Raw genomic sequence first — 72,089 nt, 5'->3', positions numbered from 1 at the left:
CCAATTGAAAAGCCTTGACAAGAACATCAGGATTAATGGGAGGATTTGATCCAAACACTGCATTGGCTATTGTAATGACACCCGGATTCTGGCTGCTCAAACCAGCCAAGGCTACAGCATTGGTTTTCCCAATATTGAACTGAAAGTGAATGAGACCAATGGGAAAAACAAAAACATCTCCAGGGTATAGAACCTTTGTAATGAGACGATTTTCGGGGTTGGATGTCACGAAGCCAACGGATAGTGTGCCCTCCACAACGAGTAGGATTTCAGTGGCACGAGGGTGAGTGTGAGGGGGGTTGAGGCCTCCATTTGGTGCATAGTCAATTCGAACCAATGAGATGCCAAGAGTGTTGAGACCCGGTATTTGGGCAACATTGACTGGAGTCACAGTCGATCCCACTGGATTTGATGTGTTTCTGGCAATGTTGAGGCCTGAATAGTAGAAGTCTTCTGCTTTGGCAAGCTTGGGGTCCTTGCAGAACTTGCCATTAACAAACACTGCATAAATGAAGAGATGAAAAGAAGATTATTATTTCCATATATGCCATGAAAATATTTGAGATGTATTTGAAGCACAAGAAGGGAAACATACCTCCATCCTTGGGGTCATTGATGGCTACGCAGAAGTCCTGGAGAGGGCTAGGATCAGAGGCATAGGCAAATGGGGAAGCCAGAGACAAGAGAGATAATGCTAGGATGAAATGAGCACTTTTCATTTTTATTAATGTAATTTTGATTGCTTTGGGGGGATGAGGAACTCTGCAGGAGAACACGAGTATTTATACAGTACAGTGTTTGAACTAGTCTGTCTTGTGCATTATTTTATATTATTTTTGATGAATTGTTCATCGACTGCTACCCCGGTCTCTTCATCGAAATCTCACTTGCTGTGTATGCTTCTTACATCAGTATCTTTGTCATGGAAGTAGTCAATATTGTCATTAAATTATGTCTTTTCTGGTACTTGATCCATTCCAATGCTGACTTTTGCAGATGTCCAAGGTTGCTAAGGCCATATAATATTAACAATAGGCCTTGTTGACAACATTTTTTCATTTGAAGCGCTTAAACACAAAACTGTACCTGCTGGGCAGAATCTCTTTGTTGCTAAGGCCATATAATAATAACAATAGGCATATTTGATCTGTGGGTTGAGAATAACTACTGAAAAGCTTTTATAAAAGCTTTTTTCCTTCATTATGCTTCTACTTTTATTAGTATTGATCTCTATTATTTGTAAAGACAAATTATTTTCCAGGGAAGCTTATTAACCACGTTGGAGTTGTATTAATTAATTTAGAGAAAACATAATGATTTAGTAATTACAAGTATTTGTTTTGAAATATTCAATGCTTGTCTCTCCGGAACAGTTCAATCTTAGATATAAACGTGCATGAGTGAGTTAAATGTCATTTGCAAACTGAAGCTAAATTATTATATTAAATGTTGTGAAATCTTCAGCATTCTCTAGATATATAGGAACACTGCAACTTTGAAATGGTGAAAGAGCCAAATCAATTGGATGATATTTTATTTGTTTTTAAAAGTCAATAGAGTAGTTAAACAAGACATTTGCTGCGACCAGTTCCATTGCAAAATATGCATGCATGGGAAGATAGGATCAGGTTAAAGAATGATTCCATCAGTTTTTATTTTTAAACAAAATAATTTATTCAAGAAATCTCTCATTTGTTTTCATTTTCCTTTTTAACATGGAATTATTAAAGAAAGAAAATGATAATGGACCTGTTCAGTGCCTGCTATTCATAAATAGACATGCTTTCAAACGAGATTTCTCACCCCTCAGAAAGCAACAAATCCTGGAAGAATTTATTCAAGTTCAAGACTGCTACTTACAACAATGAAAGGTGTTGGATTCCTTGTAGCATTAGTCCTGTGGACTTTGGCTTCCAAACTTGCCTCAGTTTCGGAACCCAGCCCCCTTTCAGGATTTCTGTGTAACAATTAATGATACTAAATATGGTGGTATGTTCTTTGAAACTTCATCATTGCAGTATTTTCATTGAGAAGCAGCCAAGTGGTAATATATATTCTTTCCATTAATGCAGTTTTTGTCAATGGAAAGTTGTGCTAGGACCCAAAGCTTGCAGTCCCAGAAGATTTTTTTCTTCCAGGCCTCAACATTCCAGGAAATACTTCAAACTAAGTAGGATCAATGGTGACGTGACTCAAGCAAATGTTAAACAAATTCCAGGACTTAAGACTCTTGGCATTTCTCTTGTTCGAATTGACTATTCACCTTACGGTGGCCTAAACCCTCCTCACACTCACCCTCGTGCCGCTGAAATTCTAGTTGTTGTGCAAGGCACCCTTTAGGTAGGCTTTGTTGCATCCAATCCTGAGAACCGTCTCTTCACCATAGTCCTGTAACCCGGAGATGTGTTCGTCTTCCCTGTTGGTCTCATTTACTTCCAGTTCAACATTGGGCAAACTAATGCAGTTGCCTTTGCTGCTCTCAGTAGCCAAAACCCAGGTGTTATCACCATTGCAAACGCAGTGTTCGGCTCACACCCATCAATCAATCCCGATCTTCTTTCCAAAGCCTTCCAGCTGGATAACAATGTTGTTAAGCAACTTCAGTCCCGTTTCTTGTGGGATAACAACTAGACCAATATTTCTAAATTCCATCAAACCTTATGGATAAGTAGCTAATTGTTTTCTTTATAATGTTTGACTTGTATCTCTCCTTCCTTGACTTTAGTGTACCATTAGTTGAAATAAATGAAGAGGTTTGCATATCTAAACCTCTCTAACTGTTATTTTGTTCATATTCATCTTGCAATGACAATTTGTTTTTAGTTTGGGTCTTGCAGTTTAGAGGTTAGACCAACAGCTTCTTAATTGTCTTATAAGGCCCATGTTTTAAATATAAATACCATATTCCCATTTTTGATGACTTAGGTTATTCGAACCTTATTATACGAAGAGAATCATAATATCGAGTAATTATACTATCAAATCCCACATAACTCATCTATTGTCACTAAGGGGTAGACCTGGTAAACTTGACCCAAACCCGATTACTTGAACCGATTTACTCGACTCGATATTTGATATAAACCCAAATTTCATAATCAAATTTGATTCGATACCCAACCCATACTCGATCTAAAATTTAGCGAAACTGAAAGCAACCCGAACCGAAATTAACTCGAACCAAAAGCAAAACAAATCGAAATTAACTCGAACTGAAAGCAACCTGAACTGAATTTTAACCCGATCTGAAAACAACCTGAACTGAATTTAATCTGACCCGAAAGCAACCTAAACAGAAATTAACCCAAACCGAAAGCAAACCGACTTTAATTTACCCATTTTGATTTGAATCGAACATTTTTTACTTGATAAATGATTAAAAATAGACGAGTGATTTATTGTTCTTATATATATTTTAACAATGTGGTGGATAGTAAAATATTATATGATTTATTCTCTTTTTTAGCCACCAACTTTGGTAATAGTTTAATGAATATCAGTATCACCTATGATAATAGTTTAATGATTTAATATTAATTTTTAGTTTAAAAATTATATTCATATTTGATTAGATAATTTTTTAAGACAATTTAAAAATTATTTGAATGAAGAATTATAAAATAAAGTTACTATCTAGACCTTGCTTGTTGACTCATGTTGGTGATGCGATGGTCAAGTAAGAGGACGACCAATTCACCTCAAAAACAAATATCACCTCTCAAGCGATTAACGTCAAAGAAAAAAAAAGGACCACCCGTCCTACAAAGAGCGAGTATACTCAATACTGTATATTTTAATTAACTTTAAAAGAAAAAATATACCTTTTTATAAATACAAATTAACATGAAACAAAAATCTCAAATAAAGAATTCTCATTCAAAGAATCAAAAGTGATATGTAGCTACTACTCTTGCACATCAAACTCAATTACATTGAGTTTCTCAATAAAACTTTCTTAATAAAACTTAAAAGATCAATAAAATAGTTTGGAAGAATCAAATTCAACCCTCTTAAATCTTAAAATATCAGTAGACATAAATATTATATTCATCAATTGTTGAATTAAATCTAATCCACATCAGAACCGACAAACTCATCTTCCTCTGTAGCTACATAAATTAAAAGAAGAAGTTATTAATTTGTTTACCAAAATAAAAAAATGAAATAGATTAATAATAATAATGATAAAATATGGTGTGGTAAACAAACTTTACTATAACAAATTGAAAGAAATCTATAAGGAAATAAAAACTTACATTCATAACTGAATAACAAACTACGAGACGTTATCAAATCTTTCACTTTTTTAAGGATATAAGAACTTCTCCACTTATTCAAAATTCGACCTCATATACTGATGAGTGTTCTAAATCGATAATATTTGCTTGTTAATTCTTCGATATTCTGGATTTATTACTTCTCATTTGGTTGTATTATGTTTATTTTTGTGCATGATCTTACTTTCTAAATTAGCAGTAAAGAGAGCACATTCTGCATTTTTTATTATTTGGTTACAGCTAGAGACATGGGCACGACTCTGGGCATGATACGGTCTGACGTGGCAGTTTATAGAAGGTCCAGTCAGCAACAATTTTCTAGAAGATCTAGTCAGCACCTTCTGGAAATTGGACGGGCAGAGATATTTTAGGAGATTTATTTTTAATTTTAAAGTTTGAATTTAGAAACATTTGTAATTATCTTTAGGATTATTTTTCTTTGAATTTATATGTTTATCTCTAGGATTTTAGAGGCTATAAATAACCTCTTGGGATAAGCCTAAACTCACAACTCAGATTTCATTCTTCTTCTTATTTATGGTTTTATAAAGTTCTTTCTTTTCTTTTCTTTTCAAGTTTTCATTTTTATTTCATTTTAATTTTTATTTTTAAACATGCTAAGTGTGACTTTTGTCATGCTTAGCTAATTTTCTCATAAGCCGAGGGCCAAAGCGATGACTCAATTCCAACTTGAGAATTGAAAAGCACTTGAATAACCTCATAATATATCTCTCAATCTTTGCGCTTATTTTCAAAATCAAAATAGTTTTCAAAATCAGAGATTAACTTTGGTCAGGATGTTATTGCAATTAAATGTGTGGGATGAAGGATCAACTTATTGAAAGCACATTCGACTTACTGGGAACACACTTGGCAAGATTGCCTCTCTCAGAGGGGATTGAGATCGGAATTAGTAGTTATTGAATCAACAATCCTAGTCGGCCTTCACGAACTTAAATGATTATTGATCTACAAAAATTGATGTTTATCAAATCAATTTTCGAAGCCAGATTCAAAGATTGCCTTGGGTATTTGGTATACAAAGTACAGTCACGAGGATTGCCCTTCTAGACAAAGTAACCGCGTGAATCCCGAAGGGAAAAATATAATTCGATGATCTGAAGGAAATTGAGTCAAAGCAAGGCTTGAGGCTATTTTAACCATGTATATTTTCAACTTTAAATTCTCCATTTTCTTTATTTTTACTTTAAATTGCATTTTCTTATTTAACATTTTTTTATTATCAAAAGCCCTTTTTTATCTACTGCATATCGCATGGTGAAGGCAATTCAAACCGAAATTTGGGAATTTTCTAAGTCCATGTGGATCGACCCATTATTTTTTACTACGTATTTCCTTTGTTTAATAATTGAGAAGAAGGAATTTATTTTGACATCAAAATGATAGATGTCAAATTGGCGCTGATTTGGGGAATGTTGTGGTGCGCCTATATGGGGGTGGGTTATGCTAACTTGCACCGCCTCCTGTCTCAATATTAGAAACACTTCTCCTTGATAATATATTCGAATAGAATTCGAATATGTTCAGAGGAAAATAGAATAAAATTAATCATCTGATACGAAAAAAATAAATGGAATGAAATAAAGTTTGCTAAAAATAAAACAAATTTAAAACAAAAATATAACAAAATGGGTTGCCTCCCATCAAGCGCCTTTGTTTAACGTCGTTAACTTGACGACCTAATTTTTTTTAGACTACAGGTTCCTCTAAATTGATTTCTTCGATTATACCAACCAGAACATTTTCATAATACAGCTTCAGTCCTTGACCATTAACTTTAAATCGAACTCTTGAGTTATTTTCAACTTCAACAGCACTGTGAAGAAATAATTGATTCACTGTAAATGGTTCGAGCCATTTTGAATTGAGTTTTCCTGCAAAAAGTTTAAATTTAGAGTTAAATAACATTTCCTTTTTGACCGACAGAAAATGTTTTAAAATAAATTCGATTATCATGAAATTCTTTTTTTTTCTTTAAATATCCGTGCACTTTGATAGGCATTTTTTTTTCCAGATTTCCACAAATTCTTGAATATGTAATTTTCGAGCCCCACCAATCGCAACCATGTCCATGTTACACTGTTTAATAGCCCAATAAGCCTGATGTTCTAACTCAACCAATAAATGGCATGGTTTACTGAAAACAAGCTGGTATGGTGACATCTTAACGGGACCTTTATAAGCGGTTCGATATGCCCAAAGTGCATCAGTTAATTTTAAACTCTAATCCTTTCTGTCCGGTTTAACATTTTTTTTCAAGAATTGTTTTAATTTCACGATTCGATACTTCTGTCTGTCCATTCGTTTGTGAATGGTAAGTTATATCAATTCCTTGAGTTAGTCCAAATTTCTTCATTAGCGACTCGATTACTTGGTTAATGAAGCGAGTTCCTCTATCACTTATTATAGCACGTGGCATGCCAAACGTGGAAAAATAGAATTTAAAAAAAATAATTTGTAGTTTTACGATCATTATTTCGGGTAGCCTTAGCTTCCACCCATTTAGAAACATAATCTACAGCTAAAATAATATAAGTATTTCCAAATGACGAAATAAAAGGACCCATTTAATCGATTCCCCAAACATAAAAAACTTCACAAACTTGCACCAGATTTAGTGGCATCTCTTTCTTACGGCTTAAATTATCTGTACGTTGACATCTCTCACAAGTTTTACAGAACAAATAAGAATCCCAAAAGATGTGAGGCAAAAAGAAACCACAATCAAGACTTTTATGAGTTGTACATTTTGGCCCAAAGTGATCGTCACAAGAGTAAGTGACAAAATTGTAAAATTGAATTAACCTCATTTTCGGCAATACATCGCCGAATTACCTGATCCGAGCAGTTCTTCCATAAATAAGGATTATCCCAAATATATAATATCGGGATTCTCGCTTAATTCGATTGATTTCAGCTCTCGGCAAATCTAATGGTAACTTACTTGTGGCTATATAATTAACCATATCCGCAAACCATGGAGTTATGCTTTGCGCCACCATAAGATTTTCTTCAGGAAATTCTTCTCTAAGTGGTGGGTTAGATCTGGAAAGGGGAATTCGGCTCAAGTGATCAGCTACCAAGTTTTCACACCCCTTTTTCTCTTTGGTTTCCAAGTTAAACTCTTGTAAAAGTAGGATCCATCAGATAAACCTCGATTTTTCTTCCTTTTTGCTCATCAAATACCTTAAAGTTGCATGATCAGTAAAAACAGTAATTTTAGTGCCAAGCAAATAAGATCTAAATTTTTCTAAGGAAAAAAATATAGCAAAAAATTTATTTTTCCGAAGTTGAATAATTTTTCTAAGCCGAGTCCAAAGTTCGGGACGCATAGGCTATAACATGTGACTATTTGCCTATTTTTTGGCCGAGAACGACTCCAACGCTAGTATCCGATGCATCATACATAAGTTCAAAGTGGTAATTCCAATTTGGTGGCTAAACTATTGGGGCTATAATAAGCTTTTCCTTTAATGAATCGAAAGACGCCTTGCATTTTGAATCAAAATCAAAGTCTTGATCCGTTTGGAGAAGATTGCATAAAGGTTGTGTTATCTTCGAAAAGTCTTTAATAAACCTGCTGTAAAATCCTACATGGCCAAGAAAATAATGAATTTCCTTCACAATTGTGGGGGTAAGGAAGTGAGTGTATAATATATGTTTTAGCTTTATTAACCGCAATCCCTTTTAAGGAATCAATATGACCTAAAATTAACCCTTTATCAACCATAAAATGGCATTTTTCATAGTTTAAAACATGGTTATATTCTAATCGTCTTTTAAGCACATTAGTTAAATTATTAAGACATTCACTAAAAGAATTATACCTCAGGTGTTCTTCAAGTGTTCCAATAACTGCTTTAATTTTACCTCAGGTGCCTGCAAAACAGAAGGCAAAATTTTAGTTTTAGAGGAAGGTAAAAATAAATTAGAATTTATTGGATAAATATTTCAAACTCTTTTTTCCTCTGTGTGGCAAAGTTCAAGATCCCTTGAAAGATTATAAGAAAAATTAGATTCAATATATTCATCGATTAAAGGATCTAGAATATCTACATAATTAATTCTTTCAACTCTATCTAGGTATTTCATTACTTTGTAAACATCAAATTCAACGATCTCACCATCAAATTCCATTATTAGTATACCACTTCTAACATCGATCTTTGTATGTGCGGTGCTTAGGAAGGGTAGGCCTAAGAGTACTTCGGAATAAGTATCCGACCTATCATGTTAATGTCAATGACAAAGTAATCTGTAGGAGAAAATAATACATCGACCTTCACTAAGACATTTTCCATCATTTCCACTAGATAGAGCACAGATTGATCATCCAGCTGTATGGTTACTCCCGTTTCCTTCAATGGCTCGTTAGTAATTATTTTATAAATAGAAAATGACATAACGTTAATTGAAGCTCCTAAGTCACACATTACATGTTTAATTTTAAAATTGCCAATTTTACAAGGTATGGAGAACATACCTTGAACATTCATTTTTTGTGGGAGTTTTCATTGAATTGCGGAAACATGTTCTCCTAAATTTACATTTTCGTTCCCTATTAATTTCCTCTTTGTACTGAAAAGCTCTTTTAAAAATTGAGCATACCTCGGTACTTGTCGAATTACTTCAAGAATAGGTATGTTAACTTGAACTTTTCGAACACCTCTAAGATCTCCCTTTCTTTAGCTATTTTATCACGCTTTATTAATCTTAATAGGAAGGGTGGTGCGATTTCATGAGAAGAAGAAAAAGGATGTGCGTCAGATGTACCTTGTATTTCTGGAGGCACCATTTCTTCTTGTTCTTCCTAATGTGCTGCTTTTTCTTCTGGAACATCAGGTGAGATGACTGTTCCACTTCGAAGTGTGATGGCACTAACATTCTCTCTCGGATTTACCTCTATTTGAGAAGGTAGTCTTCCTTGTGATTCCAATTTCCCCACATTTTGAGCCATTCGGCTCACTTGTTTATCCAACTCTTGAAAATGTGTTTCGGTTCGGCTTTGTAATTTTTCCTGGGATGCAACCATCTTTTCTTATGAAATTTCTAACTTTTCTATGATTTCCTCCAATGATGCCTTTTTCATTTGTTATTGAGGAGGAGGTCTTGGTTGATAAGCTGACCTCTGATTCGGCGTATAACTAAAATTTGGGTGGTCTAAGTATTGTTAAATGGGTTATACAGTCATTATGGAGGACCTGGAAAGTTTCCTACAACATTGATTTTTGCATTGCCTCCTTCTTATATCATCGGGCAGTAGCCCGTCGGATGGTCTAACTTCGTGCATCTCCCACATGCCCTTTTTACTCCAAATTTTCCTACAACAAGTGAATTAACTATTTCAGTTAATTTATCTAATTTATTTTTAATGGAAAAGGTACTTACCTCGTGAACCCATCGGCTGGGTTCACTTGAAAATTGTTGACAGTTGGCGGCCATGGTTAAAATCAACTCTCTCGCTGTTTTTTAGGGTCATGTTCACTAATGCTCCTCTACTAGTGACATCTACCATTTTCATATCCATAGGTAAAAGACCTTCATAAAAATATTGAAGTAATGATTGCTTACTTAATCTGTGTCGCGGACAACTTGCGCAAAGCTTTTTAAATCGTTCTCAATAGTCATAAAGACTTTCTTTGGTCTTTTGCCGAATGGAGATAATGGTTCTTCGTAACTCGCTTGCTTTAGCCGCTGGGAAGAACCCCTCAAGAAAAATTTGACTCATGTCATCCCATGAATTAACTAAATTTGGAGGTAAATAAAATAACCAATCTTTAGCCAAGCCGACTAAAGAGAAAATGAAAGCTCTCAATTTAATTTAACCTTCGGTAACTCTATGTGGTTTCATGCTACTACAAACTATGTGGAATTCCAATAAGTGTTTGTGCGGATTTTCGTGGGGAAGGTCGTGGAAAGTGGGAAGAAGATGAATAAGTCCGTCTTTAATTGAAATGGAGTCCCGCCATTAGGAAAAATGGTGTATAATAGAGTCTGAGTGACAAGAGTTGTGGCTAGCTCTTGGATTGTTTGTTCTTCTTCTACCATCAAGTTTTGATTTTTTTTATATGCATCTGCTTCATAGATTTTCTTCGGATTTGATTCCGTTTCTGAACTATGCTCTTCTTGTCTTTTCCTTTTTTCTCGAAGCGTTTGTGCATGGATTCTTTATGCTTGTGCTTCGATATCCGGGTTAAGATCTACTAATTCTCCTGGGTTTTTTCTGGTCATAAATCAAATACAAAGAAAAATAAATCAGTATTTGCCATTAGTCCCGACAACGACGCCAATTTGACAAGCGTCATTTTCGCATCAAAATAATTCCTTAATCCCAAATGAAATATAAAGAAAATATAGCAAGTAGAAAGTAAGGGTCGATCCCACAAAGACTATGCAGTTTCTGATTTAATTATCTTTTTGTTTTTGAACAGTAGAGTTTTGATAGGGATGAAATTCAAGATTAAAAATAAATAAAATATTAAAATAAAGAATAGATAAGAATAAGATAAAATCAACAACAATAAATCCACAAGTTTAAAGAAATAACGAGCAAATATTAACGATTCTGAACACTCATCAGGATGAGTCTAGGAACGCTGTTAAACTTACATGATGTACTATCCTTATGAGTCATGAACCACGAATCAAGTACGTTAGGATTTCTTGATATCGTTGAAACGTGGAAATGAAATAAAGACCATTGGAAGATTTATTCCGTGATGATTAGGAAGATGATCTATGGATAAGAATTTTAGTATTAAAGAGTGAATACCCTTGAAGGGCAATCAATTGACCACTCGACAAGCATCAGTTCTATAAGTTGTTCAACTCAAGTTGTTCGATAATCCGATCAATTAACATAGATTGTAAATGTTTTGAATCTTCCTCTCTTCCTTATCAACTCAAATCACATTCTAAATAACTAATGATTTTGTCAGTTAATGAACTCTTCCAATAGTGATTCTAACTTCCGATATTCAATCGGTATACTGAAGATCTATGTTTCTCTGCCCGATAAGATTATCCAGTATCTATGAATAATATATGGAAACACTAGTGTGTTCCCTAATCACATGAATGCTTTATCTGATTTCTGATTTGAATTATGTTCTGATACCTGATCTGAATTCTTATCTTATATCTGACCTAAATTATGTTTTGATTTCTGATATCTCCGTTTACTGACGAAAAAATGTTTTATTTTGGGGGGGTAATATTGGAGGAAGTATATTTTCAGGCTCCTCAGCTTTGTTCTCAGGGCCATACTGGCTGTGCGATTGGGTGTATGGTTATAGGGAACCTACACATTCTTATGTGAATGGTTAGAAGGGCTACTATGGTTTTTGAATTTTAAAAAAAAATATGTTTTAAAAAGATCTGTATCTTTTCACTTGTTTTACGGGAACACTAGATAACCTATTTTGATCTCCTAAACTCAGTCATCCGAAATATTTCTCAGAACTAAAATCTTACTGTCCGTTACTACCTGAGATATCAGTAGGACCTTAGCTTAGCCTAAAAACCTGTAGATTTTTGAACCAATAAGTAAATATATGTCTATTTATATCTGCATGTTCTTCAACATCATCTGGTAGTATTGTATTACTGAGCTTCCCAAAGCTCACTCTGTTACTCACCTTTTAAGGTTACAAGAATCGTATTAGTGCATCTATCGACATCAGTAAGGGAATTCTTCCGGTGTTGCTTGCAGAGTATGATACATGTGATTAAGTAGCATGTATGTTGTATTTTGTTTTATATACGAGTCTGAAAATCTGTTTTATTTCTAAATTTTATTTTGTATTCATAAATCATTTTATGAGTTTACATGTTTTAATAAAAGTTATAAATTTTCTGATATTTTTACGGTGGGTCGCTCCGGTGGCCCTATTGTGACACCCCATATCGGATCGAGTCACCTGCATCGGTCTGAAGTGGTTACAATAAAAGATATTGATGTTACCACTTTGATTACGAAAAACTCTTGCACTTAATTTTTTAATAATAATTATAGTAGAAAATAATATTAATTTTTAGAATAATAATAACGATCGTAACAGATTTTAGTAATGAATTAATAGTGATAATTGTAATTAATAATGGAAATAATAAAGTGATATGATATTAAAATATCTAACTAAAGAAATTAAATTAAAGTGAATCTTGAAAAAAAAGTGAAATATGATGTATTTGCAAAAGGGAAGTTATCGGTTACTGCAGCAAGCAATACTAGGGTAATGTGCTAACATAAAAAGGTAGGAGGAGTTAGGCATTGGGTGGACAGGCGCCAGTGTGTGAGAGTTAAAGCAGAAATGGAGACGGCTATGTACGACAGTTGGAGCTGATAGGATTGAGCGACGATTGAAAATAACAAGACTGAACGATGACAAAGGAAATTCTTGAATTTTGAATTTCTTGAGTTAAAGAAGAACAACATACTTATATATATAGTATTTGTAAATAATATATAAAATAATTTCCATATAAATAAAATTATACTTTAACCTAAATAATGAGGTCTTTTTTTTATTTTGAATATATATAAGGAAGTTTACTTTAATTTAAACAATAAAAGTTATTTTGAATAATAAATTAATTTAAATAAAATTGGTAATTTATTACAAGTATTAGATTTATAATAAAAAATAGAAAATTTAAGAATAATATAAAAGTAAGAATCTAATTGTAAGATTGAAAACGGGTAATAAATAAAGTTTACTTATCTTACTTGTAATAAAATTATTAGATTTATAATAAAATAATAGAAAACGACTAAAAGAAAAGAGATAATATTAGATTCATAATAAAAATAATATAAAATTTACTTATGGTATGACTAAAACTTAACAAATAAAGTTATTTTTTTTTAAATTTAATAAAAATATTAGATTTATATTTGGTAATAACATTTTTAATAAAAAATTATTTCATTATCAAATAGTTATCATTATAAACTTTTCATACGAGATTAATATAAAAATTTGATAACAAATTCTAACACATAAAATTTTGATAACAAATTCTAACACGTATTATAGGATCGTATTTGTATCAAATTATCGATTTATCATCTCTAAATGATGGTTTAATTCAAAATATTGAACGATAAGAATTGAAATTAGGCCTAAATGATAAGATTAACAAACAAGAAGACATATTTTTACTAGAGTACATCAATAATTCAATATATACTTGATTTTTTATTAGACTCATAACCAATTCAACCCGAATTGACCTGATCTAAAAGTTGACCTAAACTGAAAATAAACCAATCCGATATTGACCTAATGTAACAACCCAAATATTTACAAAATAATATTTAATTGAAATTGGAGGTTAATTATGAAAATTGGTAAATTGTTGGTGACTAAATCAAAATTTATGAGAGTTTATAGGCCATTTTAGAAGTAAAGGAAATCCAATGACCAAGCCTTGAATTTACCCTAAACCTGTCGGCAGCTTTGGGTGATTATATGCGTGCATTTGGTTCTGATTTTCAGAACCAAAATGCTCCCAATTTTCCTTTCCCATACGCCGTTTCCAACTCCGATTCCGACGTCGTCCAAATTCTGATCGTCGTTTTAAAACCACCGTTGTGTTCATCATCGAGCGTGGAACAAATCCTTCAATTTAATTGAAGCGAAATGCTGCCAAACGTCAGGAATTTACAGTCAAAGTCTCAACGTTTTTGTTAGCTCTATCGCCGGGAAAATCTTAAATTCACTGCCGATCGTTGCTTCGTTTACGACACCTCCTGCACCATCGTGTTCTTTGTGTCGTTTCGAGTCCGCCGGTGTCAACCTTGTTCGCCGTCGACGGCGGCGCGTGAGTAGGTGGAGCAGTCAAAGATTCGGCCGAGTTGAAATCGAGCTCTCCGCCGTTCAAAAATTTGAACCGATCTTTGTAAGTATCTCGAAATCGCTTAAAATAATTTTTAGAAATTTTTCCAGAATTTTTAGACCCCTGAAAGAGGCCTCACGCGCCGCCGCAGGGAGAGTGGAGGGCTGGAAACCGGTTTGACCGGTTCGAACTAGTTTGACCGGTCTGACCCGACCCGACTGACCCGACCCGACCGTTGACCGTTGACTTCCTTTGACCAAAACTTAAAATGGCTTTGACCGACCCTTAAACGACCGTAAATCTTTTCTGAGTATACATATTCTGATAGTTTTCGACGTCCCAAATCTGTTTCCGAAGTCCGTTTTGTCAAATTCGAACCCGAAGGTCTCCAAATTGACGGTCAAAGTGGTTGACTTTGACTTTGACCAAGAATCTGAATTTTTGAAAATTCATACTTTATGTTTTTGGACGTCCTGATTCCGATTCCGCAATCCATTTGGCCAAATTCAGACTCGAAATACCCCAAAATCATAGTCAAGCCCGAAAAATGCGTATATACTTAAGAATTTTAGCTTTAAACAATTAAGTAAGATTTGGGGCTGATTAATTATTATTGTTTGAAGGTACAAGAGACTCTCCGGATCGTTCGACAGCTCGACCCAGCTCTTCTAGATCAGTTAAACCATGTATACCAGTATTCACCCGTTCAAAAACTGTAGCAGAGCGTGGTGAAACCTGCAATCAGTAGATCTACTATCTGAATCCATTATCGAGGTGTGTTCCTGTTTACTACATAATGGTTTTATATGTTTTGAAATATGGTACATTGAAATCTATGGATTATTATTGTTGGTACACCGATTTATTGTTGATGATTTATGGACTTTGATGACTGGTATATGGATATTGATTTTTGGATGGATTGAACTACAATTGTATAGCTCTGATCAAGCTAATAAACGGGCCTAATGTGACTCTTGAGGGCCCCAAGATATTTCATTAGGTCGGCTTTCCTTTGCTGTGTGCTTAGGGTAAGCTATATGGACTTATTGACTTGGGCTTAAGGATACAAGCTTCATAGCCTATCCTTAAGTCGGCTTTCTTTTTGCTATGTGCATAAAGTAAGCTATATGGAAAATAATTTTGGGAACTACTGATGGTGTACCAGAAAAGGGTTTAAACTATGATTTTCAAAAGTTAAACTCTTTTACGAATTTGTGAGATTTACTGGACTGTGATTTGTTTAATGTACCTATTGTGATTTTATGGAAATGTTGGGACACACTGAGCCTAGCTCACCTTTCGAAAATGTTTTTCCCCTTTCAGATACTGTTGGTTAGATACCTCAGTTCGAGCACTTGGAGGATCAACATATCTCTTGAAGTATATCTGATTGTAATATTTTAAACTTGCAAGTTTACTTTATTCTGGTGACATGGACCTATTTTAAAGTATTGGATTTTATAATGATGATACTTTTGCTATTACTATTCAGTTTATCGTGGTTTTGATTTTTAAGATATGTTTTAAATTAATTTATTACTGATTGGTTTTATATTTAAGAGTTGAGTTTTAATAGTATAATTTATTATAATTTCATGTCATGAATAATGTAGTTTTACATTAATTGGATAAAGGTTTTGGAAAATGTCTTTGTGGTCCACTAGACTTAGTCAAAACGCATAGGCCGGGTCTAGGGGGTTACATATATTGGTATCAGAGCTTTTGGTTTTTAAAACTCAGACTGTGTATGAGTCCACATTGAAAATACGATTTTGAAACATTTTACAAAACAAGTTACTAAAGCCATGTCACAAAGTTATTAAGATTTTAACTGTGTTCGAGACTCCAAGTGCTTATCTAACCCTAAGTTTTATCTTCTGTAGTAAACTTGAGATCCATCAAAATGAGTGCTAGACGTAGTCGTCGAACTAGCCGTGGACGAGGTCGAGTGGCTAGATTTGTAGATCCGATTGATGAGATATGGGTAGATCCCCCACCTACGATAGGTGATCCTGCTCCTACGACCCCAACGAATCTGCCTCATGCCGCTGGTATTGGCATGACTACACCGATCATAGGAGCGACCAATATTGAGACAGAGTCTACCGGAGTTGCTTTGGATGAGAATTTTGGTAGACAATTTCTGCAGTTGATACAGGGAGCAATCAGAGCTACTGGTGTTGTATCAGAGGTTCCTATTTCGCAGACTTTGATTGCCAATGGAGTTAGAACTTTTGGGGGACAAATTGGTGGAGCTCATACTAAAGCTGAGGATTGGCTCCATGATACAGAGAGACGCATGGATCAGTTGGGTTTAGACTCAACTAAGAGATATCAGGGTGCTGTGGCGATGTTAGATGGCAATGCCTACACTTGGTGGGAGTCAGTGACCAGTAGTGTTCCTACCGATCGTTTGACCTGGAATTTCTTTATGGATCGCTTTCAAAGTCATTTTATGGGAGAGCGCTACTTAGCTCAGAGACGTCAGCAGTTTCAAGACCTGGTTCAGGGAGACATGACTGTTTCTGAGTATGAGATCGAGTTCTTGAAGTTGCTGAAGTATGGATTCAGTATGGTACCTACTAAGAGATATTGATGTCGTAAATTTTCCCTTGGACTCAGATACAAGCTGCGTAGGCAAGTTGTAACCCATCAGGATGAGATATTTGATGTGCTGGTGGGCAGAGCCAAAGTTGCTGAAGTGGTGGAGGTTTTAGCTTCTGGTAGAGAGTGTGCTGAACAGGAACGATCCAAGAAAATTTCAGGCCCGATAGAGACATCAGCACAGTCCGGGAAAAGGACTCGTACTTCAGTCCCTCAGAGAAGCAATACACGTTTCAGGCCTACAGCATCCTCACCGTTAGTTGGCAGTCGAGGCGGTTCCTCGTCGTATTATCATGGGTTCCTTTGTGAGTTTTGTGGTAAACAACACATAGGAGAATGTCGTAAGAAGATGGGTCTTTGCTATCAGTGTGGATCTAGTGGTCATTTTCGGAGGGATTGTCATCAGCTAGCTTCGTTTGAGCAGACTGCTACTCAGACTCCTATGCGTTCTCAGACTACAGTACATACTCCAATTAGAGATCGTAGCCAAGTAAAGGCTCGTGGTTCAGCGTCCAAGACTGACAGTAGAGCCCGACCTCAGCAAAATAGAGGGCCAACAGTTTCTGAGCTAGACAACCAGCTTTGGTTTATGCCACTAGACGTCGGGATGACAGAGATGAGCATGAGGTTATTGCAGGTACATTTACTATTTATTCTATCTCATACTTTGCATTACTGGACAATGGCTCCACTCACTTCTATGTATCAAGCTCGGTATCTCGAAACCTTCAGATTCTGATCGAGAACACTGAAAATACTATTACAGTTACGAGTCCAGTAGGACAAACGGTATTAGTGAATAAAGTATTTCGGCATTGTCCTCTCGAGGTTCAGGGAGAAATTTTTCTCGCTGATCTTATGGAACTTCCTTTAGAGGAGTTCGATCTAATTCTTGGGATGGATTGGTTGAATAAACACAAGGTAAATCTGGATTGCGAATACAAGCGGGCTACTCTAAAGGCTTCAGATGGTCGGACCATTGTGTTAATTGGTGAACGGCGTGGCTATCTCTCCAATATAGTTTCAGTGATGGAAATTGATCGTATGATACGGAAGGGGTATGAGACTTTCATTGCTTGTATTTTGAACACTAAAGGTTCATTGTCCACGATCGAAGAGATCCGTACAGTTAGCGAGTTTCCTGATGTCTTTCCAGAGGAGTTGCCTGATTTACCTCCTGATAGAGTGGTAAAGTTCGAGATAGAGACTTATCCGGGATCTGCACCTATTTCTATGGCACCTTATCGCATGGCTTCAAAAGAACTTAAGGGGTTGAAGGTCCAATTGCAAGAATTATTCGATCGAGGATTTATTCGGCATAGTACTTCACCATGGGGAGCTCCAGTTCTGTTCGTGAAAAAGAAGGATGGGTCGTTAAGATTATGTATTGATTATCGGAAGTTGAATCAGATGACGGTCAAGAATAAATATCCACTACCCAGGATTGATGACTTATTTGATCAGTTGCGAGGAGCTACTGTATTCTCTAAGATTGATCTTCGTTCGGGGTATTATCAATTGAAAGTTAAAGGATCTGATGTTGCAAAGACGGCCATTCGCACTAGATATGGTCATTATGAATTCTTAGTGATGCCTTTTCGTTTGATGAATGCTCTTGCAGCTTTCATGGATTTGATGAATCGGGTGTTCCGACCATATTTGGATCAATTTGTGGTGGTCTTTATTGATGATATTCTGATCTATTCTCGCACTGAGGTAGAGCATGACGAGTATTTGAAGATCGTTCTGCGGACTTTGAGAGAGCATCGCCTATATGCCAAACTAAGCAAGTGTGAATTTTGGCTTCAAGAAGTGTCGTTTCTGGGGCATATTATTTCTGTGCGAGGTATTCAGGTCGATCCAAGCAAGATCGAGGCTATTGTGAATTGGAAACGACCCAAGAATATCTCTGAAATCCACAGTTTCTTTGGCTTGGCTGGTTATTATCTATGTTTTGTTGAGGGCTTCTCGATCATTGCTTCTCCTTTGACAAAGTTGTTAAGGAAGAATGCGCCGTTTGACTGGGGTGAGGCACAACAGGAGAGCTTTGAGAAATTAAAGGCGGCATTGACTCAAGCACCAGTGTTGATTCAACTAGAGTCCGGGAAGGATTTTACAGTGTATAGTGATGCGTGACACTCATGACTCGGCTGTGTTCTAATGCAGGAAGGTAAGGTAGTGGCTTATGCATCCCATCAGCTGCGATCGCATGAGGGTAATTATCCTACTCATGATTTGGAGTTAGCAACAGTGATTTTTGCCTTGATGATTTGGAGACACTATCTTTATTGAGAGAAGTGTTACATTTTCACGGATCATAAGAGTTTAAAGTATCTTCTGACCCAGAAGGAGCTTAATTTGAGACAGCGACGCTGGCTAGAGATTCTAAAGGATTATGATTACGTGATTGATTATCACCCTGGAAAAGCTAATATTGTAGCGGATGCTTTCAGTCAAAAGACGGTAACAGAGTTGAGATCTTTAATGGACAGGATGAATTTATATGACGATGGCACTCTGTTAGCATAATTACAAGTTAAGCCGAACTTGGTTGATGAGATTAAAGCTAAGTAGCCCCTTGATAGCTCCTTGTTTTCCATATTTGAGCAAGTAGAGCAAGGGACAAGCTCAGATTACGCCCTTGATCAGGATGAAGTTTTATGCTTCAAAGGTCGGTATTGTGTGCCGGATGATGCTGAGTTGAGGCAGACTATCCTTACGGAGGCTCATAGTAGTCCATATGCTATGCACCCCGGTGGAGATAAGATGTATCAGAATTTGAGAGAAAGGTATCATTGGGTCGACATGAAGAAAGACATCTCGAATTTTGTGGCGAGGTGTTTGACTTGTCAGCAAGTTAAGGCGGAACATCAACATCCATCAGGTTTGTTACAACCTATCAAGATTCCTGAATGGAAATGAGAGCGTATTACTATGGATTTTGTTACTGGTTTACCTATGACTCCTTCGAAAAAGGACTCAATTCAGGTGATTATTGACAGACTTACAAAGTCAGCTCACTTCATTCTTGTACGGGTAAATTATACGTTGGACAAGTTGGCGAGGTTGTATATTTCAGAGATTGTTAGATTGCATGGTGTTCCGTTATCTATCATTTCAGATCGAGATCCGAGATTTACTTCGAGATTTTGGAAGGCGCTACATACAGCTTTGGGTACGAGATTGGATTATAGTACCTCCTTCCACCCATAAACTGATGGTCAATCTGAGAGAGTAATTCAGATTCTGGAGGATATGTTACGGGGTTGTGTAATTGATTTTGATGGTAGCTGGGAGAACTTTTTGCCTTTGGCTGAATTCGCTTATAATAACAGTTACCAGACCAGCATTCGTATGGCACCCTATGAAGCACCCTATGGGCGTAGGTGTCGCACCCCGATTTGTTGGACTGAGTTGCGTGATAGGAAGACTTTGGGACCTGAGTTAGTGCGGGAGACAGAGGACACAGTCAGATTGATCTGTGACCGTTTAAAAGAGGCATTTGATAGGCAGAAATCTTATGCAGATCAAAGGAGGAAGGATATACAGTTTGACGTTCAAGATCAGGTTTTTCTCAAGGTATCTCCATGGAAGAAAGTATTGAGATTTGGACGTAAGGGTAAACTGAGTCCGCGATTTATTTGGCCGTATCGTATTCTGATGAAAGTTGGACCTGTTGCTTATTAGCTTGAGTTACCTTCCCATCTTAGTCGTATTCATGATGATTTTCATGTGTCTATGTTAAGGCGATACCGTCCATATCCAGATCACATCATTCAAGTTGATGAGGTAGAGCTGAGACCTGATTTGTCATATGAGGAGGAGCCCATCCAGATCTTAGAAAGAGATGAGCGAGTTCTTCGGAATAGGCGTATTCCAATGGTCAAAGTTCAATGGAGTAACCGAGGCCTCTCAGAAGCTACTTGGGAGACATTGGAGTCAATGGAGGCTCAGTTTCCTCAACTGTTCTCATAAGGTAAATTTCGAGGACGAAATTTCTTGTAGAGGGGGAGAATTGTAACAACTCGAATATTTACAAAATAATATTTAATTGAACATGGAGGTTAATTGTGAAAATTGGTAAATTGTTGGTGACTAAATCAAAATTTATGAGAGTTTATAGGCCATTTTAGAAGTAAAGGAAATACAGGGACCAAGCCTTGAATTTACCCTAAAACTGTCGGCAGCTTTGGGTGATTATATGCGTGCATTTGGTTCTGATTTTCAGAACCAAAATGCTCCCAATTTTCCTTTCCCATACGCCGTTTCCAACTCCGATTCCGACGTCGTCCAAATTTCGATCGTCGTTTTAAAACCACCGTTGTGTTCATCATCGAGCGTGGAACAAACCCTTCAATTTAATTAAAGCGAAACGCTGCCAAATGTTGGGAATTTACAGTCAAAGTCTCGACGTTTTTGTTAGCTCTATTGCCGGAAAAATCTTAAATTCACCGTCGATCGTTGCTCTGTTTACGACACCTCCTACACCATCGTGTTCCTTGTGTCGTTTCGATTCCGCCGGTGTCAACCTTGTTCGCCGTCAACGGCGGCTCGTGAGGAGATGGAGCAGTCAAAGATTCGGCCGAGTTGAAATCGAGCTCTCCGCCGTTCAAAAATTTGAACCGATCTTTGTAAGTATCTCGAAATTGCTTAAAATAATTTTTAGAAATTTTTCCAGAATTTTTAGACCCCCGGAGGAGGCCTTACGCGCCTCCGTAGGGAGAGTGGAGGGATGGAAACCGGTTTGACCAGTCTGAACCGGTTTGACCGGTCTGACCCGACCCGACTGACCCGACCCGATCGTTGACCATTGACCGTGACCGTTGACCGTTGACTTCTTTTGACCAAAACTTAAAACGGCTTTGACCGACCCTTAAACGACCGTAAATCTTTTCCGAGTATACCTATTCTGATAGTTTTCGACGTCTCAAATCCGTTTTCGAAGTCCGTTTCGTCAAATTCGAACCTGAAGGCCTCCAAATTGACGGTCAAAGTGGTTGACTTTGACTTTAACCAAGAATCTGAATTTTCAAAAATTCATACTTTATGTTTTTCGACGTCCTGATTCCGATTCCGTAATCCGTTTGGCCAAATTCAGACTCGAAATACCCCAAAATGATAGTCAAACCCGAAAAATGCTTATATTCTTAAGAATTTTAGCTTTGAACAATTAAGTAAGATTTGGGGCTGATTAATTATTATTATTTGAAGGTACAAGAGACTCTCCGGATCGTTCGACAGCTCGACCCAGCTCTTCTAGATCAGTTAAACCATGTATACCAGTATTCACCCATTCGAAAACTGTAGCAGAGCGTGGTGAAACCTACAATCAGTAGATATACTATCTGAACCCATTATCGAGGTGTGTTATTGTTTACTACATAATGGTTTTATATGTTTTGAAATATGGTACATTGAAATCTATGGATTATTATTGTTGATGATTTATGGACTTTGATGACTGGTATATGGATATTGATTTTTGGATGGATTGAACTACAATTGTATAGCTCTGATCAAGCTAATAAACGGGCCTAATGTGACTCTTGAGGGCCCCAAGATGTTTCATTAGGTCGACTTTCCTTTGCTGTGTGCTTAGGGTAAGCTATATGGACTTATTGACTTGGGCTTAAGGATACAAGCTTCATAGCCTATCCTTAAGTCGGCTTTCTTTTTGCTATGTGCATAAAGTAAGCTATATGGAAAATAATTTTGGGAACTACTGATGGTGTACCAGAAAAGGGTTTAAACTATGATTTTCAAAAGTTAAACTCTTTTACGAATTTGTGAGATTTACTGGACTATGATTTGTTTAATGTACCTATTGTGATTTTATGGAAATGTTGGGACACACTGAGCCTAGCTCACCTTTATAAGAAAGCTTTCGTTTCCTAGATGAAATAAACCCTAAATTCACCTTTATTTTGTGGTTAAAACTCTAAATTGAGCATGGATTTGTCAATCCCAAGCCATTATCTATCATTTGTTGTCATTTGATTCATCATCCAAGCAGTGTAAATAAAACTATAAACCCTAAACTCATTTAGGGATTCATGAAACATAGAGTTTATGTCAAATATCAATTTAGATGATTAATATGCTTTGAATTCATATTTGGTTTTTGTTAGAAAAAAAGAGTTTCATGGAAGCCTCTGAAGCTAAAGGAAAAGCTATTGTCTTCGATTAATTTGTTGATTTGAGGTATTCCAAAAGCTTGGATTATGTGAGTGTAATCATAATTCAATCTTTGTGATTGTGTATGTGTGTTTCGGTTTTGATTAAATAGGTTGAAAAGTGTTTGTGTTTACGATAAATCATATGCTTTGGCTCAAATAGATAAATTGGATGGCAACTAAATCATTTGAGTAAGTTTCGATAAGTCATTTTTGATAATTTGAGTATTGTAGGTTTCACTTAGATAGTTCAAGACCGGTCCTGACTATTTATGGGCTCGGGACGAAAATATAAAAAATGGGCCCCTAAAATAAAAAAATTAAGAAATATATAATATAAAAACTTTATTAGATTTTTCAATTAAATTAAAAAATAGTAACTCATTACAATATAGAACATGTCAAAAAATATATTTAAGAATATAAATACTTATTAAAAATATTAAATTTGATCCTTTTTATGCAAAACCATTTATGATAGTGTCAATATCAATGTTTTCCAACATATTTTTCTCAATACATAACATAACATTTCAAAATAAAAAAATAATCTTGTCAATTTGAAAATATATAAAAGTTAAAAGAAAGAATTTGAAAACGTAATCTACCTAAAATTTCTGAACAATCTTCAGTATGATTCAAGCACATCAATTGATAATAAATAATTGTGACTTTACCTGTGAGAGAAATATGATAAATTAACAAATAAGAATAATAATTTTCAGAGGAATCATGAAACATGAAAGAGAAAAAAAGTATGCTAATTATACTTAAATTTGTTCCTCTCATTAAGTTTTGAAAAAAAAAATAATGTTAATAATTTTTTCATTGATATTAAAAATCAGGAAAGAGATTCGGTGAATTGATAGTCGGAATTTGGAAAGACCAAAATTAAAGTGATTAATTGATTTTTTTTTTTAAATTTTGGAAAGAAATATTGAATTTGAATTTTATGGAAGAACAATTTATTAACATTAATATAAAATTTAACAATGACAAATGACACCTTAATAAATTCATGAGTCCTATTATTTTATTGAGTAAATTACATGTTTAGTATCTAAACTATCAGTTTTAATTTGTTTTACCCAAACTTTTAATTTTTTAAAAATCATACGTAAAGTTTAGTTTTTGTTTCATTTTAGTACCCGATGTTAAAAGCTTTAGTTTTTTATTTCATTTAAGTACTCATTCAAAATTTAACATTAAGTTTTAAAATTTAAGAATGAAAACAAACCAAAACTAATAGATAGGTAATAAACGGGCTAAGTTTTTAATGGCGTGGTATTAAAATGAAATAAAAACTAAACGTTAGATATGATTTTGAAAAAAATTAAAAAATTATGTACTAAAACATATCAAAACTGATAATTTAAGTACTAAATGCATAGATTACTTTATTTTATTTTACAATTCTTTTAATTTATTATTAAAAAATAAAAAATATTATACTAAAAAAAAATTTAATTTGTGGGCTCTGGGTCGGTACCCTTATGTGCTATTGCCTTGGCCCAAGGTCAGCCTTGCAATAGGTGAACTTGATTATTAATATGTGATTATTGAATTCAAACATGTGAATCAGAATAGATAGAGCATTATACTCATACTTTGAGAATATATGATCGAATATATAATCACGTTTTTTTGCTCGGCAAAAGTAATTTTATTAATATCGAATAAGACCAATCCAAATTGTAGGTCTCATTAAAAACCTTTATAATCTTAAATGGAGGAAAAGAGTGCATACAAATCGGACAAATCAAAACTTACAACAAAGTACAAACCTAAAAACCAAAAAAGCCGAACAGATTAAACCGGGACCAAGCATCAACACTTGCAGCAGACACCACTTCAATTCCCACATATAGAAAGATCAACAACACACTTCTAAACCAGCATGATAGGGAATTAAGCATAACACACCTGGACCAATTTTCAAATCTACCAAATAACAAAACAATTGAAGCATGATAGGGAACAAAGCACAACGCGCCTCCTCTGGGCTAACTTGCAATCATCAATCTATAAAGTGCACACTCATATTCAACCCTTTAACGAAATCCCAAGATTTCAAATATATTCAATCAACCTAATACTTACAATCTGACATGAAAGTTTTATCAGAAACTTCCATCAGCTGCACATTCTCTCTTCAACTATCCAACAAGAACTGATTTAATGACCAAGAGCAATCATCCTTTAGAGAATTGCAGTCAAAAAAAACAACACCATAGCAAGCAGTAAAATACATCACAAGACAGCGTAAAACAACAAATCGTAGTTAGGATCCTATCCAAACAACAGAAAACTTGAAACCAAAACAAGGAACATCACGGAAAACAACAAAGTTACCACCAAACTTTAAAAATGGATGGTCTACTCAATCCATCAAAGGCGAGACATCCTTCCCACCATGCTTAAACAAGTTTAATCCTTAACAATCTTTCTTCTACAAATTGTATGTTCTTTGGTTTCAAGAACTGAGCATTGGCAATATCCTTTTAAACAATGTGCAACTCCTCCATGACAATCAACAGATTATAGACTAACTGAGTGCTGCATGGAATAAATACATATCCTCGAGCTCTTGATCCCTTTGAAAACAGCGTTGCCATCAAACAAATCAGCAAGACAACAACCCGAATTACCCAGCTATCACTATAGAACAAAACACACAATAGTAAAAATAGATCAACCAATAGGACCTGCACAAATTGTTACTTAACAACCTTCACCACCAAGCTTTAAATTAGTTTCGTCTCAATACCCCATCATTTGCCAACTAATACGTCATCGAAAAGCATGACTTTGCACCATTAGTAAACCACGCCTATGCCAATATATGATGGAACCTTGAATTAGATTGTTTTGGTGATGTTTTCCTCTTTTCGGTGGTAAATCCGTTAGGTGGATCACCTAACGCTCTTCGAAAATCTTGTAACAGAAAAATAAACACACTAGAACTTGATTCCCTAAAGAGAACAAGGATACCAAGCATTTTGTGAAGAAGGTTTTCTCTCAATTCTTTTTTGCTCACATATATATTTTCAAACACTCTTTTCTTCTCACAATTAGGTTCATTCACCTCTCGTGGGTCATGTTCATGGCTTTTATGGGTTGTGACATCTTTTGTTTTTTGCTCTTTTTTAGTGTCTCTTTCTTGTTGTGGTTTCCCACCCTCTTCACAAATTTTCGTCACATGACTTTCAATTACATCTTTTGATTCCAGTGGTGTAAGGCTAAGTGACTGAAGATCAATATATTATATTACAATGCTGCTAGCATCGTATTCATCGATGTCATTGTCTGATTTAGTATCCTCGATAGAAGGTGGAGTAGAAGAAGAAGTGGAAGTAGATGAATTACCATTGGTATCTTCTATTACAATATTGCTAGCATTGTATTCATTGATGTCATTGTCCGGTTCAGTATCCGTGGTAGAAAGTGGAGTAGAAGAAGAAGTGAAAGTAGATGAATTACCTTGGTAACTATAAGAAGTACCTTGGTAAGTAGATGAAGTACCTTGGTAAATAGATGAAGTACCTTGGTAAGTGTCTCTAAAATAATACTTCCCCTGAAGTTGTGTTTTGATTGTCATTGCTTTCTTCTGTGTATCTTCAAGGCTTTCGCAACTATGTAAGTCAAGAAGATTAATGATGTTTGGATGCAAGCCGGTAACAAATCTATTCACCGTATATCCTTATGCTTCATGTATGTCTGAACAATTCATTAAGGATGTCATCTCCTTGTAGTAATCTTCTATTGATCTTTTGTCTTGTCAAAGTTGGTGAAGTTGTTGCTTAACTTCATGAATGTAGTTTATCGGGATAAAAACTTTTCTCATTACTCGTTTAAGATTTGTCCAAGACATGATGTCTAGTATTCGAAAACCTTGTATCGCCTTTCGTGTTCGTTTCCACCAAGTGAGAGCATAACCTTGGATTTAGAGGTGATCAATGGTATTTGCTTTTCCATGGGATAATTGCAGTGAGAAAACACGCGATTAACTTTGCTCTCCCAATTTATGTAGTAGTCTAGATTGTAATCTCCTTTGAATTATGGAATTGTGAACTCTAGTTTAGCAAAAAGGTCCGGCCTCTAAAATCTCAATTGAGTATTGGTGTTTTGTTGTCTTCTCATAGTGAGATTAGTCGAAAGTTCATCAAATGTTGTTGAATTCCCTGTAGTAAGGTGAACTGTTGATTTGCAACATTCAACAGTGTTGCTAAGGTATTGTTCAAAGTAGCTTTTTCTCCAATCCTTAAATCAAAACACACAAAGAAAAAAATTTAAAGTGAAAAGAGAAAAAAGAAAACAATATACCTCACAAGTTACTCCAAGGAAGTAACACAACGAGAGGCAAGAAAACCAGTCTTGTACTCTTTAAAACTTTTTTCTCCAAAAAGCTTTCTAATGGTCATATCAGAGTTTAATCGCTAGCAAAGGAATAAAATGTTACTGAAAAGGCTCAAAGAGGCCAAAGAAAGATATGACTCCAAGAGAATGAGAATACAAGGAAGAAGAATTATGCAAACTCTTCTAATCCTACTAACACAAGAAATTGAATATGTCAGATGATGTAAAGAAACAAGGAAGGATAAGACAAAAGAACCTAAGTCAATAAGAATGAAAGAAAAGTATGGAAAATCTAAACTAGGAAAAACCTAGATAGCTTGATCAATTTTAGGAACGTTTTTAGGGGGTTTCAAATCTCCAAATATTTTGATACTTTTTTTGGGTGTCTTCCAATTTGTATAGTTTGGATCTAGAAACTTTCAGTATCAAAATCTTTATGGGAAATTCTGGAAAAACATTCATCAATGACATGTCCCCAAATTTGTTGATCAAATGCAATATCAACTTGTGCAATGCTTTAGAAGTGGTTTTTGATCTCCAAAACTTCTGAAATTGTTTGTGGATGTATTCCAATGGATATAGTTTCAATCTAGAAAATTTAAGCAACAAATTATTTATGGAAAATTCTAAGAAAATTTGTCAAGGACCAATGCTCAAATATTTCAAACAATCTTTGATAAGTGTTAAATTTAGTTAATATTTTTCTTTTAAATTACTCATTAATCATTGGTTTTTGTGGCTTAATTGTTTGTTTTGATTCATTTTCTGTGTAGTACGTCAAATTCTGGAAATTGCACAAAAAGGACATAATTCTGCAGTTTTTTATTTTCTGAATCAAAGATGGCTGGAATTCGGATTTGAATTAAACTCAAGTTTAGGATAATATTTTAAACATTATATTTTATCTTTGTATTTTAGTTTAAATAGACTTTAGTATTTTAATTAAGTTTTAGGATATTATTTTTATATTTTATCTTTGTTTTAGGTATTTTAGTTTAAATAGGGTTTAATATTTTAATTAGGATTTAGAATATTATTTTAAATATTATTGTTTTAGGTATTTTAGTTTAAATAGTTTTAAGTGTATTAATTATGATTTAAGATGTTTTAGCTTGTTTTTAGGAATTTGAAGGCTATAAATACCCTCTCAGGGTAAGCCTAGAAACATATCCCTCTCACCTGAGAATAAAATCTTCTTTTTCTCTCTAGCTTTCTCTTTATTTTTTGCATACTTTTCAATTATGCTAAGCATGACTTTGGTCAGGCTTAGCTAATTTTCTTTCAAGCGGAAGACTAAAGCGAAGGCTCAATTCCAAACGTGAGAATTGTAAGGCACTTAAATCGCTTCGGATTTTCTCTATGTTTTCTAAGCTTACTTTTCAAATCAAAATAATTTCGACATTGGTCTGGATATTGTTATGGTTAACGTTTGTAGAAAGATTTTCTTATTGAAGCATATTCAACTTCCCGAGAACACACTTAGCAAAATTGTTTGCTAAGAGAAAACTGAGATCAGAATCAGTTATTGTTGAAACGACACAATCCGAGTTGGCAGCAAAGAATTGTCCTTATAAGCTGACATGAATCTTGAAATAAAAAAACTGTTTCAATGATCCGAGGAATTTGAGGCAAAGTTGAAGTCTGAGGCTGCTTTCACCATAAGTTTTCTTTATCTTAATTTATTTTATTTATTTGTTTATTTATTTTTTATCTCATTATACTTCTTTAAATAATTTAAAACCCTTTTTATCTTTATTACTATTTTTAAAATCCTTATTTATTATTTTCCCTTTTTTTATTTTATTTTATTTTATCTTTTTCAATTTCATATGGAATTCTATCTTCTTCTAAAATCAAGAAAAAGTTTTACTAAATCAGAAATACCACAGTCCCTGTGGATCGACCCTGTTTCTCTATACCACTTTTCCTTTCTATTTAATTAAGAAGATGGAATTATTTTGATAGAAAAACGACGGTTATCAAATTGGCGCCGTTGACGGGGAGTAATGGTAAATACTGATTTATTTATCTAGTTTTTTATTTATGACCAGAAGGAACCCAGATGAATTAGTAGATCTAGATCCAGAGATCAAAGCACGAGCACGAAGAATCCACATACAAACGCTTCGAGAAAAGAGAAAAAAAATAAGAACAAGAGCAGAGTTTAGAAGCAGAATCAAATCCGGAGACTGAAGCAGACGCATTTAACATTCCGATGGCAGAAGAAGAACAAACGATCTGAGAGCTAGCCACAGCTCCTGTCACTCAGACGCCATTATGCATCAATTTTCCTAGTGGCGGGAATCCATTTCAATTAAAGACAAGACTCATTCATCCTTTTCCCACCTTCCACGACTTTCCCACTGAAGATCCGCACAAAAACTTGTTGGAATTCAACATGGTTTGCACTAGCATGAAACCACAGGGAGTTACCGAAGATCAAATTAAATTGAGAGCTTTCCCTTTCTCTTTAGCCGACTTGGCTAAAGATTGGTTATTTTATTTACCTCCAAATTCAGTTAATTAATGGGCTAACATGAATCGAATTTTTCTTGATAGGTTTTTCCAGTGGCTAAAGCAAGCGAGTTACGGAGAAACATTCTTTCCATTCAACAAAAGAGAGAAGAAAGTCTTTATGACTATTGGGAACGATTTAAAAAGCTTTGCGCACGTTGTCCACTACACAGATTAAGTGAGAAAACATTAATTCATTACTTTTATGAAGACCTTTTACCAATGGAGATGAAAATAGTAGATATCGCCAGTAAAGGAGCATTAGTCAACATGACCCCAACAACAGTAAGGAAATTGATTTCAACCATGACATCCAACTCTCAACAATTTTCAAGTGAACCCAACTGATGGGTTCACGAGATAAATACATTTTCCCTTGAAAATAAGTTAGATAAATTAACTGAAGTAGTTAATTCACTTATTACAGGAAAATATGGAGCAAAAAGAGCATGTGGGATATGCACAAAGCTAGACCATCCGAGGGATTGCTGCCCGCTGATACAAGAAGGAGGCAATGCATAAATCAAAGGCCATAATTGGAGGAACTCATATGAAATTTAACAATTTCACAAGAAAAGTTCATATCATCCTAGGAAAAATTCCAAAACCGAATCGAAAAACATATTTAAGAGTTAGATAACCAAGTAAGTCGACTAGCTCAAACTATGGGAAAATTAGAATCACAAGGAAGACTACCATCTCAAGCGGAGTTAAATCAGAGAAATAATATTAGTGCCATCACACTCCGAAGTAGAAAAGTTATCTCACCCGAAGTTCTAGCAGAAAAAGCCGCACATCAAAAAGAACAAGAGAACACACCACTCCACAACCCTTCCCATCAAGCTTGATGAAGCGTGATAAAAGAGCTGAAGAAAAGGAGATCTTAGAGGTGTTCCAAAAAGTTTAAGTCAACATACCTCTTCTTGAAGTAATTCGACAAGTACCAAGGTATGCTCGATTTTTAAAAGAACTTTGCACTACAAAGAGGAAATTAATGGGGCACAAAAAGGTAAATTTGGGAGAACATGTCTCTGTAATTTTTCAACGAAATCTCCCACCAAAGATGAAGGATCAAGGTATGTTCGCTATACCTTGCAAAATAGGTGATTTTAAAATTAAACGTGCAATGTGTGACTTAGGATCTTCAATTAATGTTATGCCATTTTCTATATATAAAATGATTACTATAGAGCCTTATAAGGAAATAGAAATAACCATACAATTGGTTGATCGATATGTGATCTATCCAGTCGGAGTAATGGAAAACGTCTTAGTAAAGGTTGATGTATTATTTTTTCCTGCAGATTTCTATGTCATTGACATGGAACATGACAGGTCGGATACTTATTCCGAGGTACTTTTAGGCTGACCCTTCCTAAACACCGCAGTACAAAGATCGATGTTAGAAGTGGTATACTGACAATGGAATTTCATGGTGAGATCATTGAATTTGATGTTTACAAAGAAATGAAATGCCATGATCATGTTGAAATAATTAATTCTATTGATATTATAGATCCTTTAATTGATGAATATATTGAATCTAATTTTTCTTATGATCTTTTTAAAGATCCTGAACTTTGCCACGAAGAGGAATAAAAGGAGTTTGAAAATATTAATTCAATCAATTCTGATTTATCTTTATCTTCCTCTAAAACTAAAATTTTACCTTCTGTTTTGTAGGCACCTGAGGTAGAATTGAAGCAATTACCGGAGCATTTGAAATATTCCTTTTTGGGCGAAAATGAAACTTTTCCTATGATCATCTCAAGTAAATTATCCGAAGGAGAAGAGGAAGCTTTGTTAGTAGTGTTGCACTGTCACAAAGAAGCCATAGGATGGACCATTGCTGACATTAAAGGAGCATGCACAAGATCAAAGTCAAAGAAAGCAAATCTATCACGAGAAGGACAACGCCGATTAAATCCATCGATGATGGAAGTAGTGAAGATGTAAATTCAGAAACTCCTTGATGATGATGTAATCTATCCAATATCGGATAGTAATTGGGTAAGTCTAATTCATATGGTTCCCAAGAAAATGGGAGTCACAGTGGTTAAAAATCAAGAAGGGGAGTTAGTGCTAACAAGAGTTCAAAATAGATAGTGAGTTTGTATTGATTACAGGAAGTTGAACTCTCTTACTAGAAAATATCATTTTCCTCTTCCTTTTATAGACCAAATAATTGAAAGATTAACTAGGAAAACTCATTATTGTTGCCTTGATGGGTTTTCAGGTTTTTTTCCAAATCCCAATAGCGCCAGAGGATCAAGATAAAATGACTTTTACTTGTCTCTTCGGTACATTTGCATATAGAAAAATGCCCTTTGTTCTTTGTAATGCACTGGCCACCTTCCAAAGATGCATGTTAAGTATATTTTTTGACTATATGGAGAAATAAATTGAAGTCTTTATAGTTGACTTCAAAGTTTATGGTAACTCTTTTAACGATTGTCTTGATAATTTAACTAATGTGCTTAAAAGATGCTTAGAATATAACCTTGTTTTAAATTATGAAAAAAATGTCATTTTATGGTTGATAAATGTTTAGTTTTATGTCATATTGTTTCCTCAAAAGAGATTTCGGTTGATAAAGCTAAAATAGATGTTATACGCTCACTTACCCCACAACTGTGAGGGAAATTTGTTCTTTTCTTAGCCATGCAGGATTTTACCGCAGGTTTATTAAGGACTTTTTGAAGATAGCACAACCTTTATGCAATCTACTTCAAAAGGATCAAGACTTTGACTTTAATTCAAAATGCAAGGAGTCCTTTGATTCATTAAAGGAAAAGCTTATTTCAGCTCCAATTGTTCAACAGCCAGATTGGAATTATCCCTTTGAACTTATGTGTGATGCATCGGATACTAGCGTTGGAGCCGTTCTCGGCCAAAAAATAGGGAAAAACCTAGATGTCATAGCCTATGCATTCCAAACTTTGGACTCGGCTCAGAAAAATTATTTGACTACGGAAAAAGAACTTTTTGCTATATTTTCTGCTTTAGAAAAATTTAGATCTGATTTGTTTGGCACTAAAATTACTATTTTTTACCATGCAGCTATAAGGTATTTGATCAGCAAAAAGGAAGCAAAACCAAGGCTTATCCAATGGATCCTACTTTTACAGGAATTTAACTTAGAAATTAAAGACAAAAAGGGATGCGAAAATCTATTAGCGGATCACTTAAGTCAAATTCCCCTTTCCACATCCGACCTAGCACTTAGAGGAGAATTTCCTGAAGAAAAATTGATGGTGGCGCAAAGCATAACTCCATGGTTTGCGGACATGGTTAATTATTTGGCCATATATAAGTTACCATTAGATTTGCCGAGAGCTGAAATCAATCGAATTAAGCGAGAATCCCGATATTATATTTGGGACTATCCTTATTTATGGAAGCACTTCTCGGATCAGGTAATTCGGTGATGTATTTCCGAAAGTGAGGTAAATTCAATTTTACAATGGTCATTTTGGGCCAAATCGTACAGCCCATAAAATTCTTGAATGTGGTTTCTATTGGCCTAACATATTTCAGGATTCTTATCTATTTTGTAAAACTTGTGAAAGAGGTCGACGTACAGGTAATTTAAGCCGTAGGAATGAAATGTCGCTTAATTCTATACAAGTTTGTGAAATTTTTGATGTTTGGGGAATCGACTATATGGGCCATTTTACTTCGTCATTTGGAAATACTTATATTATTTTAGCTGTACATTATGTTTCTAAATGGGTGGAAGATAAGGCTACTCGGAATAATGATGCTAAAACCACAGTTAATTTTTTGAAAAATATTTTTCCAGGTTTGGCACGCCACGGGCTATAATAAGCGACAGAGGAACACATTTCATAAACTGAGTCATCGAGTCACTAATGAAGAAATTTGGAGTAACTCAAAGAATTGATGCAACATACCATCCACAAACAAAAGGACATGCAAAAGTATCAAATCGTGAAATTAAAACAATTCTTGAGAAAATTGTTAAACGAAACAGAAATGATTGGAGTTTAAAATTAACCGATGCACTTTGAGCATATCGAACTGCTTATAAAGGTCTCATTGGGATGTCACCATACCGGCTTGTTTTCGATAAACCATGTCATTTACCAGTTGAGTTAGAACATCGTGCTTATTGGGCCGTTAAACAATATAACATGGACATGGATGTAATTGGTGAAGCTCAGAAATAACTGTTAGCAAGTTGAGAGTTAGTTAGCAAGATTGTTAATTAGTTAGCAGTTAGTTGGAAGTCAGTTAGTATGTTAACTGATGTATTTGAATTGTATATAAATATAGTGTACTGAAATAGTTAATATACTCGAGTTGAGGTATTTTTTCCACACGTGTTTTTTACATGGTATCAGAGGAAAGTTCTAATGTGGCTCGAACTTTTATGTTTTTTGCCTCTTTTTTCCACTAATTCACTTTCTCTTCTTTCTTTGTTTCCATGGAATCGACCCTCTCTACCTTCATTCGTCAGATACGCCTGGGACTGTACTGGTCTCGCATCAGTTGATGAGAATTGAGAATTATAATCTCTGGAGCCGCTCGATTCGTATTGCGCTGCTAGCGAAGAACAAGTTAGGGTTCATCGATGGTGACTATGCTATGAGTGATTTTGCTGAACTCTTACAACCATAGTGCAATCGGTGTAACGCAATCGTTCTTCCATGGATTTTGAACACAGTAAGTGCTGACCTCTTTGCGGGATTGGTATTCGCTTCCGCTGCAGCACTTGTTTGGAAAGATCTGAAGGAACACTTCAGCAAGGTTGATGGGTCACAAATTTTCTTCTTACATCGAGATATTGCACTCTTTACTCAAGGTGATTCATCCATTTCCACCTATTATTCACGGCTGAAATTGCTTTGGGATGAATACAGTGCATTAGTTCCTGTATCTTCCTGTAACTGTGTTGATTCTTCGCAAGCCTTGATCATGCTCTTCAACAACGATTGTTTCAGTTTCTAATGGGGTTGAATGAGACATATTCTGCGATTCGGATCCATATTCTTCTTCTTGATCCGCTCCCTTCAATTAATCAGGCGTATTCGATGGTGGTTCAGGAGGAGTCACAGAGATATTTGTCTTCAGGTGTTTCCCCTCTTTCTGATACGACGGCGATGTACTCCAATTCCTCTACTCCTCGTCGTGGCAAATTTAATGGAGTATGTGACTTTTGTAAAATTCGTGGCCATAAACGCGAGCAGTGTTATCAGCTCAATGGCTTCCCTCCTGAGTTCAAATTCACAAAGGCAAAGAAGTCTTCTTCTGCCATGGTGGCTAACTCTGAACAGAATGATACTCGTTCTGAGTCCTCCCCTGGGACTGCTCCGTTGGCGCCGATGTTTACAATATACTAGTATAACTGATTGCTGGAGCTCCTCAACATGGATGTTCATGATTCTGGTGATGTTGCTGCTGCCAACTTTATAGGTATGATTCATAGTGGTTTACCTACTTCTGAACGTAATTTGATTCCTGGATTCTTGACATTGGTGCTACTGACCATATGTTGTCTAGTTTTGAATGCTTGAGTAATCCTGTTGCATATACCTCATGATTTGTTCATCTCCCGAATGGTAAAACCTTGCTTATAACACATATTGGTTCTTATTGGTTTGATTCTTCTCATTGTTTACAAAATGTGCTATATGTCCCTTCTTTCACTCACAATTTATTATCTATTTCCAAACTGATAGTTGACTTAAATTGTGCTGTTTAGTTTTATCCTGATTTTTGTGTCTTTTAGGATCTCTTCAGTGGCAAGATGCTGGGGATTGGTAAGAAACAAGGGGGCTTGTACGTTCTTCATTCTTTTGGTTCTTTTATTAGTTTTGTTTCTAAGGTTCCTTTCAATGTTAAAACTCATTGTATGTCCTCTATTCATAATAAAACTTCCATTTGGCATTCTCGCTTAGGACATGCTTCTTTTCTCAAATTGCATCATATGTCATTGGGTGACTGTAAATTGGATTCCTCTGTAATTCATTCTTGCTCGATTTTTCTTTTAGCTAAACAAGCTCGGTTGCATTTCCTAATAAGTCAGTCTTGATCTAGTCTCCCTTTTCATCTTAATCATATGGACTTATAGGGTCCATACAGAATATTTCTTATAGTGGTTATAGGTTTTTTATGACGATTGTTGATGATTGTACAAGAATGACCTGGGTCTATTTACTGAAACTAAAGTCTGATGCGATTGTCTCTTTAAAAAAGTTTTTTTCTTTGGCCCATACTCAATTTGAAGCTTCTATAAAAATTATTCGTAGTGATAATGGGTCTGAATTTTTCAGCAAAGATTGTTTGTCTCTTTTCTCTTCCTTTGATGTTGTTCATCAGTCTTCTTGTGTTGATACTCCTTAGCAATATGGGGTAGCTGAAAGGAAGCATAAACATTTATTAGAAGTAGCTCGTGCACTTCGTTTTCAGTCTAGGGTGCCTATTAATTTTTGGGGAGAGTGTGTTTTAGCTGCTTGTTACTTAATGAATAGGCTTCCTTATACTGTTCTTAATTGGAAATCTCCATATGAAATGTTTCATCATAAGCCTCATTCCTTGTTACATTTAAAGGTATTTGGTTGCTTGGGTTATGCTACTGACACTAAGCCTCATGATAATTTTTTTCCTAGAGCTATTCCTTCGGTTTTTATGGGATACTCAGAAACACAAAAGGGTTATTTGATGTTCAGTCTTGTTTCAAAGACATTTTTTTGTTAGAAGAGATGTTAGGTTTCATGAGGATTCCTTTCATTTTCATTCACCTGAGTTGTCATCCAAGCTTTTTCCTTCTCAACCTGTTATACCTGAATCAGAGTTTTTTATCACTGATCTGTCTGTGACAGATATGTCTTCAGCCCATAATAATCCTTCCAATTTATTTTCTCAACAGTCTCAATCTAGTCCTAGTGTTGGTGATCAAGTGTCTCCTACATCTTTCACTTCTCATTATTCTAATGTTCCTATTGATCCGGTTGTTCGGAGGTCTTCCAGAGTGTCCAAGCCTCCATTGTGGTTAAATGAGTATGTTTCTTGCCAATCATCCACTTCTAGCAATTATCCCATCTCAAATCATATTTCTTATTCTCATCTTCCATTTTCCACTCAATCTTTTCTTTCTTCCACTTCTATTATTGAACCTACTAGTTATAATGATGCTATTAAAAATCCTTTATGGGTCATTGCCATGCAAGAGGAGATTCAAGCATTAGAGTTAAACAATACTTGGTCTGTCGTTCCTTTGCCACCAGGTAAGGTTCCCATTGGATGTAAGTGGGTGTATAAGGTCAAGTTTCGATCCAATAGTGAGATTGAGCGTTACAAGGCACGTTTGGTTGCGAAGGGTTACAATCAACACGAAGGTGTGGATTTTGTAGAAACCTTCTCTCCCGTTGCTAAACTTGTCACGGTACGGACAGTTTTGGCGCTTGCCTTATTACAATGTTGGCCATTGTTTCAAATGGATGTACATAATGTATTTCTTTAAGGCAATTTGTTTGAGGAGGTCTATATGTAGCTGCCTCAAGGATTCTGCAGCCAGGGGGAGAACATGGTATGCAGACTGTAGAAGTGTATTTATGGCCTAAAATAAGCTTCTAGGCAATGGAACATGAGGTTGATTGAAGCCTTAGTTTCTGCTGGATATATCCAAAGTAAGTTTGATTGGTCACTTTTTACAAAGAGAGAAGGAACAAATATAGTGGTCATGCTTATATATGTTGATGATCTGTTGATCACTGGAAATAATGTTGCCATGATAGAAGAGTTGAAAGCAATCTTGCATGCTAGTTTCAGGATGAAGGATCTAGGGGAACTTAAGTATTTTCTTGGGTTTGAGATAATTAGGTCTAGTGAAGGAATTTTGTTGAACCAAAGGAAGTATGCACTGGAGTTAATAGAAGAGACAGGGTTAGGAGGTGCTAAACCAGTTTACACTCCTATGAAATATAATATAAAACTTACTTCTGCTGGTTATGATTCCGGTCTGATTGAAAATGGAAAGAAAAGTTAGATGATGAAGTGTTGCAGGGTGATAAAGAAGTTTTCCAGAGATTGATAGGAAGGTTGATCTATCTCACCCAAACAAGACCATATATTACCTTTGTGGTGCATCATTTGAGTCAGTTCATGCAACAAAAAAAAAGGTCACACTTGGAAGCTACTATTCGAGTGGTGAGGTATATTAAAAAGAATCCTGGACAAGGAATTTTGTTGTCATCTGCAGGAGAATGTTAGCTAACAGCCTTTTGTGATGCTGGCTGGGCAGCTTGTTTGATGACAAGGAAATCAGTTACTGGTTTCTGTGTTAAACTAGGAAATTCATTAATCTCTTGGAAGTCAAAAAAGAAAAATACTATAGCAAAGTCATTAGCAGAGGCAGAGTACAGAAGCATGGCGGTGGTAGCACCTGAAATTGTTTGGCTAAGAGGTATGTTATTAGAACTGGGTGTAAAGGATCTCTAACCGGCCAGACTTTACTGTGATAGCAAGGCGGCTCTGCAAATAGCGGCAAACCCAGTCTTTGATGAGAGGACAAAGCATATAGAAATAGACTGCCATTTCATCCGAGAGAAAATACAAGACGGGTGATCAGCGCAGCTTATGTTCCAACAACAAATCAATTAACAGATGTTCTAACCAAAGCCTTAGGAGCTTGACAGCATGAGTATTTAATTTCCAAGTTGGGAGTCAATGATATCTTTGGACTGCCAACTTGAGGAAGAGTGTTAGGAAGTTGAGAGTTAGTTAGCAAGATTGTTAATTAGTTAGCAGTTAGTTGGAAGTCAGTTAGTATGTTAACTGACGTATTTGAATTGTATATAAATGTAGTGTACTGAAATAGTTAATATACTAGAGTTGAGGTATTTTTTCCACACGTGTTTTTTACAATAACACATTCAAGAACTTGATGAAATCTGAAGAAATGCCTATGATAATGCTCGGATATTTAAAGAAAAAACAAAAGAATTTCACGATAGTAGAATTTCTTTTAAAACTTTTTCTGTCGGTTAAAAGGTTTTATTATTTAACTCCAAATTTAAACTTTTTGTAGGAATGCTCAAATCAAAATGGCTCGAACCGTTTACAGTAACTCAAGTATTTCCTCATGGTGTTGTTAAAGTTGATGATAACTAAGGAGTTCGATTTAAAGTTAACAGTCAAAGACTAAAGCCGTATTATGAAAATGCTCCGGTTGGTCTAATCGAAGAAATCAATTTAGAGGAACTCACACTATGAAAAATCAGGTCGTCGAGCTAACGACGTTAAACAAAAGCGCTTGATGGGAGGCAACCCATTTCGTTATATTTTTTATTTTATTTTATTTCGTTTTATTTTTATTTTATTTTTTTAGAAAACTTTATTTTCATTCTATTTATTTATTTTATTTTAATTAATTTTATTTTATTTTTGTCTGAACATATTCAAATTCCGATCGAATATTTCTTACCTTCGCCCGGGCTCATATTGACATGACCATGGTCACAATCGCCACTAGATTGGGGAGTATTCCTTTTCACTCTCTTTGTTTTTAAATTCGACATACGTTTTGGGACATAATGGATTAAGTGGGGGGAAGGATAAAAATGTGTCAAATTTTTCTATGACTTGTTTAATTGTTTCAAATTGAGTTATTCTGATGTTGATATGTTGGGATTGTTGGTTTTTAGTCTTGAATTTTGCATTATACTCTTTCTTCCTTTTGGATTATGACCATATTTTTGATCGAATTTAATTTGCATGATTGGTGATTGATATAGCTGGTGCAATTTTTGTTGAGTGTGTGCCGAACTAATTAGGATCTTGAACTTGTAATCACGATAAATATTGAGACTACATGTTGAACGTAATGTTTTAGTGTGATAGGGGAACCTAGGATAAACCCACTCTTCCCAAAAAGTCTGCCCGTTTATATATCCACTAGTGAACCACATTTGATCTTATTTCCCTTTCTTTATTTTACACCTCATAATTAAACCTGAAACCTTTCTTTTTATATTTCCTCTCTTTTCACACCCTTGCCGAGACTTGAGATCTTGTATCATTGTTGTTCCACGAAAAAAAAATGTTTCCAAAACAACCCAAAAAACAAGTTGTTCACTGTTTCGAGCAAAAAAAAAAAGATCCTTTGTTTGAAAAAAACAAAAAAAGGAAGGAAAAATCAATTGCTTCAATTTTCTTTCAACTATTCTTTTACTTTGTTTTGTTCTTCATTATGCCTCATGTTAATTCGTGGATTTTCTTAATTATTTTGATCTCTTTTTTCGATATTTTAAACCTTTCTTTTCGGCCTTTTCCTACCCTAACCTAAGCCCCGTTACACCTTGTTTAAAGACCCCTTGATTATTTTATTATGTTCATTTTTCGTAGTGGAGACTTGATTGGATTCCAAGCCTATGGTAATATTTTGGTTAGTTTCGTTTTGAGCGATTCCATTTACCCCAAACACTTTGAGCGGATATGTGTGAATATTTGTGAGGTATTTAGTTATGTTTCATTTAAGTTGGTAATTAATTGAGATATCTTGCTTACTTTAAATTTTCATGGTTGTACCTTTGCTTGATTGTTACTTGAATTCGGCAAATATCATGGACTTAGTTCGATTGGAAGTTTGAGGAATAAATTGAAATTGAAGATGACAACTTGTGATTTAGATGTATTAATTGATGAATGCTCGAGGACAAGCATTGAATAAGTGAGAGGGAATTTGATAAGTGCAAAATTTAGTTAATATTTTTCTTTTAAATTACTCCTTAATCATTGGTTTTTGTGGTTTAATTGTTTGTTTTGATTCATTTTCTGTGTAGGACGTCAAATTCTGGAAATTGCACAAAAGGGACAGAATTCTACAGTTTTTTTATTTTTGAAATCAAAGCTGGCTGGAATTCGGATTTGAATTAAACTCAAGTTTAGGATAATATTTTAAGCATTATATTTTATCTTTGTATTTTAGTTTAAATAGGTTTTAGTATTTTAATTAAGTTTTAGGGTATTATTTTTATATTTTATCTTTGTTTTAGGTATTTTAGTTTAAATAGGTTTTAGTATTTTAATTAGGATTTAGAATATTATTTTAAATATTATTATTTTAGGTATTTTAGTTTAAATAGTTTTAAGTGTATTAATTATGATTTAAGATGTTTTAGCTTGTTTTTAGGAATTTGAAGGCTATAAATACCCTCTCAGAGTAAGCTAACAAACATATCCCTCTCATCTGAGAATAAAATCTTTTTTCTCTCTCTAGCTTTCTCTCTATTTTTCGCATACTTTTCAATTATGCTAAGTACGACATTGGTCATGCTTAGCTAATTTTCTTTCAAGCCGAAGACTAACGCGAATGCTCAATTCCAAATGTGAGAATTTTAAGGTACTTAAATCGCTTCGTATTGTTCTCTATTTTCTGAGCTTAATTTTCAAATCAAAAGGATTTTGACATTGGTCCGGATATTGTTATGGTTAACGTTTGAAGAAGGATTTGCTTATTGAAGCGTATTCAACTTCCAGAGAACACACTTAGCAAAATTGTTTACTAAGAGGAAACTGAGATCAGAATCAGTTATTGTTGAATAGACACAATCCGAGTTGGCAGCGAAGAATTGTCCTTGTAAGCTGACGTGAATCTTGAAGTAAAAATCTATTTCAATGATCTGAGGAATCTGAGGCGAAGCTGAAGTCTGAGGTTGCTTTCAGCATAAGTTTTCTTTATCTTTATTTAATTAGTTTATTTATTTGTTTATTTAATTTTTATCTCATTATACTTCATTAAATAATTTAAAACCCTCTTTTATCTTTATTACTATTTTTCAAATAATTATTTATTATTTTATTATTTCCCCTTTTTTATTTTATTCTATCTTTTCAATTTCATTTGGAATTCTATCTTCATCTAAAATCAAGAAAGAGTTTTACTAAATCAGAAACACCACAGTCCCTGTGGATCGATCCTACTTCTATATACTACTTTTCCTTTCTATTTAATTAAGAAGCTGGAATTCTTTTGATAGTAAAACAACGGTTATCAATCTTGAACAATAGATCAAAGGGGTTTATTGATGTCTGATTGACCTAAATTTTGGACTGTAGATCTCTCTTAAATTTAAGAAGGGATCTGATTGCACTAAGTATTTTTGATTTAAGGGTTAAAGGTGGAGCTATGAAATTTTTTAAGGCCTCTCTTATTTTGATGAAAGGATACAAATAGTATTTCAAGTTTTATATCCTACAATGTTCAACAGTTTTAGACAATGCATCTTATATTTTCTGTTTTATATCAAATGATGTCATAATTAGTGAAAACATTTTGACTAAATAAAAAAAAGAGGATTTCTTATTGAACAAGATAGTCGTCGGAATAACGATTTAGTGATGCATAAAAGAGTTCAATTTCATGGACATAACAAATTTAAAGATCATAAAATATTTCAATTCACCATAAGGATAAATAACGTAAAAAAATATAATTGTCATTGATGATTTGAATAACGTTGTGCATGATATTACTCACGGTGATACCATTGAAAGCAAAGTTGGCACTTATGATTACCTTACTGACGTGAAGACAAAATTACCTTGTACATTCAAGCTTGGTCAAGCCTTGGATCCAATTGAGAGTCACTGTTGAGTAATACCCTTTAATGGGTTTTATGAAAGAATGAGAGAACTTATTCGTCAAGGTAAAGAGTTGATTTTTTTTTAGTTTGAGTTTTCATCAAATATGAGATTTTATCTTGAAATTCGTGCACTTTCAAAATTTGTTTTAAGATAGAGATTGTTGGAGTTTGACCTGATATGACTTATATTGATGAAAGATATAAAAGTAAAAGAAAATTAAGAAATGAATGAAACCTAGTTTGACTAAAAGTAGGAAGCATGTTATTTTTATGTTGATTAAAAGTAAAAAACTAAATTCGAGTATATTTCTACTAAATAATTTTTTTGTAATTAAGTAATTATACTTATAAATAGATACATAGATTATGATTAGCACTCAAGTTCTTTAATAAGAATTTCTCACGTATTTTACTGTTTCGATATAAGTAAAAAATTCTACTTTTTTACCTTTAATTTTTCTCGAAAAAAGTTTTATAAATAAAATCTTAGGGTCTATTTTGTGATCACTATGTTTACTGTTACCTTTTAATAATAAGCATAGATGTCATATCCTATATGAAGTTTTGAATAGACTTTATTGTCCTTGTATATTAAATCTTACGAGTGAGATGTCCATAAATTTATCTTGATCAATTATGCTTATAATAATTTAGATATGTATATGTAATGGTAACTATGATTATACTTATAATTTGCCATGGCAATAAGAAATTAGCATCATAAAATATGAAACTTTATTCAATTGTAGATCTTGAAAGATTAAATTAACATAGATGTTATTTAATTCTTCACTGTTTTCATTTTGTACGATTTTTTGAAATCCAGTCTAGACTGCTTAAAAAACATGGTTAGATAATTCTGAAAACTTCAAAGAACATTTTCAAGTAATTTAAGCATACAGCTGTCTATAATGAGTAAAATAATACAGTATGAACCAAATCATTTGAAAACTTCTCTTGTTGAAAAGCCTTTACCTGCTACTGCTTGTTAGGGAAAATAGAGACCAAATCAATGGTTTCAATCTATAAATACCCATGCTCATCTTGCAAAGTTTTCCACCCTTCTCCAAAGCATTAATATCAAATAAGCAGCCGTGTTATAATGAAAGGAATCCACTCTATATTGGTTGCATACGCCCTCTTGGGCTTTGCTTGCTTCTTGGCCTTGGCGTTTGACCCCAGTCCTCTCCAGGACTTCTGTGGGGCTATCGATGACCCGAAGAATGGGGGTAGGCTCATGATGCTAGTAATACTCTCAATAATTATGTATCGGATGATATATATTAAATAACAAGTCTTTTGTGTAGTGTTTGTTAATGGGAAGCCCTACAAGGACCTAAACTTGCTGTGGTAGAAGAATTCTTCCATTCAGGCCTCAACAATCTCGGAAACACATTGAATCAAGTTGGATCGAATGTAACTACAGTAAATGTTGATCAAATTCCAGGACTCAAGACTGTTGAGAATTAAGCAATGCCAGTTGGAAATCTTGCCAGCTGGATCTGTTAGCTGCTAGTTTTGATAACTGATTCTGTTTTGATTAGTTAGGTGGTTAAGCCAACTGTCCGTTAATGAGTTAAACTTTCAGTGTTAACTCGTGAAAGGAGCAATCAGCTTGGCTATATTAACAGGTCATTTGACCAAGGGCTATAGATGATCTTTTAGCCTACATTTTGTTTTCTCAATGCTTTAATTCCATGATTTCTTTTTCAAAATATTGTTCACTTAGTTTCAGCATGGTATCAGATGTCTAGCGATCCAATTTCCAGTGGTTCTATGGTGATCTGTCTTTGATGATTATGCCTTCTGCTCATCATGCTTGAATAATTTGTTGCGGTTAAAGCTGCATCAGAAGGTAGCAGCACTGCTACAACCAATAATCGGATGGTGGAGACGCCATTCATGAATAAGTATGTTAATGTTCGCCTAGTTGACAACAACTTCCTTGTTTGGAAACAACAAGTTCTCCTTATGATTCAAGGACACGAGTTGGAACATCTGCTGGATGAATCGCTACCGATTCCTCTTCAAACTGTTGTCGATGAATCTAGTGAATTAATAGTGAATCCGGCGTTTCGGTGTCATAAAAAACATGATAGTTCATTGGCATCATGGCTTCTTTCAACAATCAGTCCTTCCATTCTTCCTCAGCTTGTAGGAGCGCATACCTTTGCTAAGATCTGGAATACAGTTCTTAGCATGTTCTCGAAGCTCTCCACTACAAAGATTATGAGCCTCCATGGAAGACTCGGGTCTCTTAAAAAAGGAGACCTATCTGTGCGCGAATTTTCCACACAAATCAAGGAGATTTTTGACTTTCTTACGACGAGTGGAAGCCCAGTTTCTGAGATTGATCAAATTATTACGTTGCTCAATGGATTACCAGGTGATTTTAAACCGTTTGTTGCTGCCATAACAGTGAGTCGTGAACCTTATACATTTGACACTCTAACTTCGGTTCTCATTGATGCTGAATCAAGGATTGGTGACCTTATGAAGTCGTCGGTCAGCATAAACTTGACCAGTCATAACAATTACAATGGAGGAAATACTAATGGTAATCGTGATAGGTATTACACTAATAATAGATCGAATGATACTCGAGAAAAAACTCAGAACATGAATAAGTATAAGGGCAGACCTAGACATCAATGTCAATTATGTGGGAAGATTGGTCATTTAGTGAATAGGTGTTGGCATCACTTTGATGAGAACTTTAAAGGAGTAGCCTCCAGGCAGTCCAGAGATACCAATGAGATGCAGGCCCACGTATGTAAATATGATGCTAATGATTCGTCTTATAATCTATTTGTTCACACAGCTGCAGGTGGTGAGGTGGTTACTGCATATGCCACTACTGACACTGTGCAAATTAACTCTCTCATTGCTAAAGGAGTATTGTCTGCTGCTGATAAGTGGTATCCCGACTCAGGTACTACTCACCATGTGAGCAACGACAAAGCTGCTGCATCTTTGGGTCGACCATACTCAGGAAAAGGTAAGGTTTACCTTGGTGATGGTTCCACTTTACCCATCTCACATATAAGTAATGTGCCATTGACTGCCAATATATGCGACTTACAGTTAAATAATGTCTTGTGCGTCCCAAAAAATAACTAGGAATTTGTTGTCTGTTTCTAAACTTACACAAGACAACAATGTATATCTTGAGTTTCACTCGGACAAGTGTTTTGTGAAGGATGAAGGAACTGGCCGAATCCAGTTGGAAGGAAAACTGGAAAATGGGCTGTATTACTTTAATAAAATTGCTCGAATGGATGGCATGCTTCATCAGGTTACTGCTTATGCTGAAGAAAAAGACGTTAAGTCCAATAAAAGTTTTTGGTTATGGCTTCGACGGTTGGGACACCCTGTAACACCCATAACCCGTATAATTATACCTATACAAATTATAGATGTTATCCGAATTTCTAAAAACCATTATACGATTCAAAAGCGATTTAAAATTTATTTTCTTAAAATAGTAAATAATATTATAAAAATACCATGTCATATAAATCATGTTTCGTTGTAACTAATTTAATTCAAAAAATTTATTTTATATGAATAGTGAATAGTGCCGTGAACAGTAACAGTGAATAGTGGGGGAATCGATTCCCTGTAGTAGGGGAATCGGTTCCCCTTTTAGATTCTATAAATTTTCCAAAACGCGGTTACTGTAGCAATGAACAGTAACTGCTACAGTAACTGTGAAAATACATATAAGTTTATAAAATTCCATTTTCTTGTTTCTAATTTTTTTTCAGCAAAGCAAATAAAACATAATAATTACATGCAACTAATTAAATCTACATTACATTTTAGGATGTCTTACTGATAAAGAAATATACTTCTTGATGTTTGATGTTGCCTTGAACTCTCTATTCTTCTACAGGCTTTTTACCTACGCGTGAAAATCATCACACGCTAAGTATATACTTAGTGAGGCAATTAAAACAATAAATAGTGCAATACAATTCATGCGTAATTTCATTATAAAAACCAAATACCTTAAAATCGTATTATCAGCATACCCAATATTTTACCAAGATCAAAATACTGTAATTGAGTATAAAATTCCTTACCAATATACTTGCCATTATTTCCTTAAGCTCGTAAGCTAAATTTTATGCTCACCATTTATTAACCAATCATCTATAAAACCATAGACAATAGCCCAATATACAACCCTGAGGACCATGGGTATTCGAGTAATATTTGCACCATAGTGCTACACATAAGGTCGTGCCCACCATATACACCGAAGTGTATTACACATAAGGTCGTGCCCACCATATACACCGTAATGTGTTATAAACCTGCAGCTGCTATACTCTATGGCATGCCAACTATACCCTGTCCTTCAATGACTTACTTGGGCATATAGTCTATTTTATTCGATCCATCATGGCAAAGTATATTATCATAATTTAATATTGGGCAGTTCATACCCGAAATAATATTCATGGTAAAATATCACATTTTCAAAAAATCAAAGCATTATAATTTCATACTATAACATATCAATGTCATATCAATTTATAAAAATATGATATAATATCATGCTGATAAAACAAGGTCGACTTATCGCAAGTCTTCCTGATGATGTATAAAACATCTGTATAATTTCATGCATGTATTGCACTCACCTTGACACTTTATAATTTTCCAAAATAAGCCTCACTATTGTCCATAATAACCCTTTTCTTTTATACTTGAGTCGTTTTGAACACTGAGTAAATCATAATCTGTACAACATATAGATTTATACTTATATATGTTAGTATTGTACTAACATAAATGTATATCCAAAATATATTCCACAATCATGCTTCAAACTATTCACCACAAAATACTTTAACATTTATTAATTCTTTTTGGTATTGGAACCAACTTTTCCAATTTACTCAAAATGGTCTTTCACCATTTTATCACCTAAATCATTAATATCAAAAATTCCAATATAGCACATCAATTATATAACACTTAAACAACAATCCCTCAATTTTTCTAGAATTTACAAATCGATCTCTAACTTTTCAAAACTTACAAAATGATCCCCAATTTTTCTAAGGCTTGTATAATATTTCCTTCATCATTTCCAACTCATATATAAATTTTCCATAATTTTTCTCACTCAAACAAATCCATGATCAAAACTCATAGAACAATTTCTCAAAAGATCAAACATGTTCTAATCATCACACATGCTTGAATATGAATCTACTACCTCACAAACATCAAAATCCATCATCAATTTCATGATCCCTTTTTATGAACACAAACCCTTAAATTTAGGATCTTTGAACACCAACAAGATTACCATTCCATATTGGTACCAAAAGATAGAGTTTTTTTCATACAACCATTTTCTATTTACAACTTACACAAAATATTGAATCAAATTGCTTGAAAATGGAGTTGGAATTTTCTCTTACCTTTGGAGAAACCCACGACTGATTTTGGGAGAAGAAGATGAACAATTGAAATGATATGTTGGGTGCATATCGTAATATTTTACATTATAATTCCACTTAAATGAATATAATATTCACTTAATTGGGATAAGACCAATTTACCCTTAATGAATCTTCTTATTTACCATAAAACCATGACAACTCATCCTTATCATAATTCAAAGTCAAAGATGAATATTTTGACTTTAAATTTCCGAATTTTCCCATTAACTTTCAAAACTTGCATTTTAGTCACTAAATTCCACTGTTTCGATTAAATCTGAAAATTTCCATATTTTCAGACCAAATTTATCTGATCCAAAATATTAAAATAACACTCCCAACTACTTTATAACATCCTTCAATTTTTTGTAAGATTTCAATTAAATCTGAAACTACGGATTCCTTACCGGTTTAACCATTTCTAATTTTTCTTTACCAAATTCCAAATTCAAAATATAATTCCATAAAACCCCACTCTCAATAGTAAACTATCTTTTTAGGAAATAAAATTCTTTTCAAGAACTTTACCACTTAATTTCCTAAAATTTCTTCCAAGTTTTATACTTTAACTATCAAGCTTTCAAAATTTACATTTTGGTCACTAACCAAAATTTGGGGTATTACACACCCTGCATCAAAAATCCTATCCTCGCTCTTTCATGTTGAGGATGTTGTTAATAATAACAATGAAATATGTGTTGTATGTCAGTTAGGAAAAAAGTCATAGGTTTCCTTTCTTGCAATCTGATACAGTCTATAGTCGCTTGTTTGAGATGGTAGAAAATGATGTATGGGGTCCAGCACTGTTCGCGTGTTGTGAGTACTATAAAATATACGCAAATAATGTGCAAGTATACACAATCGCTCAAGTAATATAATGATGAGTGAGTATCGTCTCCACAGGGATTGGGTGAAATCATAAAAGTCTAACCAAAGCAATGCAATATTCTATCGAAGTATAGTTAGTCTTGATATATACAAATGTCACGGTAATGGATATGTGTATGCTGGTGGATGCGGATTGATGGTGTGATGGTGTAGCAAATGGAAATGCAGTGGCAATGATGGATGTTTAATGTTGAGTATGGTGAAATGTCAAGGCAATGAAAAATGGTAAAAACAGTAAATAAAAAGATAAATAAAATAAGAAGAAAATAATCCTCACGTGACAAGCTTCCAATGAAATGAATGGTAAGGATTGGTCTAAGGTTACTAAACTTATTTCTCAAGTATATTTAAGCTATCTTGTCTTTACTTACTCGACAGGGCTTTCCTAAGGTGTTCAAAAGAACCTAACAGAATAGGATTCCAAGGCATCTGCTCTCACTCAACGATGTTGGACAGCCTACCCTATTGATAAAGACACCCTTTTAGTCGTTGAAATCTTATCCTAGTCTCTTCCGAGATCTAAGGGATTAAGTTATAATATTCCTAGACCGGTTAAAGCCCCTTGAAAATACCATAACCCATTGCTTATGAGGATCTTATCTTGCGTTTCTTCTGAATACTTACAAGTATTTTTAGCTTAGGATTCTTCCGAATACCTAACCTTCATCTAAGAGATGGACATTTCCATGCCTCTTACAAGCCTAGATGGTGAAGCATTCATAAGCAAAGCAAATAAAGAACCAAAATAAACTTAAATATACTATTGAAAACAAAGTTCAAACAACCATTCAACCAACCACCACCAAATAAGTTAGTTCATGGTGGGGTTCTAAATATCCAAACACAAAGTCATGAAAATATTCGTTCCAACAACCCACAAAATAATATAAAAATAGCAGCAAAAAGGGAAGTGAGAAGAAGCCTTTGACGCTCCACCGGAGGTCTCCTCTCGGCCACCACGAACCACCTAGCTCGTTAGCTTCTTCCGGCGCCTAGCTTGCCACTCTTTGGAGCTTAATCAATGGAGGAATATTCTAAGGAAAAAAGAAAGGAAAAGTGAAAATAAAAATATGATTTTTTTGCTCTATGCGTGTGCTCACCGTCCTATCCTTTTTTCTCTCTCATGAGGTATCATATATAATAAAAATATCTAGGGGTAATGATGAGGTTGTTGGGTGCAAAATACCCCTCATACCCTTAGAATCATATGTTGTGCATGAATCTTATCCTCCAAGTGGCAGTGGTCCATTGGCAGCTCTGGCAGGCAGTTACAGCAGTCCTTCACGTGCAGAGACAGCTGTCCAGTGGCAGCTGTCCTTATGCAGAAATATGTTTTTGTCTTTTTCTGCGCCAGAAATGCCAAGGCATTTCAATCTGCTTTAGCAACGTGCGATGCCGCGACATTACTTCCCAAAGAGTCCTTTTTCTTGCTATTCCCTGCACACCATGGACAAACTGCACCTTTCCCTCAAACAGCACCATTAAGAAATAAAATAGCACAACCACCACAAATGCAACTATATGAAACTACATGATCCTAAAATGACTAAAATGAGCTTTTAAACAAACAATAACTTAAGTGAAAAAGGCTTTAAAAGTAGCCTTTTTAGGAAGTTAACACACCCCCAAACTTAAGCTATTGCTTGTTCTCAAGCAATGGATAGCAGTTACATAAGCATAATGTCATGGCAAAACTCGATAGTAAGACAGTAGGACAAAATTGAATTTCATCCCTCAGAACGATAGGCTTCAACATGCTAGACTTATCAAGAATTCAAGTACTTTTCCCTAGGTCAAAATCATTTGTGATAGTGTGTGTGCGTGATTGTATCCAATCTATACTTAGCGAATTTAGACAATTTCTAATCAAGTCCCCTAGTTTTTGTCAAGGCATTTACTTATCATTAAGCACATTTTTACTCCCTTTTCTTTGATTTTTTTTTATTATGCTTTTACGAAGGGAGTCAGCTCATCACAGCTACTCTCCCACACTCTAGATGAAAGGGAGCATACCTTCCATCCCCGAGCTAGTTAAGTAGAGTCATCCCGTGACTTCTTTCATTCACTCATATGCACAAGGCTTCCATTTATTAAAGAAAGTTCCTGGAAATGCCACGGCAAAGAGGAGTGTCCCTCTACAGCTATGCTTAAGCATTTATTCACAGTTTCATTTCTAAGGGAGTTTGTTTTTTATTTTTCTTTTAAACACCATACTATATTTCAATGCCAAGACTAACTAAAGTTCCTTCATAAAAATTTCCTAAATTTTCTAAGTATAGAAAACATACAAATCGTGTAAATATTTTTCACAAAGCATCAAGACCTAGAGTGAGTTCTATCATTCTCAACAGTCATTTACATTTAGATTCTAGCCTAACAAAATTATCATCATCGGGTATCCTCAAAATATTTCATCTACTGTCCTACCATTTACTGATGCCATGGCATAATACTATGCTATCATGCATATGACCTACCAAGAACAATACCTCCCCCAAACTTAAGGGAAGCATTGTCCTCAATGCTTTAAAGAGAACTAAACTAACTATAAACTATATGTTATGCAATGAAATGCAATTAAATGAAAATGGATGCAAGAGAGGTACCTCAATGTTTACGTGGTGGTGGTGCTTTGGAGGTGCTAGCAGCTCCTCGTCGGGTGCGGTTTTGGATAGGTGTTGGGCTGGACTCGGAAGAAGTGGAGTAATAGTGCGTAATGCGTCCAGCCGTGGTCTTGGTGCGGCAACCACTACGTTGTGCATGAGAAGGATTGGGTGCTGGGATGGGGCTGGGTGTTTCTTCGACAGGGACAGTGGGCGGATATTCAGGAGTCTCAGACCGGTGTGTATCAGGAGTAGGGTCAGCACCAGGAGGATCGGGTGCATCGCGCTCAGGCTTTGGAGATGCCTCGGCATTGAATGCCGGTAGAATTTCGTCTGGGAAACCAGGAAAATTTCGTTGACCGTGGGGAATGATTTCTTGAAAGAATGATTCCACCACAGCATCTCTATGCTTCACATATCCAAAGAAATTACGGATGTCACCGTGTAAGGCATGCAGTTGAGCTTGAGTCTTCGTCACAGCTTCCTCGAGAGCAAGTAACCTTGTCTCAGCATGCGATTCTGTAGCACCTGCAGATTGCTCATGAACAGGGTCGTTAGACTTGAGATTTTCAATTCCCAACAACAGTGGAAGTCTAGCCCTAGTGATGCCCGATAATCCAGGTAAAATTTCATCAAAAGCATTTTCCTCAACCTTTTTCTTACGACATAAAGCGGTAATTAAATTAGGAAACACCAAAGCACTTGCCTTTTTACCCAAACAGTCGTGAACTTGCTGAACAATGATACGACCCACATCGATCGGACGGGATACCATTATAGAATGTAAAAGTAATAAGCGTGAAAGTGATACCGTAGTGTTGTGGGAAGTGGGCATTAGTTTATGCTTGAGAAAGTGATTCCATAACTTTGCGCGCGACTGAAGACATTCTCGGTTGACCGAGTATCGGCTCGTCTGGCGACCATTCCACTAAGTTTTTTTGAAACAAAGGTCCTCTAAGACCCCATCGTATGTGTTGCTATCGGCTTCCTCTTCGAACGTGGCATGGTTATCCACAACATCCTGCAAATGAAAATAACGATTAATAGCAGTGGATGTAAAACGAATTTACTTACCTCGAATGAAGATGGAGTGTTGATTGGGCTTGGAAATGTTCGCATAGAACTCCTTAACTAATGAGGCGTTCACCGAACCAGGATGACGGACAAACTTCTGCCATTTGAGCGGCGTCACAATGTCCATAACATCGGGTCCAAAACCACTATCAATTTCCTCGGTAAAAATAAATCCCAACTCAAAAAAGAGTTTTCGATTCTTGAAGTTTTGGAATCGAGCCTTAGCCTCATCGTTCTCAAACTGTTGCCAAGCGGTCGTGTCGGTTGGAGCCGGTCTTGAGCGCACCATTTTCAGTGTTTTTGATGTAAAAAAAATGAAAAAGGAAGAAGCTTTTGAAAGCTTTAAAAACTTGGATGTATTTCGGCTATGGAGAAATAACAAAGAAAAAAGATGAATGAAAGAAACAGAAAAGGTAAAAGTTAAAATGAAAGAGAAAAATTAATAATTAAAGATAAAAGAAAAAGTTAAAAATTTGGGAGGGAAAAGGGGTGATAGGAAGGTTAAGAGAGAAATTAGTGGGTGGGGGTTGTGCGTGTATGGGGAAGGAAAAACTGCCAAAAAGCGATAATGTTGACGGGACAAAAACTGTGGAAAGAGAAAAGTAAATGTCAAAAATTAAATTAAATAAAAAGAAACAAATCAAAAGAATATATCTCCAAGTAATGCTTTTTCCTTTCCTCCCTTTGGTAACCGCTGCTTGTACGGTTTGCAGCAATGTGGTCCCAACAAATCAGATCAAAAATTAATTACAAAATAAAATAAAATAAAACTAAAGAAAAAAAACTTGAATGTTAAATTTTATTTATGCACAGACACAAATTCAATGCCGAGGCATCGAATTTTGGTTCTCCTCTGGGCACGCTTCAGTATCGTGCAGCCGTAACACGTCCTTGTTGTGCGGTGGTGGAATTCCATTGTAGGATTTCAGACGCTGGCCATTGACCTTGAAGATCTTCCCATTGTCTATTCTCTTGATGTCAACATCTCTATGGGGATAGACATAATGCACCTCAAATGGCCCTGACCATCGAGATTTTAGCTTCCCAGGAAAGAGTTTAAGTCTGGAGTTGTAAAGCAAGACTTGTTGCCCCACATGAAAATGCCGTGGCATCAGTTTTTGGTCATGCCACTTCTTGGTTTTCTCCTTGTATATCCGAGCATTCTCATATGCTTGTGCTCTAAACTCTTCCATTTCATTAAGTTCTAATAATCTTTGCTCCCTAGCTAGTTGAGCATCGAAATTCAATCGCTTGATAGCCCAATAAGCTTTATGTTCAAGCTCAACCGGGAGATGACAAGCTTTACCATACAATAACTTGAAGGGTGACATCCCCAAAGGAGTTTTGAATGCTGTTCTGTATGCCCAAAGTGCTTCATCCAACTTTGGGTACCAATCATTTCGCTTTGGGTTCACCACTTTCTCTAAAATCTGCTTGATCTCTCGATTAGATATCTCAGCTTGGCCATTTGTCTGCGGATGATATGCCGTGGCAATCTTGTGTCGAACTCCATATCTCAGCAATGCCTTGGCAATCAACTTGTTATCAAAATGGGTTCCTTTATCACTGATGATAGCACGAGGTACTCCAAACCGAGTGAAAATATACTTGTGCAAAAACTTGAGTACGGTCTTGGAGTCATTCTTTGAAGTTGCTATTGCTTCCACCCACTTTGACACATAATCCACAACAAGCAATATATATAATTTTCCTTTAGAAGATGGGAATGGTCCCATGAAATCAATTCCCCACACATCAAACAGCTCTATCTCCAAAATATTTTGCAGCGGCATCTCATGTCGTCTGGAGATGTTTCCAGTCCGTTGGCATCTAGCATATCCTTTGTAAAATGCTTGGGCATCTCTAAACAAAGTTGGCCAGTAAAAGCTTGATTGCAGGACCTTAGCAGCAGTCCTTGCTCCACCAAAATGGCCTCCACTTGGGGCCGAATGACAATGGTACAAAATATCACTTTGCTCCTCTTCAGGTACACATCGTCTAATGAGCTGATCGGCACAATGTTTGAACAGATATGGCTCATCCCAAAAATAGTGCCTTGCATCGTGCTTGAACTTCTTTTTAGCCTGACTATTCAAATCAAAAGGCACAATTCCACTAACAAGAAAATTAACAAGGTCAGCGTACCACGGGATTGCCGTGGCATATAAAATTTTCTCATCAGGAAATTCCTCTTGGATATCTACAGTGTCATGGCATTCAGAATTGTTCTCTAGCCTAGATAAGTGATCAGTAATTTGATTTTCAGTTCCTTTTCTATCTACCACCTCTAATTCAAATTCTTACAAAAGTAAGATCCACCTAATAAGTCTAGGCTTAGCATCCTTTTTGTTCACTAAGTATTTTATAGCCGAATGATCAGTGTGAACAATAACTTTAATGCCTATTAGGTAAGGTCTAAATTTATCAAAAGCAAATACTACGGCAAGTAATTCTTTCTCAGTGGTGGTGTAGTTCAATTGTACTTCATTTAAAGTGCGGCTAGAGTAATAAATAACATGAAAGATTTTACCTCGGCGTTGCCCCAAAACAGCTCCTACGGCATAATCGCTTGCATCACACATCATCTTAAATGGTGATGTCCAGTCGGGAGGGACTACAATGGGTGCCGAGATCAGTTGTCGCTTTAGCTCAGTAAACGCGCCGAGGCATTATTCGTCAAACAAAAAGGGTTGGTTTTGTTGAAGCAATGTGCACAAGGGTTTAGAAATCTTGGAGAAATCTTTGATAAACCTTCTATAGAATCCAGCATGTCCAAGAAAACTTCTTATTCCCTTGACCGAAGTTGGTGGTGGCAACTTTTCAATCACTTCAATCTTTGCCTTGTCTACCTCAATACCCTTGTGTGAAATTTTGTGGCCTAATACAATGCCTTCAGTCACCATGAAGTGACATTTTTCCCAGTTTAAGACCAACTCAGCCTCCTCGCATCTCTTGAGAACTTTTGCTAAATTATCGAGGCATCGTTCAGAATCATCCCCACAAACAGAAAAATCATCCATGAAGATCTCCAGAAAGTCCTTAACCATATCTGAAAATATAGTATGCATACAGCGCTGAAACATTGTCGGGGCATTACAGAGTCCAAAAGGCATCCTCCTAAAGGCAAAAGTGCCATAGGGACAAGTAAATGTAGTCTTCTCCTGGTCCTCTGGTGTGATGGTGTACCCCGAGTACCCATCCAAAAAGCAATAGAATGCTTTGCCGGCCAATCGATCCAACATTTGGTCGATGAAAGGTAGAGGAAAGTGGTCCTTCTTCGTAGCTTTGTTGAGTTTTCTATAGTCCATACATATCCTCCATCCGGTCACAGTGCGAGTGGGTAATAGCTCATTATCCTCATTCGTAACCACCGTCGTGCCTCCTTTCTTCGGAACACATTGGACAAGGCTCACCCATAAGCTATTGGAGATAGGGTAGATCACTCCAGCATCAAGCCATTTCATAATTTCTTTCATCACCACTTGCTTCATAACAGGGTTGAGTCTTCTTTGTGGTTCAATTGAATTGTCGTGGCAATCTTCTAGCAGAATCTTGTGCATGCAGATCGTGGGACTAATGCCTTTCAAATCGGCCATAGTCCAACCAATTGCTTTCTTATGCTGCATCAAAAGACTTAACAAACTTTGCTCTTGGTTAGCAGTAAGGTTAGCGGAAATAATCACCGGTAAAGTCTCATTGCTACCTAAGTAAACATATTTAAGATGCCCTGGCAAAGTCTTAAGCTCTAGATTGGGTGCATGCAATAATGAAGGCTTAGGAGAAATGAATTCATCAAAATTCAGAGGTTCAAAATTCATACCTGATCTAACTTGTACTAAGCTAGATTGCTCCTCCAAAATTCGAAAGTCGTCGGACTCCACTAAGCTTTCATCATCCACCCAATATTCATTTTCTGCTAGCTGAATGAAGTTGTTCTGGCAAAGATGTTAAGTCTATTCTTCAATCACTGAGTTCAATTCAGAAATGCCTTGGCATTCTTTAGTGTCATCAACATATTTGAGCGTTCTAAAAATATTGACAGTCACACACTGATCAACCACTCTCATGGTGAGTTCACATTTTTCATAATCTATCAAGATACGTCCAGTGGCTAGGAAAGGTCTTTCCAGAATGATTGGTGCCTTGGCATCAACTTCGCAGTCCAGAATTAAGAAGGTGGGTCTTGCTATGGGATTTGTTGACTCTCCCTTCAGGTTTAACATGGGATTTGTCGGCAAGTTGTAAAATAAATGAGGTGGGTCTTGCATCTCCTATGCCAAGCTTCAAGAATATCGATTTCGGCATTAAGTTGACACTTGAACCAAGATCACATAAAGCCTTTCCAAAAAAATTAGCTCCAATTGAACAAGGAATAATGAAGCTGCCCGGATCATTTCTCTTTGGCGGCAACTTACTCAATGAAGAACAAAATTCTTTTGCCGTGGCAACAGTCTCTACTTTCCTCTTCTTGGTACAGATGTCCTTCAGAAATTTGGCATACATCGGCATCTGTTCAACAGCTTCCAATAGAGGTATATTGATATGGAGCTGATCAAGAATGTCTACGAACTTCTTGAACTGAACTTCATCATTGTGCTTCTTCAATCTTTGCGGGAAGGGTGGGGGAGGTCTAGCTTCCTTAGCTGTAGGAATAGAATTTTCTTTTGCCTTGGCATCATAATATGGTACCTTGGCAGAATCCTCCTCCTTGTCCTTCTCAGAAACTCTAGCATCTTGTAATTCAGCTTCAGTAGTGGGACTAGAATCATCTTGTTGTGGCCCACTATCCTTGACTTGTCGATTGATTTGTGTTCCACTCCTAATAGTTAACACATTGCAATGTTCTTTTCCAGGCCCTTTAGTGACTTCAGTATCACTTGGTAAATGTCCTTGCTGACGCTCTTGCAATGCCGTAGCAATCTGACCAACTTGACCTTCCAAAGCTCTCAGAGACGAGCTATGGCTTTGAAGTAAGGTGCCTTGACTATGAAGTAAAGCTCCTTGATTCTTAATTGAAGTAGAATGGTCTTGCAGTATTGTCTTCATAGTATATATGAATTCTTGAATTGTAGCTTCTAATGAACTTATGCTCGTTGAAGATGAAGCTCCTTTGTTAGCATTATGCCATGGCATAGCATTTTGGTAACCTTGAGGCTCATTGTGATTCTACTGCCTAGTAGGTTGATTAACATTGTGGGCTCCTTGATTTCCCCATGAAAAATTAGGATGCTGACGCCATCCAGTATTATAAGTGTTTGAGTAAGGATTGTTGCTGCCTCGATTGTAATTACCAACAAAGTTGATGGACTCATGGTTGGTTGGGCATTCGCTCTCGTGATGATTGCCTTGGCATAACAGACATGCCAGACTAGTTGTTTTCACTTCCTTCACATCAGTGGAACATTGTAAGTTATTCAACATATTAGTAATAGCGGAGAGTTGAGCGGACACCGAATCTTTGGCTTCTAACTCAAATGCTCCAGGTTCTCTCCTTCCACTCCCAAGTCTTGAGGAAGGAAATTGATAATCATTGTTAGCAATTCTGTCCAAGATAGAAAACGCCTCCGTAGGTGATTTGTCCAGCAATGTCCCATTTGCCGAGGCATCCAGTAACATCCTCGTGGGTACATTGACTCCATTAAAGAACATGACTACTCGAGTCCAATCATGAAAACCATGATTTGAACACTTTCGAAGCAAACTCTTGTAACGATCCCAACACTCATACATGGATTCGTAGTCGCCCTGGCGAAAAGATGATATTTCATTCCTTAGCTGTGTATTCATATTCGGTGGGTTGTACCTCAATAAGAAACTCTTACAAAGATTGGCCCATGATTCCATCGAACCGGCTGGTACACCACTCAACCAAGCTCTTGCTCGCTCACGCAATGAATACGAAAAAAGCTTTAATTTCAGAAAATCCTCATGCACTCCTTCTTGGCGGAAAGAATCACAAACTTCTAGAAAATTACGAATGTCCTGCCTGGCATCTTCAGTTGGCATACCCCCAAACTGCCCAATGGAATTCAACATGTTGAACATGACTGGTTTCAGCTCGAAATGTGCAGCTTGAATTTTGGGTGCCACAATCCCAGGATTCAGATCATCCAGCATCGGATTTAAATGATATCGAATAACACAAGGCCTGATAGCAGGTTCAACATTGTTTAATGCCGCGACATTCTTATTTCCGTCATCTTGACCAATGTCTTGGTTTCCAATCTGATACATATTTCCTTGAGCACGTCTTCTTCTTCTAAAGAGACTTTCAATCTCAGGTTCTATTGGTTCCAAAGGCTCTTCATAATTTCTTCTAGGCATACACTAAATAAACCTGAAAAATAAAACAAAAATATCAAGTAAACTATACAAAAAAATAAAAATGCAAAACAAATTAAAATGCTCTGGCAAAACTAAATAACTTCAGGCTGCCAATCCCCGGTAACGGTGCCAAAAACTTGTTCGCGTGTTGTGAGTACTATAAAATATACGCAAATAATGTGCAAGTATACACAATCGCTCAAGTAATATAATGATGAGTGAGTATCGTCTCCACAGGGATTGGGTGAAATCACAAAAGTCTAACCAAAGCAATGTAATATTCTATCTAAGTATAGTTAGTCTTGATATATACAAATGTCACGGCAATGGATATGTGTATGCTGGTGGATGCAGATTGATGGTGTGATGCTGTAGCAAATGGAAATGCAGTGGCAATGATGGATGTTTAATGTTGAGTATGGTGAAATGTCAAGGCAATGAAAAATGGTAAAAACAGTAAATAAAAAGGTAAATAAAATAAGAAGAAAATAATCCTCACGTGACAAGCTTCCAATGAAATGAATGGTAAGGATTGGTCTAAGGTTACTAAACTTATTTCTCAAGTATATTTAAGCTATCTTGTCTTTACTTACTCGACAGGGCTTTCCTAAGGTGTTCAAAAGAACCTAACAGAATAGGATTCCAAGGCATCTGCTCTCACTCAACGATGTTGGACAGCCTACCCTATTGATAAAGACACCCTTTTAGTCGTTGAAATCCTATCCTAGTCTCTTCCGAGATCTAAGGGATTAAGTTATAATATTCCTAGGCCGGTTCAAAGCCCCTTGAAAATACCATAACCCATTGCTTATGAGGATCTTATCTTGCATTTCTTCCGAATACTTACAAGTATTTTTAGCTTAGGATTCTTCCGAATACCTAACCTTCATCTAAGAGATGGACATTTCCATGCCTCTTACAAGCCTAGATGGTGAAGCATTCATAAGCAAAGAAAATAAAGAACCAAAATAAACTTAAATATACTATTGAAAATAAAGTTCAAACAACCATTCAACCAACTACCACCAAATAAGTTAGTTCATGGTGGGGTTCGAAATATCCAAACACAAAGTCATGAAAATATTCATTCCAACAACCCACAAAATAATATAAAAATAGAAGCAAAAAGGGAAGTGAGAAGAAGCCTTCGACGCGCCATCGGAGGTCTCCTCTCGGCCACCACGAACCACCTAGCTCGCTAGCTCCTTCTGGCGCCTATCTTGCCACTCCTTGGAGCTTAATCAATGGAGGAATATTCCAAGGAAAAAAGAAAGGAAAAGAGAAAATAAAAATATCATTTTTTTGCTCTATGCGTGTGCTCACCGTCCTCTCTTTTTTTCTCTCTCATAAGGTGTCATATATAATAAAAATATATAGGGGTAATGATGAGGTTGTTAGGTGCAAAATACCCCTCATACCCCTAGAATCATATGTTGTGCATGAATCTTATCCTCCAAGTGGCAGTGGTCCATTGGCAGCTCTGGCAGGCGGTTACAACAGTCCTTCACGTGCAGAGACAGCTGTCCAATGCCAGCTGTCCTTATGCAGAAATATCTTTTTGTCTTTTTCTACGCCAGAAATGCCAAGGCATTTCAATCTTCTATAGCAACGTGCGATGCCGTGGCATTACTTCCCAAAAAATCCTTTTTCTTGCTATTCCCTGCACACCATAGACAAACTGTACCTTTCCCTCAAACAACACCATTAAGAAATAAAATAGCACAACCACCACAAATGCAACTATATGCAACTACATGATCCTAAAATGACTAAAATGAGCTTTTAAACAAACAATAACTTAAGTGAAAAAGGCTTTAAAAGTAGCATTTTTAGGAAGTTAACACACCGATTAAGTCTGCTGGCTGGCAATATTATGTTTCGTTTATAGATATGTACAACAGGAGTGTATGGGTGTACTTGATGCGTAATAAATCAGATATCACTCAAGCATTCAATTTGTTTCATGCTCTTGTTAAAATTCAGTTTAAAACAAATATTGCTTCTTTATAAAATGACGGTGGAGGTGAGTATCGAGGTTTGGAGCGTTCTCTTGTAGCTGTATGAATCAATCACAGGGTTACTTGTCCACATACCTAGCAACAGAATGGTGTAGTTGAGCGTAAACACCGACACATCATTGATACAGCCTTAACACTCTAGCTCAGTCAACGGTTCCCTTTAAATATTGGTCGTATACTGTTCTTACTGCAGTTTACCGAATCAATAGGTTACCTGTAGATCTTCTTGGAGGAATCTCACCATTTGAGAAGTTGTATGGTAAGAAACCCGATTATCAGTTTCTTAGAGTCTTTGGCTATCAATGCTTCCCATGTCTTCGACCTTTCAATCGACACAAGTTTGACTTCAGGTCCAAGCAATGTGTATTTCTTGGCTACTCTCCACAGTACAATGGATATAAATGCCTTGATGAATCAGGTCGTGTGTATATTTCTTGACACGTGGTGTTTAATGAAGATGTGTTTCCATGTGTGTCTCAGCGTGTTAGTATTAATTAATGTAGTAAGCAAGATGACTGGGTTGTTTCGTTTCCCTACAAGGAGCTCAGCTTGACCGATCACGAGGATACTGGGTGCGATATTCCGATTAATTTACCTGACTCGGTAAATGATACTGTGGCAGACTCGTCTCATACATCTGGTGAAAGTGTTAGTCACCATGATAGAACTCATGCAATGGAGGTCGAGCCAAATGTTGTGTCTCGAGCTGCTGCTCAACCAGAGGCTACTCACAGTTAGTCTATGCATTCGGGTACTTCTCCAAATGATGAACAAAATGGTCCAGCAAGTGTTCAGGAGTCGGGTGATTCGAGCAAGACGGTGTCTGATAAACAGCACACCACAAATAGGCACCACATGGTTACTCGCAGCAAAGCAGGAATTTTTAAACCTAAGGTCTATAATGCTTTGTTTAATGAGACTCCTCTGAATGTGCAGGATGCTCTACAACATAAACATTGGCGTGCTGCGGTAGAAATAGAATTCAAGGCGTTGAATAATAATAACACGTGGAAGTTGGTTCCTCTGCCAGCTGATTGAAAGGCCATTGGGTGTAAGTGGTTGTTCCGTATTAAATACAACTCGGATGGTTCTGTTAATAGATTCAAAGCAAGGCTTGTTGCAAAAGGATATTCTCACGTACCAGGGTGTTATTTTTTTGACACCTTCAGTCCTGTGGTGCGTTTTTTCACGATAAATGTGTTACTATCAGTTGCTGCTTCACGTGGATGGAAAGTATACCAAGTAGATGTTAATAATTCTTTCCTCAAAGGTGATCTACAGGAGGAAGTATACATGACTCAACCAGAAGGGTTTGACCAGACTAGAGATTGTGGAGAAAAACTTGTTTGCAAGCTTCAAAAAGCTCTTTATGGACTTAGATAAGCCCTACGCAATTGGTTTCATAAGCTCCAACATTGCTTGTGTGGCATGGGGTTTTGACCTTCTAGAGCTGATAGCTCTTTGTTCATTCATGGCACGTCTCATGATATCATATATGTTGTTGTGTATGTTGATGACATCCTTGTTCATTCATGACAGGTTCTCGTTAAAGGATCTCGGGCTTATTCACTATTTTCTAGGCATTAAAGTTGTTCATACAGCAACTGAGATATTTTTGAATCAAAAGAAGTATGTGGAAGAGTTGTTAACCAAGTTTAATGTTCATGCTAAACCAGTGGACACACCCTTACCTATTACTCCTAAGTTGAGTTCAGAGAATGCAGGAGCTCCAGTAAATGCTCAACAGTATCGAAGTGTTGTTGGTGCGCTATTGTTTGTGTGTTATACTAGACCAGATATTGCTTTTTCTATTCATAAGGTAGCTTAGTTTATGTAGTCCCCTTTTGAAGCTCATTAGACAAGAGTTAAATGTATTCTACGTTACTTAAAAGGTACAATGGATTATGGGTTATGGTTGAACAAGGGTCAAGGACAACTTCAACTCAAGGCATTTACAGATGCAGATTGGGGCAGTGACCCCGATGATAGACGATCGATTTTCGGGTATTGTGTTTACCTAGGAAGTCATCTGTTGTCATGGAGCTCACGCAGACAAAGGTTGGTATCTCGATCAACGACAGAGGCAAAATATAGAAGCCTTGCTGACACAACGGCTGAGGTTCTTTGTGTTAAAGCAGTTCTAGATGACATGAATGTTGAACTGTCTCAAACTCCGGTTATATGGTGTGATAATACCAGCACGGTTGCCATGGTTGCTAACCCAGTTTTGTATGCCAAAGTTAAACATGTGGACTTAGATGTTCATTTTGTTGTGGAAAAAGTCATGGACAAGCAACTAATAGTCAATTATGTTCCTGCAAATTGCCAAATTGCATATGTGTTAACAAAACTATTGGTTACAACCCAATTTCAGGAATTACGCCAAAAGCTCAATGTGGTCTTGCTATAAAGGCTTCAACTGCAGAAGAACTAAGCTTTTTTTCTTTTAGAAACTGAAAAAAACAGGGTGAATGTTGAGAATTCAGCAATGCCAGTTGGAAAATTGCCAGCTGGATCTGTTAGCTGCTAGTTTTGATAACTGATTATGTTTTGATTAGTTAGGTGCTTAAGCAAGCTGTCCGTTAATGAGTTAAACTTTCAGTGTTAACTCGTGAAAGGAGCAATCAGCTTGGCTATATTAACAGGTCATTTGACCAAGGGCTATAGATGAGCTTTTAGCCTACATTCTATTTTATCAATGTTTTAATTCCATTCCTTCTTTTCCAGAAAATAGTTCACTTAGTTTCAGTAAACACTCTCGGCATATGTCTTGTTCGAATCGACTACGTACCTTATGGTGGCCAAAACCCTCCCCACACTCACCCTTGAGGAACTGAGACCCTGGTTGTGGTACAAGACACACTTTATGTTGGCTTTGTTACATCCAATCCAGAGAACCGTCTAATCTCTAAAATTCTATATCCCGGAGATGTTTTCGTTTTCCCGATTGGTTTGATCCACTTCCAGTTCAATATAGGAAACACTCCGGCTGTTGCCTTTGCTGGTCTGAGCAGCCAAAATGCAGGGGTTATCTCCATTGCTAACGCTGTGTTTGGCTCAAACCCACCAATCAATCTGGATGTTCTAACAAGGGCATTCTAATTGGAAAAGAATGTGGTTACCCATCTACAGTCCCTCTTCTAAACTCATACTAAGAAGTAACTCGAAGGGATACCTCAAAAACCAGAAGCTTGTTACTTATTTTGAATAACATTTCCACTCATTTTCCTCATTGAAGTGTTATTATTTTACTTTAGTATGAATCAATTAATGAAATTCCCTACAATTCACTTTCATTTCTCCTGTGATTTTTTTTTTGAATTAGAAGTGTCTAAACAAATATTATTCAGTCGAGTCATATAAGGTCACAAAAAATAATAAATATTTTATCAAATATTTAATAATCTGAAAAACGTTATCAGAAAGAATAAGTTTGGACATTATAATAATCTTAAAAGTCAGCTTAGAGTAATTCAATTTCATGTTAAAAAGACCCACACCCTGCTTTCACTGGTTATATAATATAAAAAATACGATTATACCTAATGACTTATTTATGACTTGGTAAAAGTCAATTTATTATGTTCGTAATCCGATGTTTTTACAACATTGTATAAGCCTGCACCGTATATACCACATGATAAATAAAACTGCAAATGTCTTCTCTTTGCTCAAGTCATATTATATCTATCGAATATCATGTTACTTTAAGGCGTTGGAGACAATATCTAATTTTAATAAGCTTGTAAATGTTAGGAAACAAATGTAACGGAGCAATAAGAAGAAAAGAAGAAAAGATATGAGAATAGAGAGAAATTTATATTATTATCTGAATGTGAATATATAGAATGCTTTTTCTAAACTTTATATTTATAGGTATTGGAAGTAGGTATTCTATATAACTCTAATTCTAGTGTACATTAAAGTCCTAATTATAAAGTACATCAAAGTAATATTTAATACAATATACTAATCATAATAGACATTCACATAAATAAATATTCATAACATTGAAACCATCAAATGGTCCGTTGTTATATCTGGAGGTCCTTATTTTAAGCAGCTACGTCTATGGGGTGTGTGTAGGTTGTCAATTAGTTAAGAAAATTTTAAACATATACTACGTTGCAATCACCTCATACTATTCAAAAAATATTCATAACATTCCTCTTTGGATGTCTATGAAGATTATATGCCTAATTAAATTTTTATTAAAATAAAAATTATGTGGGGAAATCTTAATGAAGATAAAATAGTACAAATATCTTTCATACACATAATACGTTACCCCATTAAAAACCTTACAGGAAAATCCAATGTGACAATTTCGATTAACTGAAAAAAGAGTACAATGTGTACTTACTTCTCTCATGTCAATATCACATAAGATCTTTGAGTGTTTATAATTCAGTCTTGAATACAATCTTTAAATTTTTGAAATAAAATAATACATTGGAGAATAAATCCTCAAATAACCAATTGAACAAATTCATAGAACATTTATATTACAATTCTTTTAAAGTTTACGAGGGAAACTTTAGGGAAATATATTCCCTTGGAAGTATTGTCTTTTCAATCGAGATATACATTTTACATTATCCATGTACAAGATAATTGCCATCTTATCTTGTGAAAGAAAATCACATATCTTCTGAATATATTTGGTCAATAATTTTATCTTACAAATATTCTTGATTTACCTCATGCATAAACAATAATTTCTACATTATTTGTAAAGATATCAAATAATGTTTGAAGCTATGAATATAATGATCTTGTAGTACTTAGATTGTACTTTTGGACTAAGATATGAGTTTCTGAACAAGATAAGATACAATGGTTATGGACTAACTAAGATATGATGCTTCGAGACTAATAATTTCTTTTCTTTTCTTTAAAGGAAAAATTATTTTTATTGTAACCCCCTAGACCTAGCCTAGACGTTAGGCCCAAACCTAGGTGGTCACATATTGCATTCAAAGATTTTTTTCATATTTAAAACAACGTTAAAATCCATAAAAAGATTCATATGATAAACATGTATATATACATATTTCAGAAAACTGTATAAAACATATACATATCAAAATACAACAAAAAACCATATATAACATTTACGGAACAAAATATCGGTAATACAATTATATCCAGATGGTAGCAAAATACATGTCACCAAAATATAACTGAAAGGCATATAGAGATATACAGTAGTACAAAAGTAGGAGTATTCGATCCTCCTGATGCCAAGTCTTCTAGTCTAGTCTGCTATTAACTGAAAAGGTTAAAATTTACGAAATGAGCTAAAAAGCTCAGTGTGCTCCTTATGGTGTATAAAAACATACATATAAAATATTTCAGTAAAATCGGTTTATCAAACATGTTTTAAAAACATTAACATTACCCCGTTCGACCACCATAATGTGTAGGTTCCCCAGAACCATACACCTACCTTTACACCCAGTAAGGGCTTACATTGTGCACAAAGCAAAGGAGCCTGCAGTAAGGACTTACCCTGAGCACAAAGCTGAGGAGCCTGCGGAAAACGGTAAGGTCTTACCCTTGCACAAAGTAGAGGACTCTTCAGAAACGGCAAGGTCTTACCCTTGCACATAGCACAGGAGCCTTCAGAAACTTCCTCCAACAGTACCCCCAATGACAGTAATAAACATGTATGTATTTGAGTGAAAACGGTAATTAATCCATTAAAACATGAAAATGTTTCATGCTTGGAAATCATATACATAAATACGGTAATCAGAAATCAAATCAGCAATATACGGTAAATCAGATGTCAGATAAACAATATTCAGAAATCATATAACATATAGTAAAAATATTCAGAATTATCACAAATCTGAAACAGTTGAAATGGGTAGTTTAAAACAGTAATGTTACACCATAAGAAAACACATGTGTATCGGTCTGAGTAGTCAGATAAGGAAGCCTACTATTGAGTCTATCCATCACAATCAGCAGCAGCGCTAGATCATACGAATCGAAAAATCCATATTTGAATCCTAACATGAATAATATTAACATTTATTTAAATAATTTACGGAAACCTACAGGTAATTCTCGTATATCGTGGATCGAGCGGGTCTGATAGACAGAAAACACCGGACCTAACTGACCCTCGATCAGGTGAAACATGAGTACCTTCATAAAAATATCTTATTGGATCAATTTTATAACAAATCTCAAATAAATAAGCAAAAATGCTAAAAACAATACTAAGCATTTTTGGGTTAACGAGATCGATTCGGGGCTTTCAGGTCAGAATTTGGAAAAAACGGACTTCAGAATTAGACTCAGGACACCAAAAAACATAAAATATAACTTTTTGGTCAAAGTCAACAGTCAACGTTGAATCAGGTAGGATCGGGTCAGGTCTGTCAAGTGGGTCGGATTAGCGGGTTAGGCCGGACACAGGTTGGGTCGGATCGGATTGGTCCATTTCCAAATAGTCCACCAGGCGGTGGATTTTCCCCATTCTCAAGGGTGGCGCGTGAGGGCGTGTTCAGGGTCGTAGAGGGTCGGAAAAATGCTAGAAAAATTCGTATAGCTATTTTAAGGGTTTTGAGACATTTATCAAACTCGGTTCACAACAGTGAATGGTGAATAGCTCGATTCTGAAATGTTAGAAACTTGATATTCCTCACCCCCTCACACGCCGGCGATAACGGAGATAAGGACACCGGTTGAATCGGGATGACGCAAGGAACACGATGGTGCAAGAGGTGTAAATAACGAAGCAATGGTCGACGATGAATCGACGATAAAATGTTTCATTATATAAGAGTAAGATTTTGGAGAGAGAAAAATTAATTAAATTTTCCCTATATGTTATATAAATCCTTAAAAATAAAAATGAAAAAATCATGCCATAGGTCATCCATTTTTAATTACTTTCTAAATTTGGATCTAAATTTAATCAAAATTTCACTTTAGTGCCCGAATTCAATTAAAATTCAATTTAATTCTCGGAAAAAAATTAAGAGAATTTTGGGCCCCTTTTTTAGGGTGTGACAACTCTCCCCCCTTAAAAGAAATTTCGTCCTCAAATTGTACCTGATGTAAACAGATACAGAAATTGAACCACCATTGACTCCAATGTCTCCCAAGTACCTTCTTAGGGGCCACGATTACTCCATTGAACTTTGACCTTTGGAATACGCCTATTCCGAAGAACTTTCTCATCCCGGTATAAAATCTGAACGGGTTCCTCCTATAAGACAAATCAGGTCTCAATCTATCTTCTCAACCTGAATGATGTGACCTGGATCTGGACGGTATCGCCTCAACATGGATACATGAAAAACATCATGAATACAAATGAGCTGGGGAGGCAACTGAGGCTGATAAACAATAGGTCTGACTTTCTTCAGAATACGATACGACCCAATAAATCTTAGGCTCAATTTACCCTTACGTCTAAATCTCAAAACTTTATTCCACGGAGATACTTTGAGAAAAACCTGATCCCCAAACTCAAACTCGATATCCTTTTATAGTTGATCTACATATGATTTATGCCTATCAAATGCCTCTATCAGGCAATCACAAATCAATCGGATAGTATCCTCAGTCTCTTGAACTAAGTTTGGACCCAAAGTTTTTATATCATGCAACTCTGTCCAACAGATAAGATTACGACATCTATGTCCATACAGAGCCTTGTACGGTGTCATTTGAATACTTGGCTGGTAACTGTTATTATAAGTAAACTCAGCTAAGGACAAGAAATCTTCCCAACTACCACGAAAGTTAATCACAGAACCCCGTAACATATTTTCCAACGCCTGAATCACTCGTTCAGACTAACCATCAGTCTGTGGGTAAAAACTGTATTGAAACTCAAACGAGTACCCAGAGCCTCGCGCAAAGCATTCTAGAACCTGGAAGTGAACCTTAGATCTAGGTCATATATGATAGACAACAAAACACCACGAAGTCTAACGATATCAGAAATGTACAATCTCGCCAGCTTGTCTAAAGAATAATTAACCCGAACATGGATAAAGTGAGCTGACTTGGTAAGTCGATCAACAATCACCCAAACAGAATCCTTTTTGGAAGGAGTCAGCGGAAGACCGATAACAAAGTGCATCGTAATGTGCTCCCATTTCCACTCAGGAATCTTAATTGACTGTTACAATCTAGACGGATATTGGTGCGCTTCCTTAACATGTTGACAAGTCAGATACCTCGTCACAAAATCTGAAATATTCTTCTTCATGTCAGTCCAAAAGTAGCGCTCCTTGAGATTATTGTACATTTTTCCCCGCCAGGATGCATAGAATAAGGACTACTATGAGCCTCTTGAAGAATAGCTTGTCTCAACTCATCATCTTTAGGGATGCAGTAACGACCGTGAAAGCATAAAATACCATCTTGATCCAATGTATACTCTGAACTTGATCCCTGCTCAACTTGTTCAATAATGGGAAGCAATGATCTATCAAGGAGTTGTTTGGCCTTAATCTTCTCAGCCAAAGTGGGTTTAACTTGCAATTCTACTAACAGAATGTCGTCGTTAAATAAACTTAAACTGGAAAACAAGGCTCTCAGATCAGATATCGCCATATGGATCATGGTGTTGGCCACCATATTAACCTTCCATGGATGATACTCTATCTCACAATCATAGCCCTTTAGAAGCTCCAACCAGCGACACTGTCTCAAATTCAATTCTTTCTGAGTAAGCAGATACTTCAGACTCTTAGGATCAGTTTAGATATAACACTTTTCTCTGTAGAGATAGTGTCTCTAGATCTTCAAAGCAAAAACCACGGCACCTAACTCTAGATCTTGAGTGGGATAGTTGTGCTCATGCGGCTTTAACTGACACGAAGCATAAGCGAAACCCTTCTCATCTTTCATCAAAATGCATCCTAATCCAAAGTGAGCAGCATCACTGTAGACAAAAAAAATCTTTCCCAGACTCAGGCTAAATCAGTACTGGGGCATGAGTCAGAACAATCTTCAGTTTCTCAAGGCTAGCTTGTTGGTTCTCAGACCAGACAAATGGAACATGTTTTCTCAATAGTTTCGTTAAAGGAGCTGCAATAATAGAGAACCCCTCAATGAAACGACGATAGTAACCAGCTAAGCCCAAGAAAGTACAGATCTCATAGACGTTCTTGGGTTGCTTCCATTTCATAATAGCCTCCACTTTACTCGTATCCTCCCAGATACCCTCAGCAGAAACGATATGTTCAACAAAAGTCACTTCGCTGAGCTAGAACTCACACTTGCTCAACTTGGTGTATAACTTATTTTTCCTTAGAATCTATAGAACAATCCTTAAATACTCATCATGTTCTGCTTCAGTTCGAGCATACACCAGTATGTCATCGATAAATACAACCACAAAATGGTAGATAGAGTCGAAACACCGGATTCATCAGATCCATAAAAGCAGCAGGAGCATTAGTTAACCCAAATGACATCAATAAAAACTTGTAATTCCCATACCGAGTATGAAAATCAGTTTTTGGGACATCAGAATCTTTCACCTTGAGTTGGTAATAACCAGACTTCAAGTCTATATTCGAAAAGATATAAGCCCCTTGAAATTGGTCAAATATATCATCGATCCTGGGTAGAGGATATTGGTTTTTAACCGTGAGCTTGTTTAGTTTCCTATAATCAATATAGAGTCTCAATGTCACATATTTCTTCTTGATAAAGAGAACTGGGCTCCCCACCGTGATACGTTGGGTTAAATAAATCCTCTATCTAATAACTCCTAGAGTTGTACTTTCAGTTTCTTAAGTTCCTTTGGGGCCATATGGTAAGGAGCCATCGAAACTAGGGTAGAACCAGAATAGACTTCAATCTCAAACTCAACTTCTCTATTCGGCGGTAATATATGCAACTCTTCAGGAAAAACATCGGGAAATTCCTTAACAATTCGAATGCCTTTAATATCAAATCGGGAACTCCTAGTGTCCAAAATATAAGCAAGAAATGCCTCCAAACCATTCCTGATCATTTTCTCAGCTACCAAAGTGGACACAACATTTGTAAGGAATCCACGACATTATCCGATCATCACAATCTTTCGGTTATCCGGGGTCTTCAAGACAACTCTCTTAGTCTCACAATTGAGATTAACTTGATGTTTGTTCAACCAATCCATGCCAAGAATCAAATCAGACTCCTCCAAAGGTAACTCCATCAGGTCAGCCAGAAAGATCTCCCTATGGATTTCTATAAGACACCCTCTAAAAATAGGATCTAACTTTATGGATTTCCATACGGGACTTTGTCTTGTAACCGAATTCTCAATATTCTCAACATGAATATTAAGACCCTTAGAAATGGAATGTGATAGATAGGAATGGGTAGAACCATTATCAAACAATACAAAGTAGGGAATTGCATGAATAGTAACAGTACTTACAATCACATCAGACTCATCGTGATCCTTTCGACATCTAGCAGCATAAACCAATGTAGGTTGTATGGCCTCATATTTGGCTAGACCCCTACTTTGAGAAACTCGACCTCTACTTTTCGATCATGATGCTATCTCTTAATCATGATCCCCATGCAAGAGTATCAACTGTACTCTGAGTATGAGTGGGAGTACGAGCTGGTGTCTGAATTGTAGGAGCTGGCTCTGGATAATCCCTCAATAGATGGTTACCAGAACCACATCTAAAACTGGTACCCAATTTCCTTCTAAATTCCCCAAAATGACATTTCCCACAATGATCACATGACTGCAAAGGATGAGACCCAGAAGAACAACCATGTCTAGAAGGTGAAACAACTGAAGAACCTGATGCCACAGGCCTGGTACTCGCACCACCTCTCTGAAAAGACTCACCTCTACCTCTCTTGCTAGGGTGTGTAGAAGAATCAACGGAACCAGAAGGCATCTTAAATTGGTCTCGATCTCTCATGCGCTCCATACTTACTCGTTCGATCTCCTTAGCGGTCTTGGCTATCTCAACCAAGGCATCAAAGTTCCTTTCCCGGTGGGTAGTAACTCGACTTCTGATCTCATACCTGCGTCAATTCTCGAATCTTAAGCAGCGATCTAATTCAGTTTTAACAAGTCCAGTAGCATAGCGGTTGAGTATGATGAACTCAATCTCATAGTCCATAACAAATATATCACCCTGCTCCAAATTTTGAAACTTCTGGCATCGCTCATGCAGATATCTCTCTCTGATGTAGCGACTCCAAAAATGTGCCTTGAATAGATCACAAGTCAAATGATTTCCCAGAATACTACCAGAAATTGACTGCCAACAATGAAAACTCTCTTTCTTTAGCATAGCTAGGGCCCCCTTTAACTTTTTCTCAGGTCTCAAATC

The 72,089-nt window shown here is 35.9% G+C and overlaps 1 protein-coding gene across 1 annotated transcript in view; it reads right to left on the bottom strand.

Moving 5' to 3' along the window:
* Nucleotides 1-740, bottom strand: part of LOC120147793 (germin-like protein subfamily 1 member 14) — an 883-nt gene extending 143 nt beyond the window's left edge. Inside the window, exons 1-2 of the mRNA XM_039161089.1 lie at nucleotides 596-740; nucleotides 1-501 (exon numbers count right to left, since the gene is read on the bottom strand). The exon at nucleotides 1-501 is cut by the window's left edge and continues 143 nt beyond it. Coding sequence (XP_039017020.1) covers nucleotides 1-501; nucleotides 596-719 — 625 coding nt within the window. The 5' untranslated portion in view covers nucleotides 720-740. The remainder of the gene's footprint in view (nucleotides 502-595) is intronic.
* Nucleotides 741-72,089: the final 71,349 nt, after the last annotated feature.

Source organism: Hibiscus syriacus, unplaced genomic scaffold (assembly GCF_006381635.1).
Source record: "Hibiscus syriacus cultivar Baekdansim isolate YM2019G1 unplaced genomic scaffold, ASM638163v2 tig00110943_pilon, whole genome shotgun sequence".
NCBI lineage: Eukaryota > Viridiplantae > Streptophyta > Magnoliopsida > Malvales > Malvaceae > Hibiscus > Hibiscus syriacus.
The sequence above is the reverse complement of the archived record's forward strand: the minus strand, read 5'-3'. Positions and strand labels throughout refer to the sequence as shown.